The sequence below is a fragment of the Vulpes vulpes genome, chromosome 13, assembly GCF_048418805.1.
Source record: "Vulpes vulpes isolate BD-2025 chromosome 13, VulVul3, whole genome shotgun sequence".
Classification (NCBI taxonomy): Eukaryota; Metazoa; Chordata; class Mammalia; order Carnivora; family Canidae; genus Vulpes; species Vulpes vulpes.
Window position 1 is genome coordinate 18,942,151 of NC_132792.1, and position 72,089 is coordinate 19,014,239.

Genomic DNA, 72,089 nt, shown 5'->3' on the forward strand with positions numbered 1-72,089 from the left:
AGATGAGCCAGTTGTAGTCTTCCATTTTGGCACCTGCCCACAGGCCTCAAAAAATAGGAAAAAGAGAATTCTAATAACATTTGAAAATCACCTTTAGTCTACAAAAGCTTACTGTAAAATGATGGAATTGAGTTAAACAAAGAAACATCTAGCAAAAGAATGTAATGTAGGGGTGCTTGGGTGGCTCAGCCAGTTAAGCATCCTGCCTTAAGTTCAGGTCATGGTCTCAGGGTCCTGGGATGAAGCCCCGCATCAGGCTCCCTATTCAGTAGGGAGTCTGCTTTCTCCCTCTCCCTCTGCCCACTGCTCCCCACCCTGTTTGTGCTCTCTCTCAAAAAATAAATAAAATCTTTTTTAAAAAAGAACATAAAAACAAAAAAAAGAGAATGTAATGCACATAAATATCAAATTATTATGTTGTATACTCGAAACAAATACAGTATTGTATGTCAATTATTCTTCAATAAAAAAGTAATAAAAATATGATGGAGTAAGACAGTTCTGAAATAATCTAGAGTTCAAACTCTTTTTTAAACAAGATTTTTATTTATCTATTTGAGAGAAAAAAAGCGTGAGTGAGAGAGCACAAGCAGGGAATGGAGCAGAGGGAGAGGGAGAAGCAGGCTCCCCACTGAGGAGGGAGCCCAACCTGACCTGGGGTTCCAATGCCATGATCTTGAGATTATGACTTGAGTAGAAGGCAGCCACTTAACCAACTGAGCCACCCAGGCACCCCTACAGCTCAAGCTCTTGATTTAAATTTTAGCCCATTTCTTGCTAACTGTGCCACCTTGGACTGGTCACAGGGGTCTCAGTGCTACTTTCCTTATCATAGAAATACCAATCATATTTTAACCAATCTACCTGTCACTTATTGAGAAGATTAAATGATCTGCTGACATTTTGTTGACTTAAAAATACTGTACACACGTTGGATGTGGTCTTATGCCTTAAGTGATAAAATGATAGGGTATATTGACAGGTACTGTGACAATATAGACACACTTTATGAATACTTTATGACTAAGAACATCATTTCTATTTAAACTTTCGACACAGTTTGAAACAAAAGCAGACTGTTTTGAAACAAGCAACTTTGCAGAGTGGTCGATGCGTGGTCCGCATCATCCTGGCACCTTTCTCCTGATCTTTATCTGAGCATGAATAGGACAATCTCTTGATTTGCTTTATTTGCAATGTGTGTGGCTTGGCTAGGCAGATACGAGGCATATAATGGTTCCCCTATATAATGCACTGTCTTGCTTTAAGTACTAAATGAAATAAAGCATGTAAAGTTCTTTGAAAAGAATAAAGTGCTTTACAAATGGTGTCTTCAGTGGTATCTCATAAATCTGAACCTCTACTTCTCATATAGCAAGAGTAGTACCTGGTGATTCAAAATCATCCACATTTTTCCCTCAGCACCAATGACTAGGTCCTCTCCCATCTGTGCTTGCTCGCCTTCCCTCTGCTGGGACCACACACCCTGCAGCACTGGTTCATCCACCACCACTACAAGGTCTTCAATAGCCTTGGGTTTCTTGCCTGGAATCTACTTCCTTCCCATATCTGTCTCTCAAAGGCCTGCTAATCTTTCAAAGGCCCTCTCTTTCAGGAAGCCTTTCCAGACACCCCCCTATGCACACTCAATCCCATTTCAAATGCACACCCCCTAAATGCCTAAATAATTCACATCATGTTTTTATCACTACGGCTTCTGACTTCCTGCACCACTTCCTTCCTATAACTTTTAAAAATGCACAGACCAACCTCTGATTGAGAGATCAGGTAATAAACTCCCAGAAGACAAGGAAGACACGTGGACATCTGCCCACAGTGCTTGGTGCTGGGCTGAACACAGTGTAGGCACTCCTGGACACATGTTCCAGCTGATTCCACCACCATGGTTGCCACAAGATTTTCTTTTTTTTTTTTTTTAATTTTTATTTATTTATGATAGTCACAGAGAGAGATAGAGAGAGGCAGAGACACAGGCAGAGGGAGAAGCAGGCTCCATGCACCGGGAGCCCGACGTGGGATTCGATCCCGGGTCTCCAGGATTGCGCCCTGGGCCAAAGGCAGGCGCCAAACCGCTGCGCCACCCAGGGATCCCCGCCACAAGATTTTCTATTTTGAATATCTATACTTTTAAACAGGTAGCATGAATAGTCTTTGAAATTATAAAGTCTCTCCTTTCGATGTCCTTCACAGCCATGATACCCAGCCTAAGTACAACCATTCTAAAGCAACCCATCAATGAATTTGTGTAGAGCTTACTGCTTGCCAGGCATTGTTCTAAGTGCCTTACGTATCTTTGCCCATTTAATATTCAGAACAATTCTAAGAAGTAAATAATATTATTAGCTTCCCATCATATAGATAGAGAAGCCGAGATACAGAGAAATGAAAGCACATAGTGCAAGGCAGCAAGTTTTCAAATATAAGTGGTCCAGCTTCAGGGTCAGGGCGACCACTCGGGCTATATTGCTTTTCATCTAAAAGGGCCCCAAATGACTTGACTACTAACCTGCCAGATCTTCGTCCTATGATATCTGAACCTTATCTTACATGTTTTTCTTTAAGGTAACCAAAACCCCCTCTTCCACACTTCTCACTGTCCCTGCCCCTTGGGACTTCTGCTTTCGTGTTCCTTTCTTCTCCCCTACATCTAACAACCATGAAAGGAACAGCAGAGTTTCCTTCAAATGTAAACTGTGGTAAGTACCAGGTTGTTGGGAAACCAAGAGGCTACTGAATCAGTCACTGTTTGCTGCTCCCTCTAACAAATATCTCTTTGAGATTCTAGGATGACTCAACCACACATCCCACACCTGCCAAGCAGGATCAGCTGCCCTGAGATCCTAGCCGTTCTGAGTGTACACAATTTGAAAGGTCGAGCCCATTTAGAGTCTAGGTCAGTTAAATGATCCACTCGGGAGAAGAAAACAACCCTCATTTATTTAACGTTGAAAATTCAGGCTAGGTATCTTACACAAGAACCCAGGAAATATAAATATTGAAATATGACAAATGATAATATGACTATATTATGATTAACCAAGGTACAAACATTTCTTTAAAACCGAACAGAAAAGAGTTTCATCATATTCCAAATCAATCTCCCTCCTGGAGTCAGAGGCCAGGAAGCTTTTACAATTCAGTGCAAAATTTATGTGAGCCTATGTACACTTTTTTGGCTGGAAGTCCTGAAAACAGCTTTCATGAATTTGAAAGCCCCAGCCCTGAGGCTTGTTCTTGGCGAGACAGCATCCCTGCTGCCCCCTGACCGGAGCTGATGCCATAAGTCATCATTTCTACATTTGGCCCTTGGTCCCACTGTGCAAAGTCGTCCCAGTTGGACTGGTTTTGAAGTGCAAGGGTGCCTTTGCCTCTACTGGAACTCCTCCCAGCAGAAGCAATATGCCCCTTGAGAGAAGAAATCCTAGCACAGATAATGATGTCCTTCCTACTGGGTCCCAGAGGGTGACCTTAACTGTTCGCGGGCTCCACTGTTCCCACCTGCCTAATTCTCACTGACTGCCATGTGGCGCCTACAGAAATAGGAGCCTTCAAAGGCCATTTCATGTTCCTGAGGACGAATGGTTGTGACAGGATTTGGGCTGGTTCTCATTCACAAATTGTTTATATTCCTCCAGAGCCAAATTCTATCCTTTCTCTCCTGTATTCTGAGCTACTCCCTGCACACAGACTCTCCCCTCTGTCCACTCCCTTGCTGTGGGTTCTTGTTATGATGTCTGTAATTTATTTTACAATATATCAGCCCAGTATGATGTTATATACACATTAGTTAGGTGAATCTACTCTCTACAAGTAAACAGTTGACTTAACCAGGATTCCCACTTTCCAGGAGATAAATTAGCATTTCATGAGAAGGCCCGCATTCCAGGGAATCATCCCTACCCATCTCCTGGAGCCACCAGACTCTATTACTTAACTTGATGGTGGTATAATGGGCTCTTATTTGGTGAAATTATGAATATTCAAGGTACTGGGTTGGTAAAGCATGCATTCCTTGCGGGAGGAACATATTCTACAAGTGGGCAAAATTTGTTATGGGGTGTAAAGTGAAAAAAGTCTGAGATACTGCAAGTGTTTTATGTTTCTCAAAAGCACAATCCTACTTGAAAAAAATCATATGCTTCAGTATCTAATTTCTCCCTTTAAATTAAATTATTCTCCTTTGAGGGGCAACAATGAAAAGATAAGTGGGGTAATGCTGGGCTAAAGTATTTTAACACCCTCTATATCCTTGTAGGAATAGAGAATATAGCAGTTTTTTGCACTTTCTTTTTAGAGTTGGTGAGTATGATGATAGCTATGGGCTTGTCCATATATGGCCTGTCTTGTGTTGAGATCTTTTCCTTCTATACCTAATTTGTTGAGAGTTTTTTATCATGAAAAGATGCTGAATGTTGTCAAATGCTTTGTCTGCATCTATTGGATAATCAAATGGTTTTTATTCTCCTCTCTGTTAATGTGGTCTTTGATTTGCCTAAGTTGAGACATTCTGGCTTGCCAGGGATAAATCCTACTTGATCAGCCGTAGGATCCTTTTAATATGCTGTTGAATTCAGTTTCCTAATATTTTGTTGAGGATTTTTGCATCAACTTTTATTAGGGATATTGGCCTTTACTTTTCTTGTAGCTCCTTGTTTGGCTTTGGTATCAGGATAATGCTGGCCTCATATCACGAGTTTTGAAGTGTTCCTTCCTCTTCAACTTTATTGTAAGACTTTAAGAAGGATTGGTATTAATTCTTCTTTTAACGTTTGGTGTAATTCACCTGTGAAGCCATCTGGTCCTGGGCTTTTGTATTGGGAGATTTTTTTATTACTGATTCGATCTCCTTATTAGCAATTAATCAATCTGTTGAGACTTTCCATTTCTTCCTGATTCAGTCTTAGCAAGTTGTACGTTTCTAGGAATGTTTCCATTTCTTCTAGGTTGTCCAGTTTGTTGGTATGTAGACTCTGATGATTCTTTATATTCCTTTGGTACCAGTTGTCATACTCAATGGTTCGACTTTTCTTTAGGATCAGGAACAAGACAAGACAAAGTCTCCCTACTTCTATTAGACACAATACTGAAAGTTCTATTGTTTTTAATAATAAATTTATTTTTATTGGTGTTCAATTTGCCAACATACAGAAAAACACCCAGTGCTCATCCCGTCAAGTGCCCCCCTCAGTGCCCGTCACCCATTCACCGCCACCCCCAGACCTCCTCCCCTTCCACCACCTCAGTACTGGAAGTTCTAGCTATAACAATTAAGAAAAAGAAAAAAGTTGGGTCTAAATTGGAAAGGAAGAAATAAAATGATCTCTGTTTACAGACGATATGATTGTATATACAGAAAACCTTAAAGAGTTCACTAAAAATCTGTTAGAACTAACAAACTCGCTAAAGTTGCAAGGTACAAAATAAACATACAAAAATCAATTGTATTTCTATCACCAACAATGAACTATCTGTAAGTGAAATTTTGAAAGCAACCTCCTTTTCCATAGCATCCAAAACAATAAAATATTTAGGAATAAAATATTTTTGGGATCTGTGCCCTAGGTTTGATCCCTGAACTGTGCTGTATTCTTGTGGCTGCATCCTCCCACTGAATATTGTCACAATTGCTTCAGGTCAACCTGTAACACAAATTGTGTATAGAAGACCACAAATTTGAGACTTTATCAAAGTATAAATTCATAGTGTGTGGCCACTGGGGGTCTTCTTGCTAATAAGTATCATACATATAGCAGATTTTGATCTAAGAAGAGAAGCTAAACCTCATCTACTTTTAACTGTTGACTGTTACCGACATATACTAAATACCTAATTATTTTGCAGAACAGAATTTACTTCTAGCTTTAGAAAATCCTCAAATTTATTATAAGCCCCAGAGTTAGTAGTTATGGCTCTGGAATGAGACTCTCGGGGCCCAAATCCATTCATTAGCTGTTGATCTTGTGTAAGTTACTTAACTTTTCAGAGCTTCAGTCCTCTTTTTAGTAAAATGGGAAGAATAGTTTCTATATCATGGAAGTTAATAAATATGATAAAGAAATTGTAGAAATTGTTAGAAATTGTAGGTATTCAAAAATGTCATTATTATGATGATTAATCAATTATATTACCATTACTTTGAGGAACAATGAAACCTCAAGTATCTAGAAAAATATGTAGAAACAAACAAAAAAAAGTAAAAGTTTATGTACTCTTTGCATAAATGCTAATTTTTTTTGCATATTTACTTATTTTGCCATTTAGCTCTCTTGTATCCTTCTGATAGGTTAGTCACCTACTCCAAAACTAGGATCCAAAAAAAGATTCTTTATTAGTAGTACTGGAAATTTACATAGCACTTTAGGACTAATGAGCTCTTTTACATACATCATCTGATTCTCCTGATATCCTTAGGAAGTATGTACAGCTTTATCAGGTAACTGGAATATTAACTTTACAGACAATAAAATCAAAGACTCAAAGAAATCCAAAGACACTTGGATACAAATGATGGACTCTGTTATGGTCTGTTGAGATTCCTTTTTCCCCAGCTTCCTCATTCAGAAATATCAGGAATTTGGCACAACCTTCCACAGACATTTCAAAGAGGAAATTGTGATGTGTGCTGCATGTACAGAAAGGCTTGACATATGTTTTCCTTTGCTCAAGTGGGCAGGGTATACCATTTCATGTAATTGAGCTCTTTTATTAAAAGCCTTTATCAAAGAATGTACATCTTAGGGCGTAAGGGTTTGATGATGATTATGCTGGTGACAACTACCCTCCTACTTTCTGTGGTCTTCCTATCTCTGCTCTAGCTGCATTACCCACCAAAACATGATCCTTTTGCATGTAAGTCGAATCACTTTACTCACATCTTAAGATAGGCCAGCGGCTGCCCTGCCTTTCAACTAAAGTGCTCAATCTTTATTCTAATCCTCTTGTCACGATATGGTTTGGCCTTGCCTACCTCTCTGGCCACAAATAGTTCAAATCTCTCATTCCCTTAGCTCTAGCCAACCGACACCTCTCATTTGGGGTAGCCCACTTATTCTTGGCTTTATCTGGAAGACCTTGACCCACCTCCTAGAATAGGCCTCATCATTCTACTGTCCGATCAGAAGTTGCTTTTTCAGAGTTCTTCTCTAAGAAGCTCAGCTGAAGTATCCCTTCTTAACTACACACCATTATATCATTTTGGACTTCAACTCTCTTACCACTCTCTGCAATTGGCTTATCCACCTTCTGAAGAGTTTATTTCTAGGTTTACTTCATTACTCTCTTGCTCTAACCTGACTGGAAGCTTCAAATGTGTGGGAACTATTTCTGCCTATATCTGGGGCACAATGGCTGGCAGCTACTAGGTACTAAGTAAATATTTGTTGAATAAATGATTGATGTTACTTTATTTGTACTGAAACAGATTTTCTTGGTTTTGTTAATGGTGTCCCTTCCGCTGAATGTTAAATAACTGTATTTCCCTCTTTAGCTTATCTTCACTTATCTTCACCTAAGGAGGGTCCTTTGGGCTTTTATTTTTTTTAAGATTTTTATTTTATTTATTCATAAGAGAGAGAGACAGACAGACAGACAGAGAGACACAGGCAGAGGGAGAAGCAGGCTCCATGCAGGGAGTCTGACGTGGGACTAGATTCCAGGTCTCCAGGATCAGGCCCTGGGCTGGAGGCAGCGCTAAACTGCTGAGCCACCGGGGCTGCCCTGGGCTGTCTTTTATCGGCAAACTCCTGTTTCAGGAAGCAATTCTCTCTTGTGGGCTAGTTTCTCTGAAGACCATCTCATCAAAAGCTTTGTTTCTAAAGGTTTGTTTAGCTAAAAGAGGGGAGTTTCCCAGTTAGAAGTAACAACTTGACATCAAGAGAATAGTCGTAAGGGTTCTTATTTATCACATTTGTATGAGCCAGGTACAGACAAATTACAGGAGGTTTGGGGAAGGGGAAAATCTTCTCATCGACACTAGAGGTGACCAAATTTCCTGAAGGATTTTTGAAGAACTCTGAGTGTGTATGCAATATTCTCTAACACTTCTCGGATGTAAACATTTATGTGTTCAGAAACCTCCAGGTGAGTAGTGATTTGGGATGTGCATCTTCGTTTAATTAAGGAACCAATTTCTCAGGAATGAGTGGGCACTATATGGATATCTGAGTTTCAGGAAACCTTCGTTGATGTGACTAGAGCAATTGGCAGACAAAGTCAAAATGCTTATAAGCAGGGGACTATGTCCCCTCCTCAGGCTGCTAAGAACAGATAGTCTGTTACGGTCTGTCGAGATTGTTGTGCCTTTTCCCCAACTTCCCCACCCAGAGGTATCAGGAATTTGTCACCAACTTTGACACAAATTTCAAAAAGGAAACTGTGGTGTGTGTTGTATGTGTAGAAAGGCTTGCCATACAGATTTCTTCTACTGAAAGCCTTTATCAGAGAATGCACAAAATTTCCTCCCAGCCAGTAGCCTCCCAACCTCAGTCAGAGAAACCAGAATCCATAAGTGGGAGATGCATTCTAGAAAGTGAATGTAGGCATAAATCAGAACTGCCAGAACCATACAGGCTAGTTCATTAGATGGAAGAGAGGGGAAGAAAGTTCAGAAGAGGAAGAAAAAGGAAATTTGAGGGAGGAAAAAGACTGACTTTACAGTTCCGTATCTATAGCATGTATTGAGCACTAATGTGGCAAAAGCTGATCTTCCCTGGAAACTTAAGCATGAGATTATGAGTCCAGAAAGAGGAGAGTACAACTATGCTGCTAAGGGAAAAAGGGGAACCCTCATACAGTGCTGGTGGGAATGCAAGCTGGTGCAGCCCCTCTGGAAAACCACGTGGACTTTCCTCAAAAAATTAAAAATAGAGCTACCCTACAACCCAGCAACTGCACTACTGGGTATTTACCCCAAAGATACAAATGAGGTGATCCCAAGGGGCCCCTGCATCCCACTGTTCATAGCAGCAATGTCCACAATAGCCAGACTATGGAAAGAGCTCAGATGTCCATTGACAGGTGAATGGATGGATAAAGAATATTATATATATATATTATAAGAATATTATATATATTATATATATATATATAATATTACGCAACTATCAAAAACAATGAAATCTTGCTATTTGCAATGACATGGATGGAACTAGAGGGTATTATGCTAAATGAAATAAATTAGTTAGAGAAAGACAAGTATTATATGACCTCACTCATGTGGAATTTAAGAAAAAAAACGGAGGGTCATAGGAGAAGAAAGGAAAAAATAAACAAGGTGGAATCAGAGAGGGAGACAAACCATAAGAGACTCTTAATCACAGGAAAACAAACTGATGGTCATTGGAGGGGAGTGGGTGAAGGGATAGGGTACCTGGGTGATGGGCATGAAGGAGGGCCCGTGATGTAATGAGCCCTAGGTACTATATACACGATAAATCACTGACCTCTACCTCTGAAACCAATAATACATTATATGTTAATTAACTGAATTTAAATTTAAAAAAAAGAACTATGCCCCTAAGGATTGAATTTCATCCCCCTCCCCCTGGCTCCCTGACATAATTCATAGGTTGAAACCCTAACCATCAATGTGCCTGAATTTGGAGAAAGGGCTTTTCTAGCAGTTAATTAAGAATAAGTGAGGTTATGAAGGTGCAGCCCTAGTCCAATACGATGAGTGGCCTTTTAAGAAGAGGAAGACAGGGGATCCCTGGGTGGCACAGCGGTTTAGCGCCTGCCTTCGGCCCAGGGCACGATCCTGGAGATCCGGGATCGAATCCCACGTCGGGCTTCCGGTGCATGGAGCCTGCTTCTCCCTCTCCCTGTGTCTCTGCCTCTCTCTCTCTCTCTGTGACTATCATAAATAAATAAAAATTTAAAAAAAAAAGAAGAGGAAGACAGGTATTTCTCTCCCAACAGGCAGAAAGAAGAGGTGATACGAGCATACAGCAAATGGTGACCACACACAGGCTAGGAAGCGAGGACTCACCAGAAGCTGGCACCCTGATCTTGGACTTTCAGCCTCCAGAAAAGAAAATAAATGTCTATCGTTTAAGCCACCCAGTCTATGGTGTTCCGATATAGCTGCAGGGCGGGCCAAGACATATTTCTACCCTCCACTTGATGCACTGATAGGGGTTGCTGAGCACTGGATTGTAAATGAGGCAGCTCTTCTTATAGATCACATTTCAAAAGACTAGGCTTCCCACTAAAATGTGCAGGGCTCCTTCTAGTGCCTTGGACGGGGGTTACGGGGAATAACATGAGATGGTTTTACTGATTCCTCACCTACCACAATGGTATGATTAATATTAAGAATAATAACATATTTGGTAGTAGTAATTGTTAATATAACAATTTAGCAGCTCCTCTCAAAAGCAGTTTTTGTAAAGGGGTGGGGAGTTCTGAAGTGCCATGGAGATTTGCCCTCCATTCTCTGTGTGTCCATACTATCTGAATTTTACCATATGCAAGGATTTAAAGAGTCGAAAACCTAGTTAAACGCATACAAATACTTTTACATTTGCGCTGTGATTTTTAGTTTCAGAGGGCTTTTCCTTGCATGTCTGTGTTTGGACCTGGAACCCCAGGAAGTTGGCAGGGTGAAGTTCAAAGAATTCCACCTGAGGGCAACTAGAGTGATTGAGTCACTTTCCTGCTTAAAACCCTCCAGTGCTTCCTAAAGTCCTTTGGAAAAAGAGAAGAATCGATGGCACTTTGCAGCCTGACCTCTGTCCACGCCCCTCTCCAACCTCTTCCAGTCCGTGCAGTGCCTTGCTCTCCATGCACCAGCCATCCTCAGCCGCTTCAGGTTCTTTCCAATCACACCAGCTTCCTCCCTGTCCTCCCTGCTCACATGTTCTCCCTCCAACACTACTTTCTCACCACTAGTTAATACTCCTTTTACTGTCTAACGTCGTAGGGACAGATGCTCCTACCTTAACATTTCTTTCCAGGCAGCTCACTGTCCTATGTATATTGATGTATTTGTGTGGTTGCTGGATTACCAGCTTTCCATGAAACAGTTAATAGGGGTCCCTAAGTGGCTCAGCGGTTTGGCACCTGCCTTCAGTCCAGAGGATCGAGTCCCACGTCAGGTTCCCTGCAAGGAGCCTGCTTCTCCCTCTGCCTGTGTCTCTGTGCCTCTCTCTGTGTGTCTCTCATGAATAAATAAATAAAATCTTTAAAAATAAAAAGAAAGAAACAGTTATAATGGAATGAGTGACAATGCTGGTGTCTCACCACCACTGAGTGGGGGATAAGTAGTGCCTATTGATATCTGGTCTGATACTTGCAAGAAATCCTTAAGTCACTGATGACTTAATCAGAAAGTGCTTCAGCTTTCATTATTGTCATAAAGCAGGTACACATCTACCTCTGCATAGTCTGTAACACCTTAAGAGTCAGATAGCTTTTGTCTAAAATCATTGATATTAGAATCATGTTCATTAGAGAAGAAATTGGCAAACATTAATAAAAGAAAATCAATAGCCTAGTATGTCTCCTCCGTCTGTTCTTTCTCCTATGAAACCAGAAAAGCCTTCATTTTAACAACGAAATAACAAGGAGTATGTTTTTGTTCTTCAAGTTAACAATCTTTCATTTACATAATTTCAGAACCAGTATTTCCAATTTTCAGGTGAGGGGACTTAGGTGCAAGATGATCTAGATACTTGATCAGTCACTTCAGAGCCCCTGGCATGCCCTGTCTCCCAAATGACCTAAATCAATTCCTGTTCTGAGTTTCAGGCATTTCCATTACGATGATGATTAAAGTGTCTCAGGTGCTCTGCTACTGTGCTAAAGAGATGAAGTGCTTTCCTCATGGGAGCTCCCACTATTCGGGCAGCTTCTCTAAGCCTTAGGAGTGGCAGGAATGGAGGCAGGGATGATCAGAAATACAGGCAGTGAAAATGTGTTCAACATGGGGCCGAAGTTGAAAGGGTTCAGGCAAGAGAAGATGAGAGCTATCTGATGAGGTGATGCCTAGAAAGTCAGCATCACACATATCTGGTGACCAGGAACAGAAGGTTAAATTTATGGGGCAGTCCATTTAATGTCACCAGTGGTCTCTGCCAATGAGGGATCTGTCACAGGAAGATGAATGTGGTCTGCTAACTTGGTGTCAAATAGCCCCCTTTGGGTTCGGTCCCAAATCCCTGGGTCTATTCCAATGCCAGCTTCAGAGGAACTCTGCCTACAGAGAGTGCTGGGCCTGCTGCCCATAGTGGGTGGGGGGAGGGGGGGGTGTCACATGAAAGGACCCAGGGGCATCAGCCAGATTGCCTCAGGAATATAACAAATGAAATGACCAATAACTCATAGTGTCTGTTTCCTGTCAGTCAGTGATTTAAAAATGACCCATAGCCAGGCCCTGAAACACACGGTCAATACACAGTCGATTTTGTAATTCTAGATAAATGGTGCCCCGGCTTTTCTCAAGATTACAGGTAATTACACACACCTCCTTAAGCACACAACCAACCACCACTAACCACTGTTGCTATTATCTGTAGTAGCTCCCAACAGTTACAGGGAGCCAGACACTAAGCTAAAAGCTTCAAGGAATACCACAGGAAGATATAGGATTTCTGCCCTTGGGAGTTTCTAATCTCAGCTCACCTTGTGCTCATATAAATGTCCCTCTGAGAACCTCAGATAAGAATAATATAGTAGCTAGCAGGTAATGAGCGCTTTCTATGTGCTAGATACCATTTTGAGTGCCCTACATGTTTTATCCAATTTAATCCTCATTAATAACCTTTATGAATCCACTGAGGTCAGCGTGACTTTTCTCCTCATTAAGATAGGTAAAGAAACAACACAGAAAGGCAAACAGGTTGGGGAAAACTTACCTGAGGTCACCGAGCTGGGATGTAGTAAGCCTGGGGTTCAAAACTAGGTGTCTGGCTCCAAGGACCAGTATCTTAGGCATCTCTAGAACAATCATAGACACAATTTAGTAAATATTTCCTATAAGCCAGGCATTTTGCTAAGTGATCTTACGTGTACTCCTCTAAGCAATGCTCACCACTAGTGATTAGCTTTATTTATGGAATATTTTTAAAATGCTCTCATTCGTTCCCTCTCAAATTTCCATAATATCAGTATTCTTTTTTCACTTACAGATGAATGAACTGAGGCTTAGGGAGATATGAAGCTTCCCCAGGGTGAACACTGTGGGACTTCCTGCTTGTTTTCTCCAAGGCTTTGGCTCCTGCATGTTGGCATTAGATTATATTTCAAGAAAAATGCCTTCAAATAATATCCTAGACCAACAACACCCTGATTAAAAACACACACACACACACACACACACAATAATATTGGCACTTATCTAGTGCCTTACTTCTAACATCTGAATTTACTTGAGTCTGGCAGTAAGTCTATGTTAGTAGCTCAGGCTGTAGATGTTAAAACTGAGGTTCGAAAGTTGAGGGGCAGGTCTGGAGTCCTACAACTTTGGCCTCACTCACTGGTCTTCATTCATTCATTCATTCATTCATTCATTCATAGTTCGCTGTTAGCTCCAGCCTGGGAGGAGGCAAAACTGCAGGAGGCCCTCTGTGGGAGCACCTGGGTGGCTCAGCCGTTGAGCAGCTGCCTTTGGCTCAGGTCATGATCCTAGGGTCCCAGGATCGAGTCCCACAGCGGGCTCCCTGCATGGGGCCTGCTTCTCCCTCTGCCTGTATCTCTGTCTCTCTCTCTCTGTGTGTCTCTCATGAATAAATAAATAAAATCTTGAAAAAAAAAGGGGGGGGGAACCCTTCTATCTTTTGTAATTCACAGAAGAGCGGACATTCTTATCCTCTAAATACATTCTAGTCTGTGGACCCAGGTTGAACTCCTGGTTAGAAGCATGTCCATCTGAAGGGGCAGATGGTGGGGCCTGGGCGGCTCAGTCAGTTGAGCGTCTGCCTTGAGCTCAAGTCATGATCCTGGGGTCCTAGGATCAAGCCCTCACATAGGGCTCCCTGGTCAGCGGGAATTCTGCTTCTCCCTCTCCCTCTGCCCCTCCTTTCCCTCTCACTCTGTCTCTGTCTCCCTCAAATAAAAAATAAATAAAATCTTGAAGGAAGAAAAAAAAAAAAAAGAAGAAGAAGAGGGGCAGATGCCCTGATCCCTGTGAGCAATACCTGCCTTCAGGGGGGCCCTCTTCTGGATCATCACCTTCCATACCTTCCATCCTTAAACTCTGATGAAGAGTAGAACTTGCCCTTCTGGAGAGGCCTGTAAGTGAGCCCTTGGCCCCGACCGGGAAGCCGGCTCCGCAGTGATGTTTTCGGCCTCGGGTGAAAACCCGGGAGAACTCACGGGGGAAGTTTCGGACCTCGCAGGACGGGGGACCAAGGGTTCCAGAGGTCACCGGGCCTCCCTTCCAGAGGAGGAGCTTGCAGGGGCGGGTGAGGAGGACGAGACCTCTTGATGCAAGCCCCAGACTTAGGTCCACAGCTTGGCGGCCGTGGAAGGGCCGTAGGTAGGGCCCCAGGGGCCCGGGGCCCCTTTGCTGATGGGGGTGTCGATGGGGACACCGAGGCCCAGAGAGCCCGCAGCCCGCAAGCTGTCCCTGCCCTGCCCTGGGCAAGCTGCTGCACGGCTCAATCTCGGGCTCTGACGGCCCCGACAAGGAGAAGCGAATGTGGGGGTGGGGGTGGGGGGACCCCGGCTCTCGGACCCGACAGGAGGGAGGGGAGCTCCTGCTGCGCGACCTCGGGGCCCCGGGCTTCGGGACCTCCCCGGCTGCTGGAGCTCTCGGGACGCGCGGGGGGCTGCAGGGGTGTGGGGGGACCCCCCGCCCCGGTCCTGGCCGCAGCCGCCCCGCAGCCCCGCGGCGCACGCCCGGCCCTCCCAGCGCCGCCAGGAGCCGCCCGCGGGCCCGGAAACCTCAGCGCGGCGCGGAGACAGCGGCCTCCTTGTGGCGCAGCCCCGCGGCCCCGGCCCCGGCCCCCGCCCCGCCCCGCCCCGGCCCGGCCCGCCCCGCCCCCCGCGGAGCCGGCCAGCCCCGCCCCGCGCCCAGCCCCCACCGCGCCGGCCCCGAAAGCGTTAACCCCGCGCCTCTGCGCCCCGCCCGAGTTCCTAAAAAAGAAAGGTGCAAAGTTTGGTGCAGATAGAGGATGAGCGATCAAAGCCCCGCCGGTACTTCCTGCCGCCCGGACGCTGTATATAAGGTGATGAGCGCGCGGGCTGCGGAGACGCCCCGGAGCGCTCGCCCCGCCGCCGCCGCCGCCGCCCCGCGCCCCGCGCCCCGCGCCCCGCGCCCCACGCCGTGCCCCGGGCCGCGATGAGGCCGCTGCTCTGCTGCGCGCTCCTGGTAAGTCCCCGCCCGCCGCCTCCGGCCCCCGCCGCGGGGACCCGCTCCCCGGAGCGCGCGGGGCGCGGCGCTGCGCGGGCAGGATGCAACCGGGGCCCCCTCGCGGAGCTCCTCGCGCGCCGCTCGGGGGGCCCTTTGCCCGGGGGACTTCTGCTGGGCCGTGCAGTCCGGGGAGGAGCTCTAGCTAGACCACGGGGACTCCGCTGGAATACGATGTGCATCCACGTTCCTTCCTTAACTTTCTTTGCAGATGATCCGCCGCCCTCAAGGAGTTTTTGCTTAGTTAGTTGCATATTATTACTAGCACTACCCCCGCGAGGATTAATTTATCGTTTTAAATATGGACGTAGATAAAGGGGTCGCGTAGAAGCAGATGCCAGGCCTTTGAACACTATGACAGCCAGGATAAAGTTTGGATACGGTGAACATGATGTGATGCACCCTGAGGCTCATCACCCGCCCCCCCCCCACACACAACCCCACTTAAGCAAACGTTAGGGGAAATTTTGCATAAGTGGCACCAGAGAAAAAGATCATGCACACTAATGCCTGCCTACACATGCATATATAGATCTCATGGCTGTGCAATTTAACATTCTAATACAATTTTATTATTGAAATGGTTTATTCCAGTTCTCAACTTCAATATAACGTGGAAGATACTGGTGGGCTGATGCCGATTATGTTCCAAAATAGATTTAAATAATTGAAGTTCGGCACTAAATAGGGCTACAGGATGTTTTTAAAGTGCTGTTTGGAAAGAAAGAGAGGAGTTTTTGTGACTTAGCTTACTTTTTTTTTTTTTTTTTTTTGAATTTAGAGTTTTGGCCAATCAAGCTAATAAGATTTGTTTGTGGATTATTCTGTATGCACTAGAGTGTTGAATACTGTAAGATGTGAATGAGACATTCACAACAGGATAGGAAAACCCATATTTAAGCCACATATGTGTTTTGAACATGTTGGAGTAAATGCTTGAGTTTCAACATCCAGCCCACAAATAGTGAGTAGTAGGCAAGGAAGTCTTCCAATTAGTTCCCAGGATACACAAGCATAAATAAGGAAATAAATAGCAAAGTCACTAAAGAAAATGTAGGTTAGACAGGAGTGCACAAATGAGAATCTGAGCTACCGCTAAGATCTTACATATAGTATATAAAATAACTCCACCAGTACAGATACTAAGTAGAACTTTTTAAAAAGTAAACCTTTATTAAAGCATAACATACACAGAGAATTGCACAACTCCATAAGTGCCTAATAAAATTTCTCAAAGTGAACGCTTGTGAGCTAGCACCCAGATCAAGAAATACAACACTACCAGCACCCCAGAAGCAACCTGGGCTTTATCTGGGTCACTACTATGTCTGTAATCGGAGTAATCAATATTCTGACTTCTAACATCATAGATAAGCTTTTTGTATTTGGACTTTACATAATGGCTTCGTCACTTTTCTGTGTCTGGCTACTTTCACTTAAGTTCCATTTATGCGATCATTTTTTGCCATTGGTTGTACAATAGTTCATTCATTTTCATTGTATGGTATTCCATTGTATGGATGTACCACAATTAATGTAACCATTCTAGTGTTTTGCTAGTTTACATAACTCTGCTATTAATATGGGGACATTAGTCTTACTTGTCCTTTGTATTGTCAGATTTAATTAATAATAAACGTATGACCAAGGGACTTCTAAATCTCAGAATTTCCCTTCAATAATGTATGTACCTAATCATAAGTGTTCCTAAGCAAGAAGTAAATGAACGTTTTGATATGTAGTCTATCTAGGGAGACAGATACGTATGTAGATAAAACTAATTGTGGATGAAACAACATTATCAAAGGAGAAGACTTTCTATGTGCTTTGAACCTAGTGAATTCTTTCAATGAAGAAGACTTCCCTTTCCCTTTCTGCAGTTTCTGAGATTGACTTTATTTGATAAATGATTGGAGACGGACACTTTGTACTTATGCACAAGGAGTCCAGATGCCCTTTCATAAGCACCTTGGTGCAACTGTAAGAAGTAGAAGTATTAGAGGAATTTGTCCTTTGAGGCAGGCAGGCCCAGAGACTAGGGACAGAGTGGAAAACAGGATGGACACCATGCCTACTTCCATGAGCCTCACAGTCAAATGGAAGAGGTAGACATTGGAATATCAACTTTCTGTCTAATGAGAATAACAAAAGGGCAAGAGCTGGGTGTCCTGGGTGTATAAAAGATTCGCCCTCCAGGTCCTTATAAAGGAAGCTGCAGTGCAGTTGGGCCAAAATTCAAGTCCAGCAGTACCATCTACGTGACAAGTGACCGTGGGCAAGTTACATCTTTCTTGTGTTTTTGTTTTCTGTAAAATAGAGAGAATGTTATGCACACATGCAAGATAACTACATAAATCTCCTGCTGCCTGTTACCAGTAGCTTCTAGCAGTCTGCTCACAGATCACTGTAGGTAAATCTAGACCCAAGTGAATTTTGTAAATGAAAAGCTGATGATGCTCAGAGGAGGGAGAGGAGGCCAGTACCTACTACCTTGAAGGAGGACTAGAATGTTTCTATTGTTGCAGATAAAATCCAGGTGTCCTGAACCTAAGAAGTGGGAGAAAGTAAAATCATGTGGCAAAGTAGAATTCTAGATTGTTTCTAGGAGATCAGAGGATATGGCCTTAGGCAAGCAGTGCAGGGGCATGGCCACCAAGACTCCTGCCACAGTCACAGTCACGGGGCTCTCTGGAATGCTCACTAATGTGTCAAGCAGAGGCCATTCCATTCATGGGTGCTCAGGTACTCTGGGAGCATCCTGGCCTAGGCCTCGATTTTAACTGGTGAGTGAAATTTCCCACTGTGTAGTGCCCGAACCATCCAATGGCCTTCTCAGAGTTAAGCTCCCAATTCATGTCAGGGTGATAAGACTTGGGGTGGAGCGTGGGGCTGAAGGGGTTGTGGGGAGGTAGATGATGTTTTTCTCAGGACTATTGCCTGATCTGTCCATCCATCAGAATAATGCCTTTCCTGGTTTGTTTTGTTGTTTATTTTGGTTTCCTTCCCCCTCACCCAATGATTGAGAGTATTTGTCTCCTTTTTATTTATTGGCTTCTTTACTTATTTTAAGAGAAAAATCACTCTGAAGGTTGTAGGAGAATCTGATGTATCTTCAGTCCCAAACAGTCCTGATCCCTGCCCCTAGCACCCATCAGCACAGTCTCCCAGTTCCAATCTGATCTTTAATTTTATTTCTTAGTCTTAAACCACAGTTGTCAAATTCCATCGACTGGGGAAGAAAGCATTCTGTGCCAGATTTTTTTTTTAAGATTTTATTTATTCATTCATGAGAGACAGAGAGAGAGAGAGGCAGAGACATAGGCAGAAGGAGAAGCAAGCTCCCTGCAGGGAGCCCGATGCGAGACTCTATCCCAGGACCCTGGGATCACCTGAACCAAAGGTAGATGCTCAACCACTGAGCCACCCAGGTGTCCCTCTGTGCCAGATGTTTTATCCACTTGGTTCTAGAAGGAGAGCTATGGCAGTGTCTATCAAAGGGGCACTAAACACACACTCAACTAGTCTAGCTCTCCTATCCACTAACCTGCCTGCTGGGTTTTGCCCTGAGCAACCCTCAGCCCCCCTGCCTGCATATTCCCTATTCTGAAAGTTTTTTTCTGAAAAGTGTTATTTCCTTCAGCATCTCATTAACCACTAGCATTTTTTTAAGCCCGAGTTTCTCCTTTGTAGTCAAAAAGAGGGAACTGGGAAATAGATTGCAGAGAAAGAGTAATTTTATAAAAATTTATGTTTGCATTATTCAAAGCCTTGACTAATGATGCCTGGCTGCCCCTTATGTTGCTACCATGGAGCAAAAATGCCAAAATTATCAGTATATCTGTATGTTTTGCCCTGAAGGGCAGTAATTCTCAATCATATCACTTTTTTCATGCACGTTGAAAATAAATCCTTTGTAACAACTCTCTTGCTCTCCTGAAACAAAATTTAGAGTGCATATATTTTACCTACATACATAATTTTTAAAGTCAATATACTAGCATAACTATACTATAAAGGAGAAATAAAAGGAAAGTAGCTAATAATAAAATAAGCTTCACTGTAAGACATCATGAGGCAGTGACATGTTAGCATCTTTATGTGAAATTTCCATGAACAGACCGCTAGGAACAAAGGCCAAAACCCATTTGATGTGCTGGGGTTCAGAACCATGATCAGTGTTGGCTTCCGTACTGTGCTTTTCTGAAATGGCAAACAAACCTTGCTAAAGTTCTCCTTACTGCCAGAGATTTAACATTCTAATGTTGGCTTTCATCTCTTTCAAAATATTAAGTATGACACCCTATCCACCTGACCAATATTTTAGGCCAGGTGCCAATATTTGTACATTTCTACTGTGAAGGTTCGTATCAATATCTTCATGAAGACCCATTCTTAAGTGAGCAACAGAGATGAACTAGATTCATATAGTGACTCGTGGAGGTCCTACCTAAGCTCAGCTGAACCCACTTTGTCATTACCCATTTGGTTGGTTTGGGCATCAGGTATTCATTTTTGGTTTGATCAAGTTTACATGTTTGTAAAACACGCCAATGGAGAAGTCAAATAGACATTTGGATTCAAGGTTTCAGAGTATAGGAGAAGCCCAGGCTGAAGATAAAAATCTGGTCATCATTATACAGTAGGTTTTTAAAGCAGTAGGGAAAGGTGATTGCACATGGTGAGAGAGGAGAGAGGCAAGCAGCCCCAGAGCACATTTGTGATACTGATAGTCCAGTAAACAAAATGCAAATATGAGCAGTAATAGCAGCCATGTTTAGAAAAGAAAACAAAAATCAAAATAAAACTGAGCAACCCATAATAGCAGGAACTAGTGAATCGGAAATCCTAGCAACATCTGTAAACTATCTGTGCAAGAAGAAAGACTGAGGTATGGCCAACTTGAAATAGATACAAGGACAGTATTTTTATGTGACATGTAATTAGTTTTTGGAACTCACTACCACAGAATATTTTGGGGTGACTAGCATAGAAAGTCTAAAAAAAGAATTCTTTTAGACAGTTGTAAGGGATAAGAATAGTATTACAACACATTAGGTACGAAGCTCTGTGGTCCCCACTCGGTCTCACATTTACCTGGCCTCTCTAAATTAACGCCCCGAAGGCCAGAACAGTATGCAGACACACCAAAATGGTTTCTCCCAACTAAAGGTGGCATAACTTCCCAGGTATGGCCTGGGCACGTTGTTTTCACCCCAATTTCTGAGAAATACCTATATCAGCCAGACCGTTATGGGTAGGCGATGCAGGAGGAAATGAAATGTCCTTCCTAAAGCCCTTCTAAAAAAAAAAAAAAAAAAAAAAAAAAAAAAGGAATGTGCTCCTAATGGTCTTCATTTATTACTTTCTTATTTTGATTTTTTAAAAATTTGCCTCTCTAAAATGATGTTTTAATACTGTGAAGACCTTGTTTAATTTCGTTGAAGCATTGTCTATAAAAATAAAAAGAAGAGCCTTAGGATTTTCACTTCAATTTAGTCCATATCTTGGAAGCATTTTCCATCGGGACTTCTTAAATAATCAACTATAAAATAGGAAAATGGGTGTCAAGATGGATTTAGATTTAAAACGAGACCGTAATTCATCTAAACTTTCTGACTGCCTTGGTAAATTCAGTTTTCTCCCCTGGTCTTTGATTCAAAAAACCTCAATTTCCTTCCCATGTAATGGTACTTTCTTGTTCAAAAAGTGATTTCTTTTATTCTTAGAAAATACGGTTATCAGGAACCTATTCTTTAAAAAGTTCCTCCTACCATCAATTTGCAATAACACCACCACCAAAAAAAAAAAAAAAAAAGAAAAAAGAAACAAAGTAATTTAGGAATTCAACTGGACATAGTGACAGTAAGATCACTCCAGTGGCAGGAAGCAAAGTTCTGTCTTAGTCTGCAGTCCGGCTGGTGATGCCAGCAATGTGAGATTTTAACTTTACCATCTCTAAAAACTGTTGGATCATTATACTGTACACCTCAAATGAATATAACACTGGATATTAATTATACTAGAATTAAAAACCATAATCATAAAAATAAATAAATAATAGGGGTATGGATCAGGTGATATGCAGGAGGTCTGCCTTAGTTTTAAGCTTTTGTCATTAAAATAACAAATTGAAGATACACTAATACACCGAACATGCAAAAACCAAAAGGACTTATTTATGAAAAAAATAATCGTAAAGGAATGTTTTTTAAAAAAATCTATTTTGTTGGGGCGCCTGGTGGTTCAGTGGTTGAGTGTCCACCTTTGGCTCAGGTCATGATCCCTGAGTCCCAGGATCCATTTCCGCATCAGGCTCCCTATGGGGAACCTGCTTCTCCCACTGCCTATGTCTCTTCTCCCACTGCCTATGTCTCTCATGAATAAATAAATAAAATCGTAAAAAAAAAATCTATTTTGTTGCAGTTGCCATTTTTCTTCTGCCCAACTGGTTTCTCATATAAGAAATTCTGTTTAAGTCAGTGAGATCCCAGAGGAAGCAGCTTTTGAAATGTCACCTCCTTTTAAGCAGTGAGACTTATTTGTTTTAAGATCACAGATTATTCTTTTAAACCATAAAACATTTTCTCATTTGGAAACAAGTCTTTCTTGTCGTTAGCTAGTATGCAGAGAAGTTGTTAATGTGGGTATTTTTCATATTCCATTTAGCCAGAAGCCAGATCCAAGACATTCCCTCAGGACTTACTAAAGAGGTATAATTTTGGTTGCTAGCAATCTCCTTAGACTCATTGCAGAATTTTCTTTGCATTTGTCTTCACAAGGAAGTACTTGACAACTACACATGGCTCTTTGGAATAAATGTCAAACCTTTGGGCAGAGTAAGCATGGTAATAGGTTAAATATTTCCCTTGAGGACTACATCAGGCTGATAGACATAAATCTCTGCTCCCATACATTCTGTATTCTGTCCTTTTCTTTTTTTTTTTTTAAGATTTTATTTTTAAGTAATCTCTACACCCAACATGGGGCTCGAACCCACAACCCTGAGATCAAGAGTCACAGGCTCTATGGACCGAGTCATTCAGGTGACCCCAGTCCCTTCTTTTATTATTGAGTAAAAAGAAGAGAAAATCAACTGGATTGTGCTAAAATAAAGGTCCTCGAGAAAGTATGACTGATGTTTTTTGATCAAGGATGTAGTTGTTAGGGCTGCTTGTAAATTGTTCTCAGTCCTCCTTTCTCGAAGCATGATAAGACTGTGCTTTCCAGTCTTCTGGTGAGGGTGGAGGGTGGGGAGAGGATGCAAACACTGCCAGCCACCGACTCGAGCGTTAAAATGATATGTCACTCCACAAAAGAATACTTAACTGAGGACCTATGACCCCCTTCTCCAACTTTTTTTTTCTTTCCCTCCTCCACAGTGAACCAGCCATATTCTAGATATTGGTGGCTTTCTCATCTTAGATCCTGGACAAAGGACAATGCTAATAGGTTTTAGTGGATGCACTAGGAATATAGCATGAGTGAGAAACAAACCTTTGTTATATTTAAGCCACTGAGATTTTGAAGTTGTTTCTTAGCACAGCATAAAACCCAGCCTGTCCTGATGGACACAGTAGCCAGACCCCAAGTATATCAGCTCATTGAGCGGCAGGAACTTCAAGGAGCATTTAAAATCACCAGTGTTTAAACCTGTGATTTTATAGGGTTTTTAAAAAAGATTTTATTTATTTATTCATGAGAGACACACATAGAGAGAGAGAGAGGAAGAGACCGAGGCAGAGGGAGAAGCAGGCTTCCTGTGGGGAGCCCGAAGTAGAACTCGATCTCAGGATCCCGGGATCTTGCCCTGAGCCAAAGGCAGATGCTCAACCACTAAACCACCCACCCAGGTGCCCCTAAACCTACTATTTTAGATTATCAGTTGAAACTCCTTCTGTATCGAAGATATTGTTAAGGGTGTTCATGAGAAGGACTTCTTCTTTCTTCTAATGCTAAAAATTCAAAATTTAGGGAACTAAAATTATGTAAAAGCTTAGCTGGGCTACAAATGGAAGGATCAACAGATACCTAACAGTAGACTTTAAATCAGACACCCTATTATGTGAGAGTAAGAAAACAAGGATCATGTTTTTTCTCTTCATTGCTTCCGACTGACCCTTCCTTCATACAGGTTCACTGCCATCTTGCATCAGGATGACCCATTGAAGTCCAGCCGAGGAAGGAAATCCTACAATAGAAAGACACTAATGATACTTAGAATATGTTTTGTATATGAAAGTCACACACAGGATTTCACTTAATTTGCATAGAAAGGCTCTGATGTGGAGATTAGTATCTATTTCATAGACAAAGAAACTGAGGTCCAGAGAAGTGAAGTAATTTTTCCTAAGGTGACTTAGCTGAGTTTGTTTGTCCTATAAGAACTTACATCTAGTAGCTGAGTCCAGTGGGACACAAAATATCTATAAGTTAGAGCCAAGCTTCTATGGGTGCCTTCACACCCAGTGATCTCTGCTGAGGTTAAAAGAACCCCAGCTGAAGCCCCTGAGCCTCAAATCCTTGGGACAACTGATTCAATGTATTTTCCATCCTTTTTCAGCTCGGAGGGGTGGGGAGGGTCACCATGTTTTTTTCTTTTAAAATTAAATGCCTTGACCTCCTTACTGACATGAGTTAAAAGCCCAGATGCCTTAGGAAACACAGCTTGAGGCAAACATACATTTTAGTACTTTACTAGAAACTACAATCCTAGGGAATGAGGAGCGAGTGAAAGAAGAGTAAGGTGGAAAAGGAGGGAGAGCACTTCAAGAGGGCACATTACCAAGAAGCTACTGCTTAGTATAAAGTACCTCTCAGGTGCTGGGGTGGCTCAGTCAGTTAAGTGCCTGCCTCTGGCTCAGGTCATGATCCCAGAGTCTTGGGATCGAGTCCTGTATCAAGCTTCCTGCTCCCTGTGCTTGTGTGTGAGCTCTCTTTCTCTCTCTCTGTGGCAAGTAAATAAAAAATTAAAGTACGTCTCAGTTTCATAGCACCATTGTCCAGAGAGGTTGTGGAAACTATCGTATTTTAGGACAAGAGAAGGAGAAGAATTTATTCAGCAGGATAGATGGCTGGCTGGATAGAAAGACAGACAAGATGGATACATAGATAAGATGCATAGGTACAAGGTAGATCTTATTGAACTTTATGTTGTGTTGTAGTTGATTGATTACTTCTATGCCTGTCTCCTTTGTAAGACTGCAAGTTCCCAGAGGCAAGAGCCACTTGTTAAAGGGCTTAGATTTAAACAGGATTGGATTGAATCCCAGCTCACATGTGTACTGGCCCTGTGACCTTTGACACATCACTAAAGTTCTGTGAGAGGCTATTTCTTTGTCCATAAAATAGGGATCATCATATCTCCTCAGAGATTGGCAAAGGGGATGGATGTTAATAGCATGTGAAGAAAGGGCTTAGTATAGAGCCTGCTATATCATAATATAATGCACTAAGCTAATATTATTCCTGTATCACCTGGGGCTCCTAGAATTTCACGTGTTGGAGGCGCACAGTAAATCCCTCCATGTTTAACTCATGCCCTATTTTGTTCCATTTCTACTTGTAGTTTCTGTTCCATTTTATAATCACTACAGCTTCTCGAGCCTAACTTTTTCTCACCAGCTGCCCTTAACTACATGTTGATTGGACCTCAATCCAGATCATTAACAACCAGAAGAGATTAATAAAATGTGAGTAATGTATTATCTTCAAAGAAAAGCACTACAGAAATAAAAAGGAATTTTAAAAATTGGTGTTCAAAATGATCAACATACTAAAATGTACTGCCAGTTGTCAGCCCCAAATGCCAAGGACAGCAGGTGAAATACTCTTAAGTAATGCTTATTAAATGGACCTGAATGGACATAATTATAGAGAAAATTGCAACCAGCTCTGCGGTTGAGTTGAACTTTTCAGAATTAATATTCAATCTCAAATCTGGTGATTAACAGAAGCCAAACATGTGAGATTTCTACATATCTTCCTGGGAAAGTCTTAAGTGTACCTGTATTGCTAGTTCTTTTGTTTCAGATTTTTTCTTTTCACTTGTGAATCTATCAAACTCAGCTGTCTGTAAAACTCCTCCAAAGTGCCAGAAGCATCACAAGCAAATCTGTCCTGATAATTCTGGTTGATTCCAAACATAAACAATTTACTGCTAATTAACTTAAAAGGTTTCAAACAGCTAAAGGAAACTTCTGAAGGGAACAAAAAATTGCATTGAAAGTTGAAGTTTACCTGAGACAGTTCTTCAGCCCCAAAGGACGCAAAAGAGTGTAGAATCTGGCTCAGCGATTCATCTAACAAATCATAATTCTTCGTGTTTCCTTTCCCGTTTGCCTAGTATTAGCTGTTGGCAGCAAATCAGTTCTGTATAGATGAACAGATTTAATTCATTTGCTCTTACTTCTTACTTAGAGACATAATCCTCAGCCATACAGCTGGCTATTGTGAAAATTATTAAGCAGTGGGAGACCCTTAGGTGGGGAACTGGCAGCAGCAGATAAACCTCTCAAATGAACTACCCGCTTTTTTTCTACATTCGCATTTAAAATGGAAGCTAAATGCAAATAGACAGTACCTGCAAAATGCCATGGGAGACGAAAGGTACTTTAAAAAAATGTTTCCTAGAGGCACATTGTGTTATCAGTATCATTTTACAGATGAGAAAATTGCAGATTTTTTGCTTGTTCTTGCAAATTTACATGTTGGGTATTTGTGTGCACACATCATCACCAGTAATCCTAATTACACACAGTAAGCATTCAATGTGCCTACTGAACTGAATAAAATTAAATGAGATATATTGAATACTTGATATGTGTAAGATACCATGGTTAAGCATATAAGGAGTATGGAAACAAATTCTTTTCTATCTGGTCCCCCTAAGCAAATCCATGAAATTGCCTTGAAAATATTTGAAATAGACCAAGAAAATGATACCAGTTGGGAAGATACTGAAACTAATTTTTTTAAAAATCACTTTTTCTAGAGATAATTAAGAATAGGGTAGATAGTCAACTTCCGACACATCATAGGTGTGTTAACTTCCTACTGCACAGGAAATTTCAAAATGTCTTCTGAAACGTCTGGTTCAAAATATCTCCCATTTCCCACCTTCTGTATAATTAGTATATGTAATAATGCCTCCTACTTGTCTGGGAGCTTACTCTTTACCAAGTTTATTTGTGTACCTTCTTTTATTCATTTGAAATACAACAGTTGTACAGGGATAGTTAAAATAAGGTTTATTCTCATTTTAGAGGTGAGATAGTGGCTCAAGGTTACTAAACCTGGTGGTCACACTGAGTTGGAAGCTTGGTATTCATAGTCTAAATGTAAGTTCCCAGCTAAAAGTGCTCTTCTTGGGCAGCCCAGGTGGCTCAGTGGTTTAGCGCCGCCTTCAGCCTGGGGTGTGATTCTGGAGACCCAGGATCGAGTCCCATGTTGGGCTCCCTGCATGGAGGCTGCTTCTCCTTCTGCCTGTGTCTCTGTCTCTCATGAATAAATAAATAAAATCTTTAAAAATAAAAGTGCTCTTCTTAATTAACATTGATCTAATGGCCAAGATACATACTTTTTAGAATTTGTTAAGTTATCCATTTAGCATTCTTTTCAAAACACTGTGAAATTCCTTTTTTACCTTCTCTTTTTTCATCCCATCTTGCATATAAATTCCAAATTCTTGCAAAAAGAATTCCATTCTTTTTGTCCTTTTATGCTTATATGCAATATCCGTAGGCCATCTGACCTTTCTGCTCATAGAGCCATTTATGTGCTCTTAACCCTGAAACCTGTGTCTTTAGCTGCCTTTGTCTCCTAAATTCCCAATACATATATCCAGTTATCTAGTAGATATCACTTTGAGTCTCATAGGTGGAAGATGTCCCAAGGTATATTCATTTTCTTTCTCCATAACTGTCTTTTTCTCCTGGCATCAGTAATTAATGACAATACTACATACCTAATAGTTCAAATTCATGGGTATGTTCTTCAGTCGCTTTTTCTAGGGCATCTTCTCCATGCAATCAGTCAACATATCATATCTATTCCTTCTCCTCCCTTATCAGTGCCTAACTTCAGTCCCTTATAATTTCTGACCTGTTTCTCTGCTGAGTCTTTTGATCTTCTTTCTTCTCTCTTCTGCTTCCAATTGATTTGCAGTGATTTATGAGTATTTTATATCAGGCTGAGCTTTTAGATGAATGTTCCTATGAAACAGGAACATTAATTTATTCAACTCCATCATTTAGAGGTATTTCTACAGCATAGTAATTGTTTCAGGAAGCGTTTGTTGATTGAATAAATGAATTATTTAAGCAATGGAGGAAAAAGAGAATGGGCTATTACACTGTAAAACTATAGAAAATCAAATACACTAAACTTCATAGGAAAATAGTTTTTTAAAAAAATAAGCTTTATAGTTTATACTGCAAGAGATCTATAGGAAATTCACCATGATATGTGTCCTGAATGTCTCCCTTCTTGGCTAAAATGAACTGTAAAACGGCATGGTTTCTAAACTGACCAGAACTTTAGCTAACTCTGGATAGTCCCCAAATAGTTCTCTGTGGCAAAGATCATGACGAGAGATCACAAAAGGAACTCCCAAACCAAGTAGTTATTTCAGGCTGTGCGTGGGCTCCTTTTAATGAATTTTCCATAAACAGAAACCCACTGGGTCACTCATGGTTCTGTATACCAGAGAGCAAGCCCAGTAGTATGGAATTTGCTGCATTGCATAATGTAAAAATAAACTTGTTAGAGAAAGTGTATTCTTCACTTGGCCTTTAGGATGAAACATAGACCAGTAGAGTGTTCTAGTCAAATCACCATTTGAGAAATTTCTATCTCGGTGGCTTGGACCAGTAAGTGCTAGTCTCAGTACAAAGAAGAGTCAATGTCAGTTCATCTGGACTTCAGGAAGGCTTTGGTTGATCTTCCATGATCTCCTAACTCTGTGCTCTTGGGCCTAAATGAAAAAATAAGCACATCAGGTCTTACTTTTAAACTATGCATGAAGGCTATAGCATAAGTGAGAGCATCTGGTAAATGTTAAAGGATTTGACCAAAAAACAGTATTATATGGCACATGCTCTGGGTTTGAATTCTGCTTCCACTAATAATGACTGTGACCTAGGACAGTTAGTTACTCATTCGAAGACTCATTTTTGTAGCTGGTAGAACAACAACAACAACAATAATAATATCCTAATTAGGTACAAATCAAAATATTATAAAGGTTATTTTTAATTCTACTGCCTATCACAGAGTAGAGATTTGATGCATGTATGTTAGAATGGGATAGGCAAAATAGAATTCCATCTTCATATTGTCCATTTTTTGTTACCTGCAAATATCATTACCATACCACTCTACTTCCTAAATATTAAGAATTCTAATTAGAAATTTTGTATGATTGGGACTAAGAGTTGGATGATTAACAAGGAAATCAATTAAAACATTAATAATAAAAAGTATACACATATACTATAAATGAAAACATTTAAATAAACATTCATTCACCTGTAATTTGAGATTTGGCCAAGGCTTTTCCTGGAATCTGGGTTTGCTAACTGAAGTCCTATGCTATCTTTCTTTAAAAAAAAAAAAAAAAAAAAAAAACCCTGTTTTATAATATATATGGCCCATGCATTTCAATTTTGGCCTTAAAGACCTTTATGAAACAAACTGAGTATTCTAGACGTTTACCCCATTTTGTTTTTACAGTTGTCTCAGCTACTCCAAATTCTTTTGTTTTTTTAAAGATTTTATTTATTTATTCATGAGAGACACACAGATAGAGGCAGAGACATAGGCAGAGGGAGAGGGAGAAGCAGGCTTCATGCAGGGAGCCTGATGTGGGACTGGATCTGGGATACCAGGAATACGCCCTGAGCTAAAGGCAGGCACTAAACTGCTGAGCCACCCAGGTGTCCCAGCTACTCCAGATTCTATAATAGATTGTTTTTGCTTCTTTGTGGCTCATCTTTATCAAGTCATTCCCAAAGCATTTTTCCTAGAAAAGTAATTTTTTTTCACACCCCTGTTGATTGATTTGCATAATATTTGACTGAATTACCTAAGGATAGTTACAACCATAGCATATACAGATACAGAGATAAAACTAGCATAACAGATTCAGCAACAAACATGCAATTGGCTTTTGTGAAGTACCAACTTCATGGTAAGAGCAGATGAAAGATGGCATGTCAGAAGACAAGGGATGGCTGAGAAGTCAGGGTACTGGGGCATCAGTTGTTGGTTCTACAAAAAGGAGTAGTAGACATGGGTGAATGTGAAAAGTGGAGATTGGAAAGGGGGGTTCTGAGATCCAAAGTGGTTTCACAAATAAAACAGTGGAGCAAGAAGTAGGGAGTTAAAGCAAGAGATTTGTTTCCAAGGCCATTAGCTAATTAAATGCTGTCAAACCACAGAATATTATAATGGTAGCTAGAAAGGACTTTAAAGAACAAATGATTCACTCACCACTCACCACCACCCTTACTAATATTTGATAGATGAGAAAAGATGGTTGGGCTGACATAGAACATTCTTTAACCTCTGTCCACCATGAAAAATGGAAGGGCAAGGAGAAGAACTAAGCTATTAGACATGGCACTTTAAGTGACCTTTCAAGGAAAGAGGCACCAGGGCTTCAGGAAAACTAGATGGAAGCACTAAATTGGAGGAGTCCCAGATTCCCTCAAGCAAAAATGGTCTACCCCAAAGGGTGTATGCATAAGAAATGGGAGGAGGAAGAAAGAAAAAATAAAGAGAAAAAGGAGATGGAGCCAATGTTAAGATCATGTGTCCTTCTATGGCATCTTTTTCATTGCTTTTCCAGGAAATGCTGAAGAAAGTAAGGGACAGGACTGACATGAAGAGCTCCATTGATCTTGCCCATCCTCTGTCCAGTAACTGGTTCCAGAAATTCTGTGCGGGAATTAGGGCTAACCAGAGATTAAGACCTCACCATCCAGTTTTGGCCACACAGTTCTGTCTTTTTACCATAGTGGAAAATTTTCAAATAAAACACAGAGGCCCAACAGAAGTTACTAAAAACAAGTTATTTTGCAGTTCCTCAAGGCCTTCTGATTTGCAAAAATATATATGATAATCCCAATGCTGTGGCCTTGGAGAAATTACCTTCACTAGTATAATTGCCCTCTAATCCTTAAATCAACCTTATTTATTTATGTCTCTGTGGATTCCTTTCACCTCAACTTCCCTGTATTTTGAAGAAATGGCAACTAATTTCTTATGCATGGTTCCTGGAAACCAACAGTGTCATGTCCAGTTGCCTAGAAAAATATAAATTGCATCAGCTTTCTTGGACAGATCTTCAATTTATGTGGCTCCTTCTAGTGAGAAACACAAGCACTGGGGGTGGAGGTTCCCATCCCATCCTATCATTTCTTGATAAGGGAGAAAAGAGTCAGCTGATGAGTAAATGGGCACAACTAAGTCATGTTGAAATGAGAAAGGGGGATTGATGGGGAATCAGGCTGGAGAAAGTCTTAGGAATTCTAGTTCTACCAAGATGGGGCTCACTCAGTTGTAGCACACAAGACAAAGGTGTTCCTTTGCACCTCAGAGACAAAGCTCTTTAAAGTGACATAACCTGTAAAAACAGTCTTTCAGAAAATCAAAGGTGAACAGCGAGAGAAAAAAAGCATTTCTCCTTGCTTCCATGTGTCTGCAAGTTGCACTGGGAAAACTTCATTCCCTAACATTGAAGATTTTAGGAATATCTAAGCCAAATTCACACAAGGGGCCTTGAAAGAGGTAGCATCATCTACTCAAATGACCAAGTAGCTACAAGGCTTTTCCATCTTGCTCTGTTTCCCTCAAAACATATAATTATTTATTTCTTCACTTCTTCGCGGTCTTCCCCCTCACTAGACTGTGAACTCCTTGAAGGCAACAGCCATCTTGCCTTTTGTGCACCACTCTATGCTGAGTTCATTCTACAATGCCTGGTACACAGTGGATGCTCACCAGATGTGTGTTGAATGAATAAATAGATTCCATATTTCTGAAAGCTTCAGAGCAAGACAGAGTTTCCACCCACTATTGGTCCATTTCTTCTTTCTCCTTGTGTTGATGAGCTTTGTCTGAGCCAATAGAAAGTCCCTGGGGAAATTCAAGGACTTATTTTCCCTAGAAACCCTCAGGTCATGAAAGTGTCTTGAGAAGGCCCCCAGAGCAGCCCTGATTTTGCATTGTATTCCACTTTTTGTTAGGTAGGAGTCCTTTATCTCACAAGAGTCTGAAGATTGTTCATGGCCCAGTGTGAGATATTCTGGGGTTTTTTTTCTTTTGGCTTATCAGCTCATATTAGGTCTAGTCAGCTTTGATGCTTGTCATGTTCCAGTAAGGAGTGAATGTGTTGTTAATTAGATGAAAATGCCCAAATGCTTATGAAAAGGGCCATTCTTTACCTTTGTCACTCCAAATTCATAAGGGAGTGTTGTTTCCCTAGCTGGGCATGCTTTTCCCAGGTCAAGGGGCTCCTGTGAAATTTCCTGGGTTCTATAAAGAAGAAAAGTTTGGAAAAAATTACTGTGTTTGGTCTGCCACTTCCCCAAAGCCTGAAAATAGTCTATGTTGATCCCCGTACCATAAACAAACAATAAAAACCAAATGAACCACCCCCTACACACAAACAACACTGTGTCTTCTGAGAGTGTGCTTTCGGTAATTAGTGTGAAGAACTACTTCCATGTTCCCTTGAAGATCTAGAATATGAGATAGAGCACCCAGGTGGAGCTGCCCTCCCAAGCAGCACCCTCACCCATGAGATTTTCTCACCTGCTCTCTTGGACCTATTCCTGATTATTCCTGATTTTATGTATAGAAACTTTTGAAACCCTGCCTGTTCCCTGAGGTTTTTCCCAACCAACGTGAAAAGAGGTGGTCCTTTAATTTTCTTGTCACCATTTACCTGTAAGAGTCAAGATAGGGCCGTAGGATGTTCTGGAGGAAATATCAGTCTTAAAATTCTAGGAATCTTTCCATGAACTTCAGGCTTCATGAGGACAGGGGTTATGTCTCATCTGTTAGCATATTCCTGGTGCATTCCTGGTAGGTGTTCAGTGCCTGGCTGGTGCATGACTGAATGAATGAATGGATGGTCTGGACGACTGTTGATGTAATCATGCAGTCTTCACACATCACCAGCTCTTTATTTCACTATACATCAAGTCTTAGAATGGGAAAACTGAAAGAGAGATACGTAGTCCTAAATATAGCTACAGTGATTCCCCCCCCCCATTTAAATGTTAGTCTCTCCCCCTCCCCCTCCATACTTCCAATCTCTTTGACTTGCTGATTTTTTTTTTTTTGTACAACACTTACCTTCTAACATGTAATTTATCTGTATTTATTCTCTTACCCACTACCCCAGTGGACTGTACACTTTGCCAGAGCAGGGAGGGTTTCTTGACTATTTTACTCAACAGCTGCATTCTAATTGTCCAGCACAGAACTTGGCACATATTAAGGGCTCAGTAGCTATTTGTGAAGTGAATAAATGAAAGAATAGTTATTGAGTATGGACTCCTAGCACTGGTGTCACTGCAGGAGTTTTTTTTAAATCTCTAATCCCAGCTCCACACCCGTGGAATCAGAATGGGTAGAGTTGTGAATCCCAGGAATCCGCATTTTTATCAGGGAGTCTAGGAGATTTCTGGTATAGCTATTCTGAGGCCTACTAATTCATCCAACTCATTCATCTAGACATCCTGAAACCCAGGGAGATTAAACATCCTATTATCTGTGAGCCTGGGTTTACTTAAATCAATGTGTGTTGCCACCCCCATCTTGGTCTTTGAGATTAAGCTACGAGAGGCAAAAATGACAGCTTCTGAACTCACTTTCTGTGGTGCAGCCCTGTAGGCAGGAGGGTAGTCAGGGACTTTCTGAGTCTAATGATGCTTTTGCACAGAAGAGCCACCCTATCTAACAATGCTAACATGCCATTGTTTCCCTCTCTCCTAGTTCCTGGACATCTCCATTAAATGGACCACCCAGGAAACCTTTCCTCCAAAGTACCTTCATTATGACCCAGAAACCTCTCGCCAGCTGATGTGTGACAAGTGTCCTCCTGGCACTTCTCTGAAACAGCACTGCACAGCAAGGCGGAAGACTGTGTGTGTCCCTTGTCCCAACCACTACTACACGGACCTGTGGCATACCAGTGACGAGTGTCTATACTGCAGGCCGGTGTGCAAGGAGCTCCAGTATGTCAAGCAGGAGTGCAACCGCACCCACAACCGTGTGTGCGAGTGTGAGGAAGGACGCTACCTGGAGCTTGAGTTCTGCCTGAAGCACAGGAGCTGTCCCCCTGGCTTTGGAGTGCTCCACGCTGGTACGCATCGGCTTTCAGCATGCGACAAAATTAATGAGATCATACAAAGTCAGGTAGTACTGAAAGTTTAAGGGAACACTTTGTGTCCTGGTGATATTATAGGATAGCAAATTGCAAAGGTAATAGAACCTGCTAGGTATGTCCTGTGTGTCTGGCTGGCTGCCAAAGGACAATTCCTCAGAGGAATACTTTGCCACTACTGGGCAATTTAGTGACAGATCTCAAATGCAGCAAATGGCTCTCTAATGAGATGCGTGATGGAATGCTCCTTTTTAAAGGGATATGCTCTGAGTCGCACTGTTTATAGTTGATACATACCTCTGTGTTTCCCTTCAGCATGGACAGCTTCAAACTACAGTGCTTTTTGACAAACATCAGAAATTATAATTGATACCAAGAGAGTAATTAGGCTGATATTAATGAGGCTCTGGAGTGCTAACAATAAGCAGTTATAATTAATTATGTAAAAAATGAGAATGGTTCGGGGAAATGCATTTCATTATTAAAAATGAAGTTAGTTCTTCCCTTGGCATGGGAGTCGAGTGTTTATGAGGATAAAGACCAGCAGTATCTCTAAAATGAGCTTATTCTTTATCATAGACAAAACAGAATGTCAAGCCAAGAGTAAGTCCTTGTCTACAAACAAAAGTACTTTCTCTTTTTGCATTTTGAACAGCACAGGTTAGCGCCAGTGTGCATTGAATCTTATAAAGCTGCAACCCACATTCTTTCCTACCACATTCATGAAGCTTCAATGCAGTCTGTATCCTCTCGTGACTTGGGAAAATTAAGAATATTCACTTCCTCTCCTTTCCTTTTTTCTCCCACTTTTCTGGAGGAAGTAGTAATCAGTATAGATTCTGATTACTCAGTATGAAGCAGTGTATCTCACCCCCAGTGCTACTGACATTTGGGGCTGAATAATTCTTTTTATGCACAGATGTCCTGTGCATTGTAGAATGTTTAGCAGCATCCCTGGTCTCTAGCCACTAGATGCCAATAGTATTCCTTCCCTAGTTGTGATGACCAAAAATATCTCCAGACATTGCCAGTTGTCCCCTGGATGCCAAAATCACCCCTGGTTCAGATCTACTGGTTTAGAGGATGCTAATTATTTGTAATTATTTTAACTTTCAGAAGTGGTTTTCTACCACTTCTACATAGCCTAAATTATTCAATGACAAATACTTTAGGTTTAAAGGCATACAAAGGAAACATTCAAAAGTTGAAATCTATTTCGTTGCCTAAGTTGTGAATCGTATAAAAATAATTACAGGAGGTGCAAATTGCATGAGTGTCCCTTAAAATGTCTCCATCATGAGTATGAAGAAATTGGTGAGACTTCCTAGCTTTTATTGCATGATGCTTTGGGATTCAAAAGCTAAACCAAATTGTAGGGGGTAAAGCTCACCCAACAAAACCAAATCCATTTAATTCAATTCAGTTAAGTTGTATATGCAGAAAAATTAATTAAGCAGGGGCTCTATAGCTTGGAAACTAGAAAAATTTGGAAAATAATGGAAATGGCATTTTCTCACATCAGCATGAAAATTTGTTTGTGGAATGAAGCAAGCAGGCAGCCAGAAGACTTAGACAAAAAGACACATTTTATTTGTGGCACCGCAGTGGGGCTTATTTACCTCTCCCTCCCTAAAAACCCACAGAGCAGTTCCTCATGGAAAATAAGAGGTTTCCAGTCCAAAGGGAAGGAGGACTATGTAGTGTTATTCCAAAAAGTATTAACCATTCCTTGCTGCTGTTGTTTTGAAGTCAGATTATCTCTTTTCCATGTTTTACCTATGCCATTCTGTGTGTGCGTCCTGTAATTCTTATGTCCTTTCTTACGGCTGGCATGATGACATCCTCAATTGGAAAGCAGACCTCCCCTCCCCATTATGGTGTCTCACATTTTGCCTGTCAGATTATACCTTTTACCTTTATTTCCACTGACATTAATAAGGCAAAATCATTTACTTAGATGGATAAACCTTTTTTTTTTTTTTTTACAGAAAGTTCTAACAATGATAAAAGAGGGAAGTCCTCTTCAGAAAGGTCATTATATAAAGCCTCCCAAATATTTTAAGAAACTTTTCCTTCCATTATTCTTGGATTCTGTTTGTTAAAGAACTTTACAAATTACATTCTGAAAGAATGTCTTGTATCTTTGATATTGTCATTGGGATATGTGGCAAGACCCAAACCATGGGTCTGAAGAATGATAAGACTCTTCTGAAGAATGGTATCTAAAGAATGATACGATTCTTCTGAAGAATGATAAAATTCTTCTGAAAAATGATAAGATTCTTCTTTACGCAATTGGCTTTCCAGAACACGTGGCAGCTGGCCGAGGGAGACTTAGATCCAGATGGCCAAGTCCACTGATTCCCAATATGTTAGCAATGAAAGAATACAATGGAGTCCTTGCCAAATACCTCTGCTTATGATATTGTAGGAACTGGTGTGGAGTTGGATCCCACTTAAGGTGAGAGGTATAGTAAGAAAGTATTAAACAACAACAAAACTTAGACCTCTATGGAAGGTTTTCCCTAATACGATGTCACTGCAATGCTGGAAATGGCACATGAAAATTTCAGGCCTGTGGTTTGCCCCTTCCTCTTTTTTTTTTTTTTCCCCTGCCAGCCCTTTGTCATTTTTACTGGTCAACGCATCATCAATTCCTTTAGAAGAAGTAGGAGCTGAAACTAGAACCAAATCGTTTTGCTCTTTCTTTCCTTCTTTCTTACCTCTGGTTTTGACACAATGAGGTGGGAGGTTTGAATTTTTAATAAATGAAGTTTATTAACTTGCTGTTTCTTTCATTTGTCCCTTTTGTATTTGTTATCTCGCCTGAACCAGAATTGGCCTGGAAAAAAGTACATTTGAATATTGAAGTCTGAATCTGTTCAACTAGCTTACACTAGATGGAGGTATTTTCATATGCAAATACCCTGTAATGTATAATCTAGCCACGCATAATAGAGTCAAGGGTTTGAAGGTATTTATCTTTAGTTGTTGACTGGTTCAAGTTTTTCTAACTAGCGAGTTCTCCAAACTTATCATGTATCTTTCCACCATGAAATAAAATGCCCTTGCAATCACCCTTCCCTGAAATTTTACTGATGGTGCTCTTTTAAAACTCAATAGTTTAAGCAAACGGTATATCATCTCCCATTTACTGTGTAGCTTAACTGCAGGCTTACGCTTTTAAGTCAGTGATCAACTTTATTGCCACCTTCAAAAGTTTATTATAATGTTGTAAATTTTTACTTCTCAAGGTTAGCATACTTATGAGTTGCTTCAAAATTAGGATTCAGGAAAGACAGAACTTCAGGAGGCACCGACTGGAATTTAACAACCTAGCATTCAGTGGGTACTAATTTCAAAGAATGATATTACAGCAGATATACACAGCAGTTATCTTCATGATTTTCCAGAAAGAAATGTGAGAAGAATATGGTTGGCAGCAAGGCCTCATGGATGCTTCAGCACAGGCAGCACAAATGAACACCCTTACTCTTTCCTTCCCTCTCATTTCGTGTTTTGTAGGTCACAGCAAAACATATTTGTGTTTGTATTTCAGGGAAGGGAGACCACCTAAGGGGTTACTAACTGTAAAGGTTTTGTTCTCTAACGAAGTGAAAAATGCCTAAAGTTTTGTGCAACATAATAGTAGAAGTAAAAACCAAGTTAGAAGTCTTTCCACAATGTCTTAAGAGGATGTCTGCTGTGCAAGTGTTTGAGAAGAAGGTGCTAAATTGCTTGGTATTTTCTGTAGGAACCCCAGAGCGAAATACAGTTTGCAAAAGATGCCCAGATGGGTTCTTCTCGAATGAGACGTCATCTAAAGCACCCTGTAGAAAACACACAAACTGCAGTGCACTTGGTCTCCTTCTAACACAGAAAGGAAATGCGACTCATGACAATGTATGCTCTGGAAACAGTGAATCGACTCAGAAATGTGGAATAGGTAATTATATTTCTACCTCTTCTTAAATAATTATACCTTCTTAAATTTCTACCTTCTACTACCTCTGAATTAAATACAAGACCCCCTGACTACCTTCTTAGCAAAACTCATGTTTTTTCATTCTTGAACATTAACAGGCTAAGACTGTTCTGTGCATTGCTGCTAATGCCACAAGTCAAAATCTCTCCAGAGGTCTTACCTTGTCATGATCATGCTCCCAAACTTGACTTTGTCCCTTTCACACTTGACTCAAATCTTACCCATGAGGAATAGGGTGATGCAAAGATTATGTCTAAACTCAAATTAGCAGTCAACATTTTAGAGGTTTTTTAAATAAATTATGCATTTTTAATCAGTTTTAAGAATAAAAACCGGCAACTAAGAAGCACCATGACATAGACTGGTAACAAATCAGAAAATGCAAATCTGGCTTGTTACCTATGGTATTACTACCTCTATGGCACTGAAGTGATCAGTTCCTCGGGTTGTCCTAAACTCTATTCAGGAAGGGTCACTGCTCCAAGCTCATTATGTGAATGTATCCCGTGTTGGTGTCATTCCTACAACTTGACTAATCTCAGACATTCTATCAAGGATGCATCACACTGAAGATGACCTGCCTTTTATCATTTAACCAGCTTGACCCCCCCCCAAGCATTTTTTTGTATGACATAGAAGAATATGAAACATAGGACTGTGGGCGGAGATATTTAAGATTCAAACCCAGTTCCAACATTTTTTCACCATGTCATCAGAATCTTAGACCAGCCATTTAGCCTTTCTGCTTTCCTAGTCAAACAATGGAATGAGGGAAGGAGTGATAAGAGGAGCGACTTTGACCTTTATCATTCTCTTTAATTCATTTTTAATTTTATTTTTATCATTGATTGAGCACTTACTGTGTGCCAGGTACTTTTGCTATATGAGCTTTAATCTTTACAAATACACTGTGAAGTTTGCTCAAGTTCAGTATAGGTGATGAAGAATCAGAGAAGATTCATCAGGTCTGATGAATCCGAAGACAAACTCTTAACCTCTGGGATAAACAGATTCCACCCAGACACTCAGGCCATTGTATCTCTTTTTCTAAGTGGCATATTTTTTGTGTTTATTTTCCCACTTAATGTATGTTTTTACATCTATATCTATCCTTGTTCTTAAAGGTAAACTAAGTGTTTATGTGTGTGCAGAAAATGGTATACTACTCTAGATTACTTTTCACACTCCTCTAAAGACAGTAATTATATTTGTTTTGACACAGATCTTGACGTAACTTGTGGATGCTAGCTAACCCTCTAACAGGATATTTAATATTTACATGAAAATAAGTTAATGCGTACTTCAAGTCATAGAATTTTTGCTGCAATTAATTTACAGCAGTATTTTCATTAGACATTTGTTAAAATCTCCCCCCACCCAAATGCCCTAAAAGTCATAGAATTTTTGCTGCAATTAATTTACAGCAGTATTTTCATTAGACATTTGTTAAAATCTCCCCCCACCCAAATGCCCTAAAAGGACATTAGAAAGGACATAAACCCAGTTGAGTTGACAACCTGCCACTAAGACCCAGCTAACAGATGGTTGATTTTATTCGAACTTCACATTTTAACACGTTAGATTTTGAAAAACCCTATTGTGATGGCTTATTTATGTCTTGCCCACTGGACTTCCAAGAATCCAGTTGCTAAGTAAATCTTGGTTTTCCTACCTTTAGATGTCACCTTGTGTGAGGAGGCATTCTTCAGGTTTGCTGTTCCTACAAAGTTCACTCCTAATTGGCTCAGCGTCCTGGTAGACAATTTGCCTGGCACCAGAGTAAATGCAGAGAGTGTAGAGAGGATAAAACGGCGACACAGCTCACAAGAACAGACTTTCCAGCTACTGAAGTTATGGAAACATCAAAACAAAGATCAAGATATAGTCAAGAAGATCTTCCAAGGTATGGTAACCTGAAATAAACAAATCAAACAGAAATCAAAGATACCCATTTATCATTAAGAAGACTAGGTACCCGTTTAGTTGTGTGGATGATGTTTCCCTTTGGGAATTATTATTGGACGAAAATATTTTCACCAAATGATTGTGTAGAAGCTATCCCTAGAGTGGTCATCCACGGTTGTAGTGTCACCTCCTCCATACCCCCAAATGCTTTTTAAAGTGTATTGAACACTCTAAACCAAGAGATGGTCCATTTCACATACAGGACCTCAGGAATCCCACCTCTAGATCCCTTAGCAGTTTTATTAGCATTCCCTCTGGCCTACCTAGATGTTCTTTACACACTTTGGGTCTTATCTTGCATTTCCACCAAGAAGCTATGTTGTATTTATTTGTATTCATTTGGTAGTTCTCTCCAGAGAGCCTCCAAGTGTCTTACAGATGTCCTCTCATTAATCCTCACAACATAACCTATTTTAAAATTACCATTTTAATAGCATATGTTGTGAGGATTAATGAGATGAGGTCCGTAAAGTGTTTGAGCTTCTTAGAGAAAAGGGTTAGTTAAAACCAAGTACGCTCATGTTATAGGGTTTTATAAAGAATCTCCTTTAGAAACAATGTGTGTGTGTATGCGTGTGTGTGTGTGTGTGTGTGTGTGTGTGTTATGATGGGAAAGAATCCAAAGGGGAAAAGGAAGTTTCATCCAGTGTGGACTGTAAGCTTTAGAATATACAGTGGAAATAATCTGGACTTCGGTTAGCATTGGAGCACCTGCCAGAAAGAAGGAGGAAGGTTTTCATAGTGCAGACAGTGTCAGTGAGAAACCCATCTGCAATTTACCTGCAGTTAGATGATGGAGGAGTTTTATACTTCCCCAAAAGCCTCAAGCATCTGAAACTGAGGCCTGTTATTTTAGGAGACTAAGATCTTTGACAGCTGAATGCTTTCACTTGTGCAGAGTAAAGTTTTCTTCTATTTTGGCAAACAAGATGTATTCTTTGAAAGTATAATTAGCCCTGAAGCAAGTAAAAGGCGGGGGGGGGATGGGATAGAGAATCAGAGACTGTTAGAATTTTAAGGGGCCAAATTCTCTATTTTAAAAATGAGGACATTTCAACCCAAAAAGATGAACTGACTTGCCTTAGGGCTCACAGACAGTAAATGACTCATGTCATTAATGGGAATGTTAGATACTCTCCCTTACATTTATGTAGCAGCTCATTACTGAAATATACTCTAGGCCATATAGATCCTACCATTCTTTGCCCTCATTTTATTGGGTTTTTCAGATCTCCTCCTCTGTAGTTATTATCCTCTCGTGCTATAAATTATCTTGGTTTTAACTAGCCCTTTTCTCTTCAAATGGGGTATATACGAGATATCCACTAGTTCAAGTTTATATTACAAAATGGCTACCTCAAATGCTTTATTTCTATTTTTCTGAAATGTTATGGTTTTAATTTTCCCAATTTTTCTTAGAAAACTGAGAGTGATGTGTCTATAGTTTTCTATTGTTCATTTCCAAAATTAGGGCTTTTTACAAAGCTTTGTTGGATGCCTAGAATACATAAAGCATATTACCCTTTACCACAAAATAATATTCAATTCATTTCTCACAAATAACTAGCATCACTTAGGCCTCCCTTCCCTCTCAAAAAAAAAAAAAAAAGGAAAGAGAAGGTTATCCTTAAAATAAATTTATGAAATTCTAGGAGAACCTCCTTCAGCCTCATGATAGTTTTGTGCTGGTGGCTATAGAATATACGTTATGTGAACATCTTTTTGGGCTTTTGCTTTATGCAGATATTGACCTGTGTGAGAACAGCGTACAGCGGCACATTGGCTACACAAACCTTACCTTCGAGCAGCTCCGCAGCTTGATGGAAAGCTTACCGGGGAAGAAAGTCACCACAGAAGACATTGAGAAGACGATGAAGACATGCAAATCAAATGAGCAGATTCTGAAGCTGCTCAGCCTGTGGAGAATAAAAAATGGTGACCAAGACACCTTGAAGGGCTTAATGCATGCTCTGAAGCACTTGAAGCCATACCACTTCCCCAAAACTGTCACTCAGAGCCTAAAGAAGACCATCAGGTTCCTTCACAGCTTCACCATGTACAGATTATATCAGAAGCTATTTTTAGAAATGATAGGGAACCAGGTCCAATCAGTAAAAATAAGCTGCTTATAACTGGAAATGGTCACTGGGCTATGTCCTCATAATAGACCAGATCCAATGAATGAGTAAACTATTTCTCAGGCACTTGTTGGGGGCGGGGGGTACAGTGATTTCTTTCTCATCACCAAGGACTAGATCTGGCCACAGGGCACAAAAGGAAACAATGGTGTGGAGAAAGAACTAACGTCTCCCCAAAAAAGTTTATCCAACTGATAGATCTGGTCCAGTATCTACTGACTATATTTTCTCTTATTACTGCTCGCAGTAATTCAACTGGAAATAAGAAACTAGATTCCATTGTGCCTTACTAAATATGGGAATGTCTAACTTAAATAGCTTTGAGATTTCAGCTGTGCTAGAGGCTTTTATTAGAAAGCCCTATTTTTTTTCTGTAAAAGTTACTAATATATCTGTAACACTATTACAGTATTTCTATTTATATTCATTCAGATATAAGGTTTGTACATATTATCATCCTAAAGGGAAATTGTATAAGACAATTTTAGAAAGAAAAATATATGTTCTGTTTATTATTATGACAAATGAGAGATAAAATATATTTTTTAATGGAAAGTTTATAGCATCTCTTAATAGGTACGGCCATCCTTCCTGTGTGGAGTGTTTTTGTAATATACTTTTACCTGTATAAGCTGTAATATCATTTTATAGAAAATGCATTATATAGTCAATTGTTTAATGTTGGAAAGTGTATGAAGTATAAATTATCTGAATATTAGATGCTCTGAGAAATTGAATGTACTTTATTTAAAAGATTTTATGTTTTTACTATCTAAACATCATTAAAGTTTTCAAATTATTTTTCATTGCTTTTCCTCTTGCTTTTATTTGAATGGGACACTAATGGGTCTGAGCTTTCACAATTTTCCTTGTTTTTTATCATCAGGACCACCTGAAAATTGTTAAAAATGCAGATTCCTGGACCGATTTATTGAGAAGCTGGGGAAGAGGGCAGAAACTTGTATTTTCAAGAAGTTCCAAAGAAACTTACCACATTGAAATTAGAGAATTTCTGAAGTCAAGCTTAGCATATAGGTGGTGCAAACCACTTACAACTGCCACGGCTAGCACTGAGACACCAAACTAGGTTTTCTTAATTGCAAGTAAGGGAAACTGGCACTACTTAGTTTAACAGAATAATTGGAAGGGTGGGATATTGGGTTGAATGATGGTGCTCTCCAAAAATATCTTCACATCATAGCCTCCAGAGCCTTTGAATGTTACTTTATTTAGAAAAAGGGTCTGGGGATTCCCGGGTGGCTCAGCAGTTTAGCACCTGCCTTCAGCCCAGGGCGTGATCCTGGAGTCCTGGAATCGAGTCCCATGTTGGGCTCCCTGTGTGGAGCCTGCTTCTCCCTCTGCCTCTCTCTCTATCTCTCATGAATAAATAAATCAAATTTAAAAAAGAAAAAAAAAGGGTCTTTATAAGATGTAATTAAGGATCTTGAGATGAGGAAATCATCCTGGTAGGCCCAAAATCAAACTCCTGGGATAGAGACTCTGGTTGTCCTAGAATGGGACTGGTGTAAAGAAATAGCCAGTGCAGGTCTGTCTTTTTCAGTTGCAATTCCCAAAAAGGGGATGTCACTGTGAGCATGGTTGATTCCATCTCATCATTTTGTGGGTTACAAACGTCAAGACCATGGCTTAGAGTATAATGTTGCTGATCAGCCCTACCTTTGTAAAATCACATCAGTTATGACCACTTTGACAGAAGGGCAGATCCAGGTAAATACCAGAGAAACGCATAAATCTGGGGAAATAAAAAGCAGAAATGAAGAGGCTCAAACTCAGAGAATCAGAATCCCAACATCACATGAAGTGAAAACAATTGTAGGAATTAAGTGTTGAAGGTAAAAGCAGCTGAACAAGAGTTAACAAGAAGCCTGTGTTTCTCCTTCAGAAGCTCTAGTGCTTCCATCAGAGTTCCTATTTACAGAAAATGAAATGACCTACTCACACCGGGTAGACTTGAGAAACATTTGAAAGTTAATGGCATCAAGTATAAATCACTGAAATGCCAATTTCTTTGGCTTTCCTGGTTGTTGCTTTGGGTTCACTCTACCTCACTCTTCTCTTCCAAGGGAAATATGGCAGGTGACTTCACATCCATTTCTCTTTTTCTAAAACTTAATTTTAAAACAAATCAGATTTATAGAATCACTGAAAAGACAGTGTAAAGTATCCCTAGTGAGCTATTTTGTAAAATATGACTCAGTTTCAGTCTTTCTGATGTTTTCTCATGAATGGACTGATGTTAGGGATCTGGAGAATATCATGTGGGTAATGGCCCTTCTCATATATCATATCATATCAGGGGCCAGTGATATCAGCAAGACTAATTACTGTTGATATTAACCTTTGTAACTGAATTATTTTTTAATTTAAATTCAATTAGCCAACATATAGTACGTCATTAGTTTCAGATGTAGAGTTCAGTAATTCATCTGTTGCATATAACACCCAAAGCTCATCATATCACGTGCCCTTCTTAATTCCCATCACCCAGTTACCCCATCCCCTCATCCACCTTCCCTCCAGCAACCCTGTTTGTTTTCTAGAGTCAAGAGTGTTTCATCGTTTGTCTCCCTCTCTTATTTCCTCCCATTCAGTTTTTCCTCCCTTCCCCTATTGTCCTCTGCTCTATTTCTTATATTCCTTATATGAGTGAAAGCATATAATTGTCTTTCTCTTATTGACTTATTTTGCTCAGCGTTATTACTCCCCAGTTCCATCCATGTTGATGTAAATGGTAAGATTTCATCCTCTTTGATGGCTGAATAATATTCCATGATGTACATATATATCTTCTTTATCCATTCATCTGTTGATGGACATCTGGGTTCTTTCCAAAATTTGGCTATTGTGGACATTGCTGCTATAAACATTAGAGTGCAGGTGCCCCTTCATATCACTACATTTGTATCTTTGTGGTAAATACCTACTAGTGCAATTGCTGGGTCATAGGGTAGGTTTATTTTTAACTTCTTGAGGAAACTCCACTCTGTTTTCTAGAGTGGATGCACCAGCATGCATTCCCACCGACAGTGTAAGAAGGTTCCACTTTCTCCACATCCTCGCCAACATTTGTTGTTTTCTGACTTATTAATTTTAGCCATTCTCACTGGTGTAAAGTGTTATCTCATAGTAGTTTTGATTTGTATTTCCCTGATGACAAGTGATGTTGAGCATTTTTCATGTTTCTGTTGACCATTTTTATGTTTTCCTTGGAGAAATGTGTGTTCATGTCTCTGCCTATTTCTTGACTGGATTATTTATTTTCTGGGTGTTAGGTTTGATAAGTACTTTATAGATCTTAGATACTAGCCCTTTAGCTGAGTTAATTTCTATATAAGATATGAGATATGCATTGAAGCCCCCCCCATCTGCCACCTTCTTTACATATGATCCTCCTTCTCTTCCAACATGATTTATTGAAAAGACTAGCATTTTTCCACTTAAATGCCTTTGAATCTATGTTAAAAATCAGATGATTATATTGTGTGAGTCACTTCCAGATTCTCTATTCTATTCCATTTATTTGTAAATCTATCCTTTCACCTAATATACTGTCTTACTTACTTGTACTTTATAGTAAAGCTGAAAATTATTTCTGATGATTACTCTATTACATGGGAGTATACTAGCTTTCCTTGCCTTTTTCTACGTCTTATCATTTTTTGGTTAAAAGTCAAATATGTTGAGTAAGTCAGTAGAAACTGGGGGAAATAGTTTATATACCTGGATATGGGCATGCCTTTCCTTCTGCTAGAATTATAAAGGAAGGTTTTGCATTAATCCAGTTAGTAATTCACTTATCTTGTCAATTTCTTTTCTTCTTCTTTTCCTTTCTTTTTGCAATGGTTATACTCAGTACATCAGAGGTTTCAAATTCCTATAGATAGCTTGTCTCTAGGGTGGTGGATGTGTATCAGAGCAATGCCTGTTTGAGTTTAGATCTTCCCCATGAGCTGTTCCTCAAAAGCTTCTATCTGCATATTCTTGTTCCTTTCCCATTCCTTTCCCAGTAGCATCTTGCTGTTATTGTCATTTGAAGTCTGCCAGTTGTGCGTTCAGCACTTAATCCTGACCTTGTCCCAAGACTAGACTTTTTCTCACCTTCTGTTCCTTTTCTTCAGTTGTAATGAGTGTTCACCAATGTTCTAGAGCTAGTGGGTTTTCCCTTTCCCCTGTTATATTAATATTTTTATTCTTATGGGTGAGGGGTCTTACCCATCTCCCTACAGGGCTACTGCTCCTCCCTCCAAGATCCTGTGGTTCTTTCTTACCTATTCTGTGAATACTCAATGGGATTCATGGAGAAAGAGCCTGCAAAAGTGTTGGAGGAAGTCATCAAGTGGACCTGCTCTGGTTGACCTGTTAGTTGGACAAAGGCAATCAGAGGCTCCTCACTTAATCCCTGTCCTTGAAATGTAAATTCTTCCCACCATTCCCACAGTGTGGGCCATTTCTAGGATGTGGCCCCAAGAGAGCAATGTGTCAATGGGACTATAGGGACTGAATACATAACAGAACCCCAGTCAGGTCTCCTAAACTTTAAGAATCTGATGCGCAGGTGTAGAGATCTACTCATCTTGTAGCTGTCCAAGACTAGCCTTGTATATAATTCCCTTGCTTATTAAGCCTGCTACCTACCACCTAGAGTGGTCTTTCTTTAGTCTTTCCTTGCCCTCTGTATATGGGGACCAATTTCAGATTTCACCTGAGAAGCTGCCAAGGTTGCAAAGCAACAAAAAGTGTGCCGACTCCTCCAGTTTCTGCAGCACCCAGTTCTACACTATTCCACCAGCCCACACATAGCCATCATCAACTTTTCAGCTATCCTAGTGAGCTCTTCTTATTTGTGTCCCATTGCATCTGCTCCAAGTAAGCACATATTCATATGTCCTCTCTCCCTGGAATCACTTTCTCTTTTCAGATTTTGGGCCAGTTATTTGTTCTGTGACCTCAGGGGTCTAATGAGTGTTTGCTTGCTTGTTTGTTTGTTTTAAACCAAGACTATTTTTTAAGAGAAGTTTTAAGTTCACAGAAGAATTATAAGGAAGGTACAGAGATTTCTCACATACTTCCTGCCCTTGCACATGCATAGCTTCCTTTACTCTCAACATCATTTACCACAGCAGTGCATTTGTTATAACTGATGAACCTACCTGGACACATCATTATCACTCAAAGTCCACAGTTTACATTAGGGTTCACTCTTGGTGTTGTACGTCCAATAGATTTTTTTAAGTCACAAAGTTGAATTTAGTTTGGTTATTTGTAAGATTGAGAACATCACCAATTCCAGCTCTCTGCATTCTTCCCAGGAAGAAGTTAGAACCTGGTCAATTCTGCTGTTTAAAAACTTGATGTGAAAGATCGGATGGGAGTTCAAACTATCCTCATTTAATCCAGATCAACTGTGTCCTCTTGTTGATCCAGAACCTTACACAGTTGTGAAGTATTTTTTATGGGTTGGTATTATGGACTAAAGAATACAGACCAAGAAATGGTTTTGAAATCCTGATTCTAGACCAGTAATGTAAAATATTCCAGGAAGTTTTTACTTACTAACCATGGTTTTCTATTCTACCTATTTTGTTAAGCCTCTTATTCAATAGACCATCTTTAGTATTTTATTCATATACTGAAAATCTAATTTGTTAATCCACTGAAAATAATATTTTTGTGTGCCAAATTGTAGTACTCAGTACAGTGCACTTTATACCAGTTCTAAGCAAGAGATATAGTGGCAAACTATCATTACTCCCAGGAGCATAGTCTTGGGTTGTTCTAATTTACTATTTGTGAAACTATCTCTGTCAAATACAGTGGTGTTTATGCTCAGTGCTCAGGTGCAGAAATAGGTGTGAGGGAAAGGGAGAGCCCTAGAACAGAGAACTCTATGCATTTTGCCAATGCAGAGACCAATAGCCCTAGGAGTAGCTCCTTTTCAAATGTTTAGCATCTTTGGAGATGTTTCCTAAACAGATGTCCAAACTCAATCTGAGGGATAAACTTTTACTATTCTCTTCTCTTGATCAAAGTTCAAAACAGCAGCTGCTATCAGTTCAATAAATATAATTATAATTGTTGATATTGAATACAACCATATGCTCTAATTCTTTGACTTTCTTACTGTTATTTTCCAAATTTATCTCTCCTCAAATCTAGGAAACTATAAAACAGGGATTTAACAGTGATATTAAGCAGTAGCAATGATCTCTGCCACTGAGTTTAAATACATCTGTCCTGAAGATGGCTAGAATCGAGTTGGAGAGACAGGATCTATATATGAGAGAGTAATTGCTAATACCAGACAGGATATACTTAGTACCAATTGAATTGCATAAACATGGCACATTCATCAAATGTCATCTCTGAAGCCCAGGGCAGACCAAGAAGCAATAACTTCAATTTAGTCCTGTAGGCACATCTAGGCATAGAGAATGAGGTGGGATGTAGACATAAGGAATTGTATTAGAAAAGCCATACAGGCTAAAATGTACATAACATGTTGAGGAAACATTGTCTAGACTCATGTAGTTTACCTAAAAATTCAAAGTGTACTATAAAATAAGCTCAAATTAGTTTATTGGTAGCATCCAGTGGGCTGTAAAATTAACTGCTTCATCTACACAGAACTCTTCAGTTTAGTCTGGTAAACACCTCCTTTCTTTAGGGAACTGCTGTCTCCCATCCCACCCCCAACTCAACCACATAGTTCCAATGGAGCCTGACAAAAACTGCCTCTCTTTCTGTACCCCCAACTCTTCCTATTGCTACCCCCAAGGCATTCAGTAAGAGACCTTCCTTATGATGTGTGCATTTGGAATTACTTAAAGAAAATTTTTTTTCTGTCCAGTGGAAATCTATAGAAGTGTGAGGCTAAAGTTGCCAGAGGCCACAAAGAATGGGAGCTATCAGAGAGAACAAGGAAGAGAGACAAGCAAGGAATCCTGATGATGTTCAAGTCCCTGGTTCTAGCCACATATTTTCTTCCTACTATTTAGTTTTGTGAATCATTGGCTTTCCCTTCTCCCCCAAGCTAGTTTCTATAATTCATAAACAGGAGCCCTGACTAATATTTAGAGTAAGTAAGAGGTCCTTGAACGTCAGACAAAGGTGCGTGGATTAGAGGAGCTGTGATGCTTGCCAGGTTCTATCCATCTGAGAACACTTAATTAGATAATATTCACCTATAAACACAATAGGAACCATTAAAGTTTTAAGAAATATTTTGATGTTTGCAAAAGTAGAATTTTAAGAAGATTATTCTGACGGGAGTGAATAAAATGGGTTGGAGCGGGTATAGGTTAGAAATCTCTAACCTTAAACCAGATGAGTTTGACTATTAGAATAGTTCAGCCATGAGGTAAGTAGGCAACCCAGACTGCAGGTGGGAGCCCAGAGTGGAAAGGAAAGATCACAGTAAAAACCATTAATCTTTCCAGGAGAGTCATCAGAGGAAGAGCACCATCACTGGGCATTTGGTTATGACTAATGGATTGAGATTCTGTCCTTTTCCAAATATTTAATACAAAATAAGTCTCCCATTTCCTTGGGTTTTCTTGAGTCTTTTCCCAGGGAAATCCACCTCATCTTTTGAGACACAAAAGCTTAAGTCATATTTCCACAAAAATCCTTCTAACTAAAACAAAGACATCTTCCAAATTGACATTTCAATAGCAATTTTGGTTTTTTATGACTCACTGACTTCAGACAAGAGGAGGTAAACAGGACAGATCATGCATAAAACCTGTGTCGTTCTCATGCAATCATAGGTTTCTGAAAGACATGAGATCATCTGTTCATCTCTCCTGCCTTGGTCCAGCCATTCCTAAACCATCCTGGAGAGTGATAACCTTGTATTTAAGCATTTTTAAAGCATCTTATTGCTACAGTGATTCCCTTAACACACATACACACACGTACATACACATACAAGCACAGCACACATGTGCACAGATATGAACACACAGCATACATGTATGTGCACACATGCATGCATACACATGAACATAGCACACACAGACACCAGAACCCAATTTCTGCCCTTAATAGCTCTCACTCTGACATCGAGATTGGGCAAAATGGTTTGTTTAATGGAAACTTTTACTTTTACTTTCTTGGAATTTTAGAGCAGGTGGCCTTTAATTCAACCTACTGTTTACCAAACTTAACCTAATCATGAGCATCACTTGGGATGTTTATTCAAAATGTATATTCTCTAGCATCCTCCCAGAATGATTCTGAGTCATGGGTCAGGACTCGGGTGCCAGAATTCTTATTGGGCAATTTTGGAAAACATTATATCTAATCCTTAAGAATCCAAATGAGGCTGCAAGAAATTAAGTTGCACAGCTACTATCAGAACTCGGATTTTCTCAGTCCTATCAAGACTCTTTTTTACTTTATGCTTTTCTTAACAAAGATGGGGAACCACCAGCTTTCTCTCTGGAGTGTGTTTAATCCCATCATGTATGTGCCTATCCTTGCATTTAGCACGTGACAATTTAACTGTCTCCCTTGATGCTGATGTTATGGTAATGATATCAACAGCAATAATAATAATAATCACTATAACTTATTAAATGCTTTTCTGTTAGATATGGGTCCATTTAGGTTGTTAGAAAACAATGGTTTATAAAGGCAAAAGCTAGGAAGTGACTGATTCATCTGATTTGCCATTGTTTCTACATTGACCTTGGTACTAACAGTAAATGTCATTTATTGAGAACTTGTGAGGAACAAAGTCCCACACTTAAGACTATTACAGACATCATCTCATTATATCCCAGTAGCCCAGTTATCAAATCACCATCATCATTTTACTAGAAGCCAACAGCCTTCAGCTGACTTCCCCTAACATCCACCATTCTTTCATTTGGGATCTCTATTATTATATTGTGCTTGGACTGGGTATATTTGCCTGATCTAGTCACAGCTATCTCAAGTCTAATACATCCTTCCAATGACCAACCCCAATTGCACCTTTAGATTTAAGCTTGAGGTATCGAACATCACTCCTGAGATAGAGAGCAAGAGTCAAGAAGAAGAAGAAGAAGAAAAAAAAACCCCACAATTTGAAAAACAGAAATCCACTAGCCAGGAATCCAAGAGTAATGGTTTTGCATGGAAAACTCCATCTGTTTTTTGTGGGATCTGGATCATATTTTTCCCTCCAGCCACGAGAATATGCCACTCAAAAGGATCTGCCTTGGATGGTGACAAGATGTACTCTGCCATTAAGCACTCGTGGCAAGGAAAGCATCCAGGATTTGCTTACTAAGAGAGGATGGCAAAAGAAGTAAGCTTTGCTAAAGCCTCCAGAATAAATTTTTGTTTAAACCCAACCATGGAGTTAAGACTGGGTATAAAAAAGACTTAAAGCCAACAGACTGGCACTTGGTTGTAGCTGGCACTATATCTTTCCCTAATTATTTGAAAATATGCTGTTGACTAAGCCACATTTAAAGAATAGGGAATATCATAATGAAGTTTCTAGAAAAAATAAAATGGGGTCTGGGAATAAAAGAAAAATAAGAGAAGATTCTACCTAGAAATAAGTAGCTGTCTTTCTCAGAAGTGGGTCCATGTGAGTTAATAAACCTTCAGTAAAAGAAAAAAGGGATTAGGAGACATGCCTAATTTTAAATCCTGTCTCTTCTCCTAAATGGTGTGATTGGTTTGGGGCTCAGCCTTCCTGTCTGCACCATTGATAGAATAAAACCTCATAAGCTTATCCGGTCATTCCACGTAAGTTTCTATCACAGTACTTGGCATAATAAACAAGTGTTTTTAAAAACTTATTCCTTCATAAGACATAAATTCACACGAGGGATGACACCCAACCATTTTGTGTGATCGTTTGAGGGAAATGATAAATGGGCGTTCCTCCAGGAAACTATGCTGGTCATTTGGTTCAGAGCCGTAACCACTTCACCACAAAATGGAAGAGAGGGCAAGTCAGGAGGAGGCAGTTGAGGGGACAAGAAGGCATTTACAGGCCTGGGTTTTATTCTGGGGCCCAGACATGCTGGGCCTCCCTAGGCAAGTCACTGAATACCACTTATGGTATTCCAATGGGAATGGTGCTGTTCAGAGTATAGACACAGTGCACCTGCAGCAAGATGGGTTTTGACAAATGTGGCACCAAGCTATTGCAGAAATCATAGAGTAGATGCAGGCATTGTAGGGATGTTTTCCCTTCACATGCACAGCAGACATTGTGAATTTTTCAATTAAAGTAAGACCCTCTTTAAGATGAAACTCTCTAACAGCCACTGACATTTGAGAGGTTGAGTCAGCATATCCCCCCAATGTCAGATAGTTCACTGAATGTTCAGTGAAGCCACATCAATCACTTTGACTTCCTTTTGATGAACTGTATAAAAGAAAATCTCGCTCAGAAGGAACCATTCCAATTGGAAATAATCTTAAAGGACAGCTGAAAATAACATTCACTGAATACCTGTCGTGCCAAGATCTTACCTTTTTATGTTCACTCTCTTAACAGCTTTACAAATTAGGCCTTAATATTCCCATTTTAAAGATAAAGGGCTATGGCCCAAAGACAATAAGTTAGATGCCCACCATTTCATTGCAAGTGAATAACAGAAACTCCATTTTTGTCTTTTAGAATCCGATATTTCATTCTATCACACTGGCTCAAAGACATTAGGGAAGTCAGAATGGTCAATTAAGAAGCAAGGTGTGAGTATTTTAATGTTGTATTTAATGTCCTCAGCATTTTCTTTTGGCTTTGGTGTTGAGGAGAAATTTAGTTTCACACAATTCTTGAGTTTTGCCCACAGACATTTATGCCATGCAGTATCCACCTATTCTGTTTCCACCCCAAGTAGGTGAACAGAAATTCAATTCTGACAGTAACAAGCCAGAGGTAGCACAGACCTCATAGGTTAAGGGCAAAGTCTTCCACAAGACTGCCTCCATTTCAGAAGTTAGCCACCAAATAGCCACAAGCCTCAGAGTTCTTCAGGCCATGAAAACTTCTGACAGACTAGATACAAAAAAGGGGGTTCCCATGCCCCCAGATTCAATGATTTGCTGGAATGACTCTCAGAACTCAGGAAACACTATACTTATGATTATACTTTTTATAAAGGATACTCCTAGGGCTAAGATCTGGAAGGGTCCCAGATATGGAGCTTCTGTGCTCTTTCCCTGGAGAATCAGATGTGCATCACCCTCCCAGCACAGCAATAATGTGTTTACAAACCAGAAAGCTCCACTGTCTGGAGTTTTTACTGGGGTTTCATTATATGAGCATGATTGATTGAACTCAATTTCCAGCCCTTCTCCATGCCACAGATGTAGATAGCTCAAAGTCCCAACACTCTAAAAATTATCTAGGGGACTACCTTGAGCCATTTCATTAGCATAAAAACAGTATTATTTATTACTTGGGATAGTCCAAGGATTAGAGTATCCCTTGCACGAACAAAGGCCAATCAGATTCTTTATTATATGCCATTGTTCTATCCCATCCCACTTAGACCAAATTTGTTCTGTTTTCCAGCACCTTCAATTCTGTCAAGGGCACTACCAACCACCCTTTAAGTCTGCCACAGCTGAGAATTTGGAGCTGTCTTTGACTGTCTTTCCTTTGCCCTTCTCAAGTAGCGTGATTTCCCTTGGGTTGATTTTCTTCTCCAGGTTTCCTGGATTCATCCTCTCCTCAAGTTCTCCTACCATCGTTACCACAGCCATTCAGAATTCAAACCCTCAGGTTGTTGTGGAGCTTCTTAACTGATCTGTCTATCCCACCTTCATTTACTTTAATACTTCTTGCACACAACTATCAGATCAATCTTCCTTAAACATCCAAGTAATTAGAGGTGATTTGTTCCTTTAAGCATCTTGAATGAGGATCTGTTTTCTCTGTGCTCTAAGGTACCCTGTGACATTATGCTTCCTTGCCTTTTGCTCAAAGCAGAGATCAGAAAAACCATCACTGTGCCAAATAGTCTTGAGGAAAAGTACACAAGTAACTGGAATGAGCACTGATTCTAGAGTCCAAAAGGTTTGGGTTTGAATCATGATGCAACTGCAGGCTACAGATGCCTACCATTGTAGATGCACTGTATAGGGCAGAGATGTGAGGTGTGCAGTATATAGATACTTAAATACAGAAAATCAAATCTGCAGTTAAATGGGTATTTTTCACACTCACCACACATTTCTCTAAACTCTTCCTTTTTAAGACACTATGCTAATTTCTTATTGATGCTGAAACAAATTACCATGAACAAGGGTTTAAACAATATGAATTCATTTTCTTATAGTTTTGGAGGTCAGAAGTCCAGAATGAGTTTCATTAGACTAAACTCAAGATGTTGTCAAGGCTGTGTTCATCCTGGATGCTCTGGGGTAGCATCTATTTCCTTATCTTTTCCATTTCAAGGCCACCTGTACTCCTTAAGTCTGTTCTCCATCTTCAAAGCCCTCTAAATCAGGCCAAATCCTTCTCCATGTTACCACCTCTCTGGTTCTCCTTCCTCTGCCTGTTTTTTTCCACAGTTAAGGACCCATGTGAGTACATGAGGTCCACCTGAATAATCCAAACTAACTCCCCATTTTAACATCAGCTAATTAACAACCTTAATGTATCCACACCCCTACTTCCCTTTTGTCATATAAGGTAACATATTCAGAAGTCCCTGAGATTAGGAAACAGACATCTTTGGCAAGGGGAGGGCATTATTCTGTCTCATACTAAGTTCAGGTGAAGTATTACCTAGGAAGCTTATCCTAATGACTCTCATTTGTTTTGCTCTCTTTCCTATAGTTCAGTAGTTTTCAATTTTGTCACCTGTGACACTTTAAAAAATATTGATGTCTTGGTTCCATTTTTGAGACTGGTGGGGGGTTAAATTGGTTCATGGTGTGACCTGAGCAAAGGACATTTTTGCAAAGCTCTTCCACTGACTCTAAAGTGCACCCAAGGTTGAGAACCACTGCTCCAGTAAACGTCTGTGTTTTCATCTTCTCTCTCAATGTAGAGAGGAGGTATATCACATGATAATTCAAAGGAAGACTGCAGAATGCCTATATTCATACCTCTTGGCTCCACTTCTAACTAATGGTCAAAACTTGAGCTGTTTAAGCAACCCCTTGGTGCCTCTGATTTTTCATTTGTAAACTGGGAGGAATAAAAAGGCCTCCTAGCTTTGCTGAGAAGGTTGAATGACATAATGTATGTAAAAGGGTTTAGTGAGGCACATGCCATATCTTTGAAACTCATCTAGAAGCTCTGACTGGACATAACCAACCGGTCTTTCTGTGGTTCTCAAAAAATACTTGTTATTTGATGGACAGAAAACAAGCAAGTGTGGCCAAACCACATGATTGCAGCTCTTTGAGCCATAAATCTTATTTTAGTTTATTTTTAGAATCATTTTGTCATATCTTCATTCTCCAAATATCTTCAACCAGTGTAGGCTGAATTCACGTTAGAATCTTTCTGGAAGCTTTTTAAAAGCTTCAGCCTCAGGGTCCAGCTCCCCCCCTTCTCCCTGAGATATTAACTGACACCCAGACATCAGTATCTTTTAGTCCTTCAGGTAATTATAATACAGAGCAAGGGATTAGAATCTCAGACCTGGACTAGATCTCTACAACTGTTGCACTCTGAGTACATCTAACAAAAGTAATGACTTATGCCTGGGAATGCCATGGTGGGTCTACTGACTGGGAAGGAGTGTAGTAAAAAGGAAGTAGGAAACAGAAGGGATTTAAAAAGTTGTAGTGTAGTAGGAAGGGAGGGAGGGAAGAAGGGAGGGAGAGGGGGAGAGGGAGAGAAAGAGAGAGAGAGAGAGAGAGAGAGAGAGAGAGAGAGAAAGCAGACACAGAGAAAGTAAGGAAAGAAAGATGGTCAAGTATACCTAAAATTTATCTCTGGATGACGTGTTAGTATTCATGCTATGTATTAACTATGCTCTTCTACCCCAACTGGGCCTTAAGGAGAGATTGGTATCCACAGAAAGAATTTCATTAGAGTGGAGACTCTATGTCCTTCCAAGAGTGTGTACTCATATTTCAACAAACCCAAATCCAACAGCTGCACAGATTTGTTCTGTGGCCACTGAGGTAGGTAGTACCAGAAGTTGTGTAAAAAAAGACTAAGCTGAAAGTTTGGGGCTATTCCTTAATAGCCCCTGGGTAGTACACAGGTCACTATGGGGACCGCAAGGAACGTGAGTCAGAGGAGAAAATTACTCAAGCAAGTTGCCCAATCTCCTAACATCCGGTGGTGGAGAAAGTCTCTAAGTAACCTCAAGGTAACTCCCAGGCAGGTGGCCAGAGCACAAAGAAATTTCCTATCTGCTGTAAAAGGATCTATAGCAAAAATTACGTCACAACTCGAATTTACATATCTACTTATAATGTAGAAAATTCTTCCCCACTCATGAGCTTATCTGGTTTTTTTTCCAGTGGAAAAAAAAACACCTTTGTAAGACACATGGGTTAAATATTATCTCCATACTGGAGATGATAACTTAAGTCTTAGGCAGTGAGTGACTGATAGAGATAATCCTATCTCCTTTCTGGATGCACTTTTCCTTAAGAAAAGAATAATTAATCATGGCATAAATGATTACAAATATACTGTAAGTATTTAAAAACCATTTGTCAAGGTGCTGAAAATCAGGACCAGTACGGTACAGTGAGGCTCCATCTAAGAAGGAAAATGAGCCTGGGGAGGTGTTTTGATATGGAATAACAGCAAGTTCCACTGGGAAATGGAAATTTAAAATCAACAGTATATTTCCCTGCAAAAAAAGATTATACATAACATATCACTACATGTATTTTTCTGCAGTGAACATGAAATTTCATTTACCAAATGTTATCATGTTAAAAGTCATTTTATTAATACTAGTTACTGATTATTAAATATCTGAATAGCAGAATAAGACAAGGTTCTTGACATGCATTAACAATTGAGTCCAATTAACAACTGCCCAACAATATAGGTCATTATTACAAGATTATTCTCCATTCATGTTCAAGGAGACTGAGGCCCACCCAGCCAAGGCCCCACAGCTCGCGGATGGCAGAGCCATGATTCAGACCCAGGTTGCTCTGACTCCCAGCTCATGCTTTTTCCGCTGCTCTATGCCATCTCTTCTAAGCCCATAATTAAGCAAAATAATATACTCTTCACAAATGAAAAGATCTCATGCACGAAAGTGACGAGACAACTTTTGGTTGATGGGCTTCCAAATATGCAGTGGATCCTTTTTCTGGAAACCGCATTTGGCATAAGGGGGCCTAAAGTCCAGACAGTTTTCATGACGTAACTCAAGGTCTCCGTGAATGTTAGCCTTGAGTCTGAAATAGCTCTGAGCCCTCCCATCCTGGCATCTTCCCTGCACCGCCCCCTAGTACCCCCAGCCGAGCTCAGACTGCCCACAGGATTTGCAGGTGGGTGAGTTGACAATGCTGGTGGGGTTTGAAACAAGGTACATCATGATCCCCTTCTTCATCCCAGTAACTATTTCCAATGCTCTCACTCTCCCTTGGAGCTTATTCTCGGCTCTGTAGGACTTCATGTTTGTTTGTTTTGCCTTCAGGTTTAAAAAGGAGTCTTAGCAGCAGTTCAAGACCTTTATAAAATTAATCTGTCATTACTTAGAGCCATCCAGAGGGCTGCTGAAAAGGAATGACGCTCTGCGAGGTGGTGCCTGAGACCAGATTTTGAGTGTGATCTGGTTTTGCATAAAACTCATTTTCATGGTGTTTCTCTTATATCCAATCCCACTTACCTTGTCTTAATCAAAGAGCATCCTCCCTCAAGTCCTAAAGTCAGCCAAGAGTACACCCCATGGTTCTTATCACACCCAACAGCCTTACCTGTGAGGCCCAGTGATCCTGCAGCTCTGGTTGCTCAGCAGGTCACTGCCTCCCTCAGTCTTCCTTGGTCCCATGCCTTGTCTTCCTTGAGACCCTTTCCTACCAGGGCTCAGTTTCTGTCAAAATGGAAGCAATAAAAAGGAGTGAATAGGGACACTGGAATTCCAGACCAAAGAACCCACTCTGAGTTTACTTCCCGCTTCCCTCAATCAGCTGATGTGGGTGACCAGGGACTAGTCACTTACCTGTTGGAGACTCCTTTTCTCACATATAAAGCAGAGATCACAGTAGTATGTCCTACTTATCTCACAGGCCTATAGGAAGGATCAGAAGAGACAGCAGACAAAAAACAATTCAGTAAAATGTGAGGTAAGCATTAGTTCCTTCACTGCTGCTCCTGTGACTGGAGACTGCCTCCTGGAGCTCCCCTTGACAGTGGGGAGGCAAAACTGGAAGTGAATTATCATATGTTGCCATGTGATGGGATAAGGTGTAGAGTGTCAAGGGGGCCTGGAGGAGGGATCCTGGATGATGTCTGGGATAGGGGACACAGCCAGATTCCAGGAAGAATTCACAGAGGAAGTCAGATTTGAGCCAGGCCATGATGGCTGAATGGACGTTCTCTGAGAAAACAAAGAAACAAAGAGCGTCTCAGGACAAAAGACCAGCACATATAAAGAACTGCTTATGGTAACATAAATTTCCGTCACCTTAGTCCCAGGAAGGCCACAATGGCTTTAAGCAGAAAGTGGAATAATAAGAAGCATGTTTAAGAAAGATTATTTTAGAGGCAGTGGGGCAAGGAAAACAAGAGAAAAGTTAGTTTTTGTTGCTACTATTATTATTATAAGAGATGATCTCTCCTGTGGGCCTGAATAGAGATTAAGTATGATTTAAGAGTTCAATTGTCCTCTGCATGAAAGAAACATCGTGAACCCTGGGGCAAGACTGGGAGGGGCAAAGAGGCTTTCAAGGTCAGGTGACATGCCAGAGTAGGATAAAGACTCTTTTTCTAGAGAGTGGAGATTCCTACTGTCAGGAACCTCAAGAAAGAGTTGATGCTGGAAAAAGAAATGGAGCCCAGGATGACAAAATTCATCTCTGAGCCTGGACTCCATGAAGTCTAGATAAGTTCAAAGACAAAGATAGTCCTGGAGATGCCAGGAGACCCGTGGGAGGGACCCCAAGAGAACGCACTTGGGTTTATCATGCCTGAGTGTCTCCACATCAAACAGCAGTGTCTTTCCCCCTGATTTAATCCCCATCTCTTATCCCAGAACCATCAGCCATGTCATGAAAATTTGTTAACTAACTAGTCTCAGCTGTATCCAAAGAAAAATGAAGCTCATCCAGACCGGGACCATGGATGATAGTGAAAAGCAGTGAGGATAATGGTCAATGTTTATCAAGCCAAGAATGAAGAGTTAGGAGCTGAGGTGGATTACCTTATTATCTCAACAATCCTGAGATTACAGAACTACAGTTAACCTCATTTTACAGGTAAGAAATCTAAGGTTTAGGGTGGTTAGAGAATGTGAGCAAATCACACAGCTTATATGCAACATTCTGTCTCCAAAGCTAGTTCTGCTTGCTGCTACCCTGGACTATCTCCAAAGTTTGTTCCAAGTGAGCAATGGCCGTACCCATGCATGGAGGGGAAACAACGGAGACTGGTAGTGTCGTGAGGAGCAATCTGAGATGGAGCAGCTGTGGTGGGTCCATGGCCAAAAGATGCAAGTGCAGGTAACAACGCACATTAATACTGGGACAGTAGGAGATGTGGCCTACGGCTCCTCTGAGGGCCAAAAGAAAGGTCAGGAAACATCGAAATGAAGACTAAGCCCCTGTTCACACTGAGAAGCGGCACCAAGCTGCCAGACTTAGCCTATCCAATGTGGCCATCTTGATGCCTACCAGTTGATGAGGCCTGAGGGACTTCCAATTTGCCATTATATGGCCACGAGTATTGTTTTCACAGAGGAAAAGAAGAGGAAAATATCAAGAACTTATAAAGTGGCCCATAATCAAATTTCAAACTTGAAAATTCCTGAGAAAAAAACTATTCTATGTGGACCTAAACAAATTACACGCTGATAGCATGCTGTTTGTAGAGCCCTCTGACTTAATCTGCTGTTCTATTATCAACTCCACTGTTACTAATGGATTTTCTTTGGAACTCAATTCTAGCAGAGCAAGGAAGAAACTGGCAGCAGCACCAGAAGCTGCTTTAAAGGCAAATAACATCAATATCTACCCCTGGGGCCTCAAAGACATGTGGTTGCCTTCAAAACTAGTCCCAAGGGAGCTCTCTGGAGTCTTATCCTCTCCAGGTGAGGCTTCTTCACTTCCATAATCTCAATAGAACATTCTACAGTTCACAGATGACCTTACCACTGTAACTCTTCCAAGTAATGTAGGCTCATCTCGAGTTCCTTGCCCCTCAAAAGGTAGAAATCTAAATCAGCAGCAGCACGACAGCATCTGGAAGGTTGTTAGAAATTCAAGATCTCAGGCCCCACCAAAGACATAATAAATCAGAATCCTCATTGAACAAGATCCCCAGGTGATTTGCGTGCATGTTACATGAAGAAGCATAGTTGAAGATTGCCTGAGATCTCTGAGTATCAGGCACCACATAGGATATAATATCTGTATTACAACATTGACTTGAGTATGGGTTTGTGTGGCTCAAATAATTAGTGAATCCATTTACTGTGGACATCTCAACATGTGTCCCTTGCTCTTGCTTTGCTAAGCACTAGAGGTGATAACAAAAAAAAAAAAAAAGAAAAACAGAAAATAGCCAAGATATGATCCCTGTTGACAGCAAGCTTACAATTCTGTTGGAGAAAGAAAACATACATATGTTCAGAATTACCTTTCGGAAAGGAAAAACGACCCTGTTACTGCTCAGCATAAAACAACCAGGATTCACCAATGTCAACAGGATTAAGTCTATACTGCAGCAGAGCATCAGAAGCCTTTCAAGAGCCTGGAGCAAACCTTTCTCCCCGACCTCATCCATGGCCACTGCCTTTCCTCTGGTGCTTTGCCTCAGCCACACTGACCCTGAAGATCCTAGAATATGCAGATCTTGCTCCCATCCCCATGCTTTGCCCTTGCCGAAAGACGCCACCCCTTTCTGCCCTTCCCCCTACTTATGATCACTCCATAGAATTCTATAGACTTATCCCTTCTGTGATAAGCTTTCCTTTGGCTTCAAATTTTAAGGAATTTTCTTTCTTGCATATTCCCATTGCAAGTTCTGTTTTTTACTGTCTTGTAGGTATAAGGTCTAGTTGAAAGAAATAAAAATGGTCTATGAAACAGCTATAAATCAGTGATGCAATCCATCAAATCACTGTCTCCACCTCAAACACACCTAAGAGCCCATTCCCAGAATCAAAGTGCCCTAATTCTTCTCCCTCAGACTTCCCTGCAGATCATCTCACCTACTGGCTAAGCCCTGTGGGAACTAGAGAATCTCAGTCCTAGGCCTGGGATATCCTTCCACACCTCTTTCATTTGGGAGACTCCTGCTCATCCTTTATTTATTTTTTTAAGATTTTACTTATTTACTTGAGAGAGAGAGAGAGAGTGAGCAAGAGCACAAGAGCTGCGTGAGGGGTATAGGGAGAAGCAGACTGCCTGCTGAGCGGCGAGCCCAATACCGGGCTTGATCCTGGAACCCTGGGATCCTGACCTGACCGAAGGCAAATGCTTAACTGAGCCACCCAGGCACCCCTGCTCATCCTTTATATCTTGTCTCAAATGCAACATTACTTAGAAAGCTTCCCCACTTCCCAGAAGTATGTTGGTCCTTCTCATCTGTGATCCAACAACACTTTGTATTTGTCTCTATCTAAAAACTGATCTGGTTGATTGTGTATCTTTGCTTGCCTGTCTCTTCCACCTGACGCAGTGTTTCTAGGACAGAGACTTATCTTCTATGGCATGAGTAGGACTGCTTGTGTATTCTCAGTGTTCTGCAAATGTCTGGCACAAAATAGACCAGTGCTTCCTAACCCCTGCTAATTAATCATCAGAATCAACCACATGTCACTTAAAAATTCACATGCCTGCACTTCATCCCAAAAGATCCTGCTTTCTATAAGTTTAGGATAGGGTTCAGGCATCTTTATTTTTCAAATGCTCCCCTGATAATTCTGACATGCAACCAAGATTTAGAAATACTGCAGGAGGCCCTTATCAAAGTCTGTTAGTGATGGAATTATCCATCCTCTACCCCTGGGTATGCTCACTACTTTTCTAGATAAACCTGAGGTACCTTGATTGGATTGCCTTGGTCCTTTCTGGCTACATATACACCTTATACCTATCCACATCCTGATATCACTGCACTGATAGTAAGTAGTATATGTATGTAAGGGCTCAGTTGTTGTGTGTGGCCATCTCTGTGTGTAATAGGAGGCAGAGAAGAATAGGATGAGTATGTAATTACAGGAGAATAATGTCAGAGATCTTTCAGGTACACCTTGTCTCCTCTGTCCAATGTTCCCAAGATATCATGTCCCTACCTCTACAACACCATCCCTTAACTTTCCTGGTATGAGCATATCTGTGCTTAAACTAGACTGCCCCTGCCAGACTCCCTGCAGCTCTTCTCTTTGGCGCTGTAATCTCAACTCCTATCTCAGTGCCTGCCACATAATAAGTGCTCAATAAAGGTTTGATGACTCCCTGACTCTACACAGACCAAATAACTGAATGAATAAATGAGTGAAAAAGAGGATTTGGATAGATAGATGGAAAAGAACAGGAGTGGGGATTCAGAATCAAGGCGTTCATGGGTCTAGAGAAGAGAATGAGATTGGTACATGATTAAGACAACGAGGTAAGAGTTTTTGAATATAGCTCCTCTTCTTTGGAGAAAGTTAGAGGCCTTTGTGGTTCCTTCCATGGGATTCTAACAATGGACTGCTGTACTGTGCAGGAGGGAGCTGTTCTGGGAGTCAGATAGAGTTATTCCTAAATCTGCCATAGAATTTATATGTTGCTATCAATAAAGGAAAGAAGGAAAATGAAAGGGAATATTTACTTGGCATCTATTTTGTGCCTGATGCTTTGCATATTCTGTCTCCCTGGGCAGCAGTGACAGCTCCTTGTGCTATTACTGCCCTCTTTCTGCTGATGGAAATTAAAGTAAAAGAGTTTATAATTTTTTTTAATTTTTATTTATTTATGATAGTCACACACAGAGAGAGAGAGAAAGAGAGAGAGGCAGAGACACAGGCAGAGGGAGAAGCAGGCTCCATGCACCGGGAGCCTGACGTGGGATTCGATCCCAGGTCTCCAGGATCGCGCCCTGGGCCAAAGGCAGGCGCCAAACCGCTGCGCCACCCAGGGATCCCAAAGTAAAAGAGTTTAAATGACTCTGACAACTTGTTCTTTTCCCTGCGTACTTTACTGCTTCCATTCACCTAAGCTATCTGGGCCTCTGCTTCTGTGACCTGAAAATGAATGGATTGTGTTAGATTACATCTTAGGTCTTTTTAGTTCTAAAATCAATGGGTTTACCTTTGCTGTGGGGTTTCTCAACCTTGAGGCAACTTTCTTAAGCCTGTCTATTTCTTAGTACCATACTAGGCGTCATTCAATAATTGCTTACTAAATACAAGAATTGAGTTTAATCACCTGGGCAGCTCTGGGAGATAGACAGCATAACATTTTGCTCTAGCTGAGAAACGTTTGCAGCGTCCCTGAACAAACCTTGCATATTCTTATTTTTTCACTTTTGCCCATAATTTGCTCTCCACTTATCAAAATTCTACTCTGTCTTAAAAGTCTAACTTGATTTACCTCTTCCACGAAGGCCTCCCTGGTTGCCAATGAAACCAGCTAACATGGAAGGAAGGATGGGGTTATTGCAGTTGATTTACCAACAAAGTCAGTCACATCTCAAGCTTGGGCTGCTCCATAATTAGGGAATGGGTGATGGGAGGCAAACCCAGAGTCCAATATGTTTCCTCAAGGGGATTTAAAGAAAGAACAGTCCAGGGGTGCCTCAGTGGCTCAGTTGGTTAGACATCTGCCTTTGGCTCAGGATCATGATCCCATGGTCCCATGGTCCTGGGATCAAGCCCCAGGTTGGGCTCCTGGCTTAGCCTGCTTCTCCTTCTCCCCCTTCTCCTCACTGTTTGTGCTCTCTCTCTTTCAAATGAACAAAATCATATATATATATATATGAAAAAAAAAAAGAACAGTCCTAAGTTGCTCTTCCCTAGATTCTCTGGGCTTTAAAGGACCCCCATTATCACCTTAGAAATAAAATGACTGTATCTAGTTTAAAAACTTCTATTACTTCTAGCTTTTACAATTCTTTACAAACTGTTCACAACCTCTGCCATCACATACCATTAAATCTGCATACACCCAGCTCCCTCACATGGAAGATGTCTCTCTGCCTGGGGTAGTAGTGGAAAATCACTGAAGAGGACTGACTTTATGCATTACATCTCTGCCTGAGGACATCCTCAAGAGGTCAGGTCACTATCCATGCAAGCAGAATCACCTGCTTTATGGAAATATTTCTTCTTTTTAATATAGCTTTGTTCATTCTTAGTAAAACAAGATGTAATTAGCATTACTTAGCCACAACCAACAAAACTGAAATGCTTACTCTCAAGTATACACACATACTATGATCTCTGACATCCAACACAGATGACTAAAGAATATGTTAAATATTCTGGCTCACTGTGCTATATGAATCATAGTGAGCTTTAAAAATCAGACAACAGTTTTTGTCCTTTGTAGGTTATCACTTAACATTTGCTCACTTTTGTATCCCTGATATATGGCACAGTGACAAAATGAGGCATTCAGTAAATACTGGTTGACTAAAACCAACAATCAATGGGTTCATCTCTACTTCTTTTATTTTTCTCTTTTCTAATATGACAGAAAATGTGTCATCAATATAATAAACACATTAATTTCACACTGGAAAATCTGAGTCACATAATGGAAGAAACCTGTGTCCCAGGGCTTTGCTAATGTTTCTGTAGTTATACTTGCAATTCATCTGTTTTTACATTCCCCTCTCCTTTAGTGGACATGTGTTTTTTAAGGGAGGTGACTGTCTTACTCATCTCTGTATCATCAACATTTATTACAGTCCCCAGCTCATAATAAGTTTAGTAGTTGTTTATTAAATGAGTGAGCAAATATATTTCTAAAATGATTGCTGTGCCTACATTGACTTCCTGGCCCCTCCTAGTCCCTATCCTAGTTTTTTTTTAGAATTCTCAGCTACTTCTCTGTTGTATTTAGACAAGCAGCTTGCGGGAAAATTAGAAGTAAATCCCTTTTGCAAAAAGTATAAACTCTTGATAGAAATAATTTTTAAATGTTTTTTTAAATCACAAAATTGTAATGCTTGAAGGAACATCACAAATCTTTCAAACATGAATAATATATTGAAAAACCTATCTAGCAATAAGGTGAAATTGTTATATCTTATGATATATTATAAATGAATACTTAAAAAAACACATGAACAATCAATACACAGGAGAAATTAAAATGCAAGGGATAAGCACATAGAAAATCTTTCATATAGATATTAGTAGGGAGTTTGGAAGGTTATAAGAATTCTCATGCTCTGCTCATAGGAATACAGACTGGTGCTGCCACTCAGAAGAGCCAACTGGCATTACTGGCTTTATATGCATATAACCTAAAATCCCCCCACACCTCCTCATGGCTGACAGCCTCTCCATGGCGTCCTGCCCACTGCTCCCTTGAGTGTATTCAATAAACTTCTATTTCCTTGGTTCTGCCCTACGTGAATTCTTTCACCACCCATGCCACAGCTTCTACCCAATAGTCACCCCACATCTGGGGGCTCTCATCCAATTGAGAGACACCCCATTTATAAAGGCACTACAGAAAACTGTAGGATTCTTCCGAGAGACAAACAGATTTGACCAAATGAGAAGGCATACCATGATCTTGGATTGAAAGAACTGATGTCAATTCCTTCTAAATCACTCTATAAGTGTAGTGTCATTTTACCAAATACACCAACAGGTTTATTTGGGAAACAAAGAGCAAATTCCAAAGCCAATACAAAAGAATAAATAAGAATATCCAGAGCAATTCTAAAAAAGAAGAATATTGAGAAGGGACAACCATTAGTAGATGTTAAAATATCGTATAAAGCAAAATAATCTGCAAGATACATCATGGATAGATGAAGAGACAGACCCAATAAATATAAAATAACTCATAAAATGGCCTCAGATGTACACAGGGATTAAGCATATCATAAAGGTGGCATTTCAAATCAATGAGGAATAGAAGGATTATTCAATAAAGGGTACAAAATAACTAGATGGCCACTGAAAGAAAAGTCTAGTGAGATCAATAATTTAAAAACGAACCTATAAAAGTTCAAGAAAACACTGTAGTGATTTTTGATATACAATCTCTAAGTGGAAGAGGTCTTTCTAAACATGACATAGAAACCAGAAGTAATGAAACCAAAAAAAAAGTGAGAATTTGACAATAAAAAATCTGGACATAGCAAAACCTACAGTAACCAAAGTCAGAAATTGTCAACAGCAAAGCTAGAAAAATATTTGCATTTTATATCTTAGAAAAAAAAGAGCCAATTTCCCTAATACTTAAAAAACCTCCCATAAACATTAAGACCAACAATCCAATGAAAAATTAAAGGAGTATTTAGAGAAAAATAATAGCCCTTAAACATACGTAATTATGTTCAAATTTTTTAGAAGATAAATGCAAATACAAATTATGGTGAGATACCATTCCCACCCATTATATTAGGAAATACTTTAAAAATGTGTTAGGGGCACCTGGGTGGCTCAGTGGTTGAGTGTCTGCCTTTGGCTCAGGTCATGATCCCGGGGTCCCGGGATCGAGTTCCGCAGGGAGCCTGCTTCTTCCTCTGCCTATGTCTCTGTGCCCCACCCTCTCTCTCTCTCTGTGTCTTTCATGAATATATAAATAAAATCTTTTAAAAAAATTTTTAAATAAAAATAAACAAAAATTTGTTAATACATGTGTTGTCAAGAATGTAGGGAAACAGCCACTCTCCTACACTGCTGGTAAGAATGTAAATTAGTAGCACCTCTAGGGAGGACAATTCATCAGTAGCTATCAAAATTACAATTGCAAATATTTTTGACACAGAAATACCACATCTACATATTTCTTCTACAAATATACTTGCATAAGTATATTCACTGCTGCCCTATTTGTAAGACCAAAGATTGCAAACTATTGTTTCCAATCCTCCACTGAAAATATTTTCTCTTCCTTTATTGCCTTGGGCACAGTAACAATGCTGAGTTTTAAGTCAGTCTCTGAATTCTTGGGAGCCCTGTAGATCTGTTTATTTCCTATCAGTTCTATTAATTTTTCTTCAGGTTGTCACCACTCCTCATGTGCCTGTTGTTTGGTTGGTTGGTTTTAGTGGCTGGAACTTTCTATTTGTAAAATTATTTCTAAAAATAATGTGAAGCCAATTGTGGTTACATTTCACAGTGAAGATGTACCTTTGCTTCCACCAAGAGCTATTAGCAATCTTGAATCATCTCAATCCAATTTCGGGAATTATGAGGTCATGATCAGATCCTGTAAGGGCTTGCCCCTTGGGATTGGAATTCATTCATCCTTTGTGTTTACCCCTTTGGAGTCCCAGCCCAAAGTTGAAGGGTCACCTTGGAGTGTCCTTAACATTTTTGTCCCATGAAGTTGTTCACAAAGTCCTCAGCATTCTCACTCAGGTCTAAAGCACACTCAGAGGCTGGCCTCACAGTCCTGGGTTTCCATTCCCCTCAGCTCCTAACCAAGTAACCAAGTAATTCCTTCTCTCTGTTTAACTCTCTAATACCTTCAGGTAGATAATATCTAGGGAAGAGATATCAGGTAGATATATAGATATAGATATAGATATAGATATAGATATAGATAAATATATATATATATATTTTGAGCTAAATTATCTCTTTATTAGGAAAGCACCAACACCACATTCTTGGAAATTACTGGAATTTTATTTGCCTCAGGCTTATGACTTGCAACCAAAGACATTGTGCAAAGAAAGCAAAGATTAAGTACACTTTAGGGAGAAGGAGACGATACACATTGGTAACATAGGAGATCAAGTTGACAAAAGAAGCCATCCAATACACTATATAGATTGCAATATTCAATAGCGTTTTCAACAAAACTTTTTTTTTGTTTAAATCAAGAGCAAAAAAAATTAAGCAATGTTTACATTAGTCATAAATCTTATACAGTTCAAAAAGCATTTTTTTCAGATCATAGAGCATAAAATGGAAAAATGTCTAGGCAGTTGAAGTCTAACTACTGTACATTTATCACCTATTAAAGTTGCTTATATGTACCACAGTGTAAAAAAAAAAAAATACCGAACAAATTAAAACCTTGAAAATTGCCTGATGAAAAATAAAATAACCAGTGGCTTTTAATGGCTTCTCCTGGTTATCAGTGCTACAAAAAGACAAAAAAATCTTCTCATCTGAACAGGTGGTAAAACCAGGCACAGTCAAACCGTTAGCAAATTAGACCCACCCATAGAAATATACTATCCACCCACATATTTTCCGTCAAAAGCTTTGTATGTTTTTAATCTATGAATCTTTGAGGCCCATTTGGTCACAATATGTTACAAATATTTGTGTGTGTGTCTGTGTGTGTTGTGTGTTTTTATACCATGATATCATATGTATATGATATATATATATACATATATATATATATTAACATTTAGCTAGCTTTTCTGGTTATCCTTGTGGGACACTTCCATATTATCTTGCATGATGACCAGGAACAGAATTCCCAAAACCCCAACATGTTCATCAATCAATAAATTATGGTACATTCATACAGCAGAATAAATTATTATGCATTTATGATTGAATAACAAAAATGTTAAATAAATGATGGCATATTTATATAATAGAATGCTATTCAGCTACAGAGAGGCTATTATTTAGGTGCTGATATAGACCAATCTCCAAAATACATTGTTTGGGTGAAAAAGCAAGGTACCTAACAATGTACTACCATTTAGTGTAGTATCATTTTTTAAAAGATTTTATTTATTTATTCATGAGAGACACAGAGAGAGAGAGAGGCAGAGACATAGATAGAGGGAGGAGAAGCAAGCCCCATGCAGGGAGCCCAATACAGGAATCCATCCCAGGAATCTGGGATCACGCCCTGAGCCAAAGGCAGATGCTCAACTGCCGAGCCACCCAGGCATCCCAGTGTAGTATCATTTATATGCTATCATTTAGACAAAAAAAATTTCTAGAAGGATTAAAATAATTTAATACTTGGATTGTTTGGGTCTTAGAAAAGTATATAGCCAAGGCATGGAAGTGAGAAGAAAATTCTTCAGTTTTTAACATTTTTTACATTGATTTTTGAAACCAGTAATATATTATATGTTCGATATAAAAGCAGATAAATATTAGATGATAAAAAAAATGGGTAAAGCTATGTCCATGAACCTGTTTGTTGCTGCAGTATTTATAACAGCAAAAAATTAAAAGAGACCCAAATGTTCAACTATATGTTCAATATAGTTGACCTAAATGTTCAATTATAACAGTGTCACTCATGGGATATTCTGTGATGATATGAAAAATAAATGTGGACATTATACAGAAACATGGATACACTACTTTTCTATTGGTGTGTAATAACAAACTTAGCAGCACAAAACATCATTTGTTCTCTCATAGTTGTGTAGCTCAGAAGTCTCATGTGGTGAAGCTGGGTTCTCCACTCAAGGATTCACAAGGCTGAAATCAAATGGTCAGGTGACCTGAATTCTTTTCTTAGAATTCTGCCTCCCTCAATGGAAAATGCATATTATTAAAGAAAGAAAATAGCAGTGACTCTTAAACACATGCAAAGATATTCAGTCTTACAAGCAAGAGAAATTACACTGAAGTACCCTTTTCACTTGTCAGAGAGAAAAAGTTTTAAAAATTTGGTAACACACTGGATTGGCAAAGGTATATCGACAGATGCTTTCCTACATCATTCTAACTTGTATTAAAATGCTGCATACAACTGCTGGGGATTTACCCCAAAGATACAGATGCAGTGAAACGCCAGGCCACCTGCACCCTGATGTTTATAGCAGCAATGTCCACAATAGCCAAACTGTGGAAGGAGCCTCAGTGTCCAACGAAAGATGAATGGATAAAGAAGCTGTGGTCTATGTATACAATGGAATATTCCTCAGCCATTGGAAACGACAAATACCCACCATTTGCTTCAACGTGGATGGAACTGGAGGGTATTATGCTGAGTGAAGTAAGTCAATTGGAGAAGGACAAACATTATATGGTCTCATTCATTTGGGGAATATAAATAACAGTGAAAAGGAATAAAGGGGAAAGGAGAAAAAATGAGTGGAAAATATCAGAGAGGGAGGCAGAACATGAGAGACTCCTAACTCTGGGAAACGAACAAGGGGTGGTGGAAAGGGAGGTGGGTGGGGGGTGGGGGTGACTGGGTAATGGGCACTGAGGGGGGCACTTGATGGGATGAGCACTGGGTGTTATGCTATATGTTGGAAAATTGAACTCCAATAATAAAAAAATAAAATAAAATAAAATGCTGCATACAGCAATATACATAAACTATGATAACAACCAGGTAAAATAGGGCGTGTGTGTGTGTGTGTGTGTGTGTGTGTGTGTGTGTGTGAAAGAGAATGAAAGAGAGGACACAAAAATGTCACATAAAAGAATAAAAAAAAAGTCACATAAAAGAATTTGGATGCCTTAATTTTTCATTAATTTTGAGATTTCTAAGTACAGTTACTATTTTCTTCTATCATTAAAATTATATTTACAGGGGGATCCCTGGGTGGCTCAGTGGTTCAGTGCCTGCCTGTGGCCCAGGGCGTGATCTTGGAGTCCCAGGATCAAGTCCCACGTCGGGCTCCCTGAATGGGGCCCGCTTCTCTCTCTGCCTGTGTCTCTGCCTCTCTCTCTGTCTATCATGAATGAATAAATAAATAAAATCTTTAAAAAAATTATATTTACAGAGGAAGAACAGTAACTTTTTCCATCTCTCTCTGTTTACCGCTGCACACACAAAAAAAGAGTGGATTTATTGCAGTGCTCCAGATCATTGTTATTTGTTGGTATTGCTGAGATTAGGACACAGGTCCCCAATCCCAGGTCCTTTATATGCCATGCTGTCCAGTGTCTTGCTGGAAAACTCCAGGTGTATGAAAGTATGACAATTATGGAATGCTTGTTGACTACTGTGTGCTCACTACTTGCTAGGTACATTTATGTATAGTTAACCCTCACAACAATCCTATATGAAATATTTTATCTCATAGTCTCACTGGTTTTTTAATCCTAGCTCTGATCCAGAAAAACTGCAGGATTTGGCAAGGATTCCACTCCTCCTCACTCAGTTTTCTCTTTTGTAAGGTGGAATTAAGAGTCCTAAGAGTTGTGCATGAGTCAGATACCTGTGATACCCTGCCTATATCCTCCAGCACTTAATCACATCCATGCCTGCTTAGTCAACTTCCAACTACCAGCACCATTGACTCATTGCCTGAGGTCTTCCTCCAACCAGGAAACCCTTTCTATTTCTTTATGGGAAAGTCTGGAAGTTCTGGAGGAATTAATGCCTCCTACTTACCTCCAAAAGTCCTTAATCAATGAATAACTGGGGAGTACATGGATAGTCACTGAGTTATCCCAACCCCTGGGCTTGTTCTATTCAATTTCCCATTTCCCCAGCAGTATTAAGTTCCAATCACGCTCAGAGTAATTCCCTTGACAATATGCTCTTTCTTCTTTTTGCAGTAAGAACATTTAACACGAGATCTACCCTTTTAACAAATTTTTGAGGGTACAGTATATTATCGTTAACAATAGACATGATGTTGTACAGTAGATCTCTAGAAATTATTCATCATGCATAATGGAAACTTTATATCCATTGAACAACTCCCCATTTCCCCCCTCCCTAAGCCCTTAGCAATTATTCTACTCTCTGCCTCCTTGGACTTGGCTATTTTAAATATCTCATATAAGTAGAATTATAAAGTATTTGTCCTTCTAGGACAGGCTCATGTCACCTAGCATAAAATCCTCTAGGTCAATCTGTGTTGTTCCATATTGCAATATTTTCTTCTTTTTTAAGGTTGAATAATATTCCATTGTACATATACTACATATTCTTTATCCATTCATCTGTCAATGGACATTTGGGTTGTTTTCACATCTTGACTATTGTGACCAGTGCTGCAGGGAACATGACTTTAATCAAGGTGTTGGTCAGGGCTGTAGTCTCATCTGA

General features: G+C 40.1%; 1 protein-coding gene across 1 annotated transcript; it reads left to right on the forward strand.

Moving 5' to 3' along the window:
* The first annotated feature begins 15,175 nt into the window (after positions 1-15,175).
* Positions 15,176-42,652, forward strand: TNFRSF11B (TNF receptor superfamily member 11b). The gene is made up of 5 exons (XM_025993377.2): positions 15,176-15,328; positions 33,368-33,737; positions 37,513-37,704; positions 39,422-39,646; positions 41,452-42,652. Exons 1-5 carry the CDS (start codon positions 15,299-15,301, stop codon positions 41,838-41,840), a joined length of 1,206 nt encoding a protein of 401 aa, XP_025849162.2. The 5' UTR covers positions 15,176-15,298; the 3' UTR covers positions 41,841-42,652.
* Positions 42,653-72,089: the final 29,437 nt, after the last annotated feature.

Bases quoted from the DNA above. Each gene is read 5' to 3' on its own strand.
- TNFRSF11B (XM_025993377.2), top strand. From the start codon at position 15,299: ATGAGGCCGCTGCTCTGCTGCGCGCTCCTG. The intron at 15,329-33,367 runs GTAAGTCCCCGC...CCTCTCTCCTAG, and splicing joins TGCTCTGCTGCGCGCTCCTG to TTCCTGGACATCTCCATTAA. The intron at 33,738-37,512 runs GTACGCATCGGC...TATTTTCTGTAG, and splicing joins CTTTGGAGTGCTCCACGCTG to GAACCCCAGAGCGAAATACA.